Here is a 72,089-nt window from a genome sequence, read left to right as displayed (position 1 = left end):
CACCTCGCCTTTGCCGGCCGCTTTCCAGGCCTCTAGTTGGATGTCATGGCCGTCGCTGGCTTCCGCGTGGCTGGCCTCCGCGTGGCTGGCCTCCGGACTTGTTCTGTCGCCACTGCTGGCTTTGCAGTCGGCCTCCGGACCTGCTCTGTTGCCGCCACCGCCTTCCGCGTGGCCGGCCTCCTGATTTGATTCACCTGCGTTGCCGCCGCTGCTGTCCACACGGCTGGTGTTCTGGGAATCAATCCTACCTGACAAACCATCCTACCCGTTGTTTCTACGCATGTGCACAACACAAAATTCAGTGGCAAACCATCCTACCTTTGTGAATATGAGCTAGAAATATACTCTGACGGGTAAAATTACGTGCCAAACCATGCTAGCTTTGCGAATGTGACCTACAAGCATACTTTACCGGGTAAAATGAAGTGGCAAACCGTCCTGGTTTTATGAATATGAGCTACAAGCACACTCTCATGGGCAAAGTTAAGTGGCAAACCGTAATACCTACTTACATTTGTGCTGGAATTACTGTGACAGCAGAAATGTGCATAAACTACTCACGGTAGGACGTTTTGCCAAAGTAGGACGTCTTGTCAGAACACCGGCTCCCTGAACTGTTTTGGATTTGGCTCATGTGCTGTCAACCTCCAGGTTGACTCCCTGAACTTTTTGATTTGTGGATTCATGTTTGATCTAGTTTTGTGTTGAACTGTTTTTGTGTGTTTATGGACTCGTCTGGACCTGTTCTCCTTGTTTTTTTTGTTTTGTTTCTGTTTGTGTGGGAGCCCCGTCAAAAAAACCTGTCCATTATGTTAGCAGTGTACAAGCATTCATTTTTTTTTTTTTTTTTTTTTTGTTTAATTCATACCGCGCTGCCCCTGCAATGGCTTTGCACCCTAGGAGGGTTACAACAGTGGTTCCCACTGTACTATGGTACCACGGTTAAAAGTTTGAATCCATATCCAATGCTCCGGGCCTTGCTTTCTTTTCACTTGGTCTCCTTTGCACACACAAAATCTCTACCTTTTCTCAATTACATCATCCCACTCTCTCCCTTTACCAGTCATAGTCCCTATATTTAAAGTCACCTATGCACTGCTGTCTTTCTTTCCCTATCTCCTCTTCCTTTGTCTAACAGTAAGAGTAGCACAGTTTCCACATGCATCTTGTTCTCCAGCCACTTTGATATTTAAATCCCAATCTTCTCTTCTCCGCAGTTTTTCTTTCCCTCTTTCTTTCTCCCCTTTCTTTTCCCCAGTCAAGTCTGTCCCGTATTTAGCAAGTGAAAATAAAATGAAATAAACAATAAAAGGTGAATAAAATAGACCATTACGGCAAGGCTGGGATGGTCCATTTGGTAAAGTAAATCCGTTGGGCATCTTTCTTCGCCTTTAGACAATAATTCTGATGGCAAAAGAGCCAAACGGGACAGGCAACAAAAAAAAAAAAATAAAACAAAATAAAAAAATCCCAATCTTGATGATCCACATGTTTTGTTTGGCAAAGATTTAGCTTTGAGCACATTGGCTTGTGCCATTCTTAGCACTTAAACTACTGGCAAAAAATAACTAAAATAAAAGTTAACAAATGTATACACTTGGCCTCATCACTCACTAGTTGTTGCTGATAGTCTGCATATTTTGGATAGTATGGTAATGAATCAGGTATTAAACTGCGACAATAAAAAGGTCTTTATAGTAGAAACTAATGGGCCCCACAGACACCCTCAAACTGGTCAGTCAACCCAACCTCACCAAGTCACATACTGAAATGTAATAATTACAACAGAAATAAAAATCCAAAATGCAAAGACTAATGAACCTGATAACGAATGCAGACACCATGTTAACACCAGGTGTGAGCAGATGTTTAGTTGGCTGAAGCATGGGAAAGCAGCTACCTTCTGGACTGCAGGGAGTCTGTTTTTAGTCAGGTCACACAGAAGATCTTGTGGCTGCTGCTGGGAATCCCACATCCCAGATTCAGGATGATTTATCACTAAACCCCTTGCAGCATGAGGTGACATCTGACTTCTTAATATTTTATTTTTTCACTCGGTGGTCATAGAAAAATCGGAGATTTAATTCTTTTTTAAATGTGAATACTCTGCCTTTTCAGTTTCATAAATCCTTTAACACAAAAAATATATATGTATAATGTATCTTTTAAAGTTAATATTTTACACCACTGCCACCACTCCTGAATCTTTAATGTCTAATCAGCTATTAATTTTTTATTGGCCTTTGCCCGAGTGATATATGGCCCATTCTGCTTCTGCTAAATCATGTGGTCAGAGACTTTAATGACCTGTGAGTGCCAAAGATGCTGCTGCTGTAAAAACAAGAACATCTCAAACACTTTATCACCTTGTCTTACACACACACACACACACACACACACACACACACACACACACATGTGTTTCAATAAATTTTTTTCAGTTGATGGGAAATCCTTGACATCATGCAAGATTTTAAACTACTGGAAAATCACTGGGGTTATAAGGGACAGAAACGCATGCACACACTTTGTGTATGCACAAAGTGTGTGCATGCGTTTCTCTCAGCAGACTGAGAGACAGCTTCTTCCATCAGGCCATCAGACTGCTGAACACGTCATAGACACCTCACCTTCACTACTGGAACTCCAACATTATGCACTCCATACTGTACAGTAATGCCACTGTTTTGCACATGTCTCAACTCTGTAAATTTTTATATATTTTATTTATTGTTTACTCTATTTAATTTGTAAAATATGTGTACACACACACGTACAAAAATATTTAGTATACACATCCAGAAATGCATATATTATTATATATTGTACATATATATTAGTTTCAGATGTGGCCATTCTTGCATTTTGCTTGTTACATTATTGTATTTTGCACAACTCTGTTGCTTGTGAAGCTCGCACACAAGAATTTCACTCACATGTGCTGTACCAATGTACCTGCACATGTGATGTGACAATAAAAGTGATTTGATTTGATTTGATTTGCTATGGTGTTTAGTGTGGTTTAACCTGTTAAGGGCAAAAATGTAAAGAAAAATTCTATCAAACCCTGTAATCATAGTTTTCCTACTCTTTTTAAAGCATGGGGCGGTGGCGTGGTGGTTAGCCCTGTTGCCTCACAGCAAGAGAGGTTCATTGCTGATTCTAATTGATTCTAAATTGGCCATGGTGTGAATGTGAATGGTTGTCTGGACAACCCTGTTGACTTATACTCCCCAAGTTCCACTGTAGGTTTCTGTTTCATTTTTAGGGGTTTTATGATGCAGGAAATGTTTGCATTTTCTGCATTTGAATATACACATTGTTGGGAAGCACTAATGCAGAAAAATGTTTGTAAGTTAAGCTGGGCATACACTGTGCAATCCAGTCGCACGATTCAGCTCCTGCTCAAACTGTATGATTGACTTGACGCAGGGGTTAGAAGTTCGTAGGTCACGATGCAGGGTCTCACACTATACGGCCCGATGCTCTGATGCGACCTGAGTGCTCAAACTGTGCCTCCATAACATGAAGGTTATAACAGAAAATCTGTCGCTCGCTCTCCCTCTCTTTCTTTCACTCACACAGACACGCACACCACCACCATCAACTTTGCTAAATTGCTAATGGAAAAACATTGATCAAGCAGCTGTGATTGAGCAGTAATGTAAATCCAACTATTTTCACGGTTGTTGTGGTCGTGATAATTTTGTGAAGCCACATTGAAAAGGCTCGGATGAGCTTTCCAAAGTTCTACAAGTTGTGCCTCCATCGCTTGTGTCCAAATCACAGGCTGCACTGCTGTGCTACTCCGTCTTTTTGACCGACGTTCATGTGTTTGCGCGTGCGCAGTGTGAGCGGCTGCGGCGACACCCTCACGACGGTCAGGAAATCCTCCTGACCAAGCATTGATGATCGGGAGCTGGTCGTATACTATACGATGCACGACGCACGATGAAGGCCAAACTCGGGCCGATCACCAAAACGGTCGCACGACTCAAAAATCGGCTCAAAATGAACAGTCCGGGCACCTTCCCTACCATGTTCAATCATAACATCAAAAATATTCAATTTGGTTTGGGCAGGCACACACCTGAGATGGAACTTTGATCATCCAAACACACGTAAAAAAAAGTAAAATTATTTCATACCATACAAATTTGAGTGCTAGACAGTAGTTAACCCTTTAAGACCTAGCATAGAACCAAGTCCGCCAGAGCTTATATTATATTTTTACATGCTGTAGTGCCATTTTTGGGAGCATTTCAAGTTGATATACATCAATATAACCATTATAGCCCAAATTCTAATAATATGTCTGCATTAAGTGCATAGTAATTACATAAAATGCAAAAAATGCAATAAACTACAAAAAAATTGAAAATCGTTTTTGTTTTTTTAACATATATTTCTAGTTAGAGAAATTTAAGAGGCTTATCCCTCAAAACTGTAAATGCAAAAAAGTTGCACAAAATAGTTTCCCACCACAGGAAATTTATTTTAAGTGTTTTCATAGTTATATTTTTGAAATACACCAATTTTCATATACTGAAGGAAAAACGAAAATAAATATTATAATGAAAATTTGCAAAAAAACAGCATGTGTATCAAAATAAACTATTTCCAGCAGTGCAATATAAGTCCTAAGCATCCCAGAAACGATACAGAAAGTCATAAAGTCAAACATAACTTTTAAAAACACAAGTATAGGCTCATAAGGCCCTGATGGTAAAAAAGACTACATTTCCGCAAAATGACGTCACTTCTGGTTTCGGGCAGGTCATGGTGGACATGCGATAGTTCGCGCTGATGGACGTAGGAAGTGTTACAAACCGCTGATCGGATCGGCAAAGCGTGTTTCTGGAATATTATGTTTGTTGTTGCTGCAAGTGCTTTTTATGCAGTTTTTGCAAAGCTTTATGTGGAAGGGGACTGTGACCTAGGACAAGCTGATGGCATAAGATGTAAGTACAACTCCTCCGGTATCATATGCAAAAAAAATTATTGCGCTAGCTTATGTGCCCGCTCCGACCGGCTTTAAAGGGTTAATAGCAATATTGATCACTTTATTACCCAGTTGTCTTCGCCCGATGTATAGTGTTCTTTTCCACAGATGTGTAATATCAGAAACAGTTCTGTATTCTTTGTGGAACTCCTCCTTACTCCACCTGGTCCCGTCAGAATGGCAAAGAGTGAACTCACTCCCCTCAGTACGCTCTGGCCAGAAGTGTTCTTTGCCTATGGTAATTAAATTATCATATGTTTCATGGCCTTGCAGAATGATTCGAGGTGGAGCTTCGTCCATTATTAACTTCTGGTACTGTCCACACTTTCTCAGAGTTCTTGGCTTCCACTCCATGGGAGCCAGTCTGACCTAGCATCAAGGAAAAAAAAAAGAAAGTTATTTTTTAATATATTGCTGACAGTCATACACGTAGCTTCAATTTTTAACTAACCTTCAATAATGATTTGCCATGGTCCAAACGTTTATCATTCAATGGAAACTGCCTTTTCTTTACTTGAGGCTGTAGTAGTTTCTTGGCTTTACCAAAGGCCTCTGCTGCACCTGTAATGGATGAAGCAAGCAAGTTCTATATTACAATTGATCTTAAAGCAAAATAATTGGGTTTTCTTACTGAGAAATTCATTGCCACTTGTTGAAGTAGTGTCATCTGCAATATAAATAGGGCAGTGATGTGAAACGTGGTTTATAGAATTCTACTACAATAACAGACTACTGCACAGTCATCTGCTTTCAAAATGTATTGCATCTATAAATAAAGTTGTTAAAGTGAATTGTTAAATGTTGTCATTTTTATGCTTACCATCTAATCAAATCAAATCACTTTTATTGTCACATCACATGTGCAGGTACATTGGTACAGCACATGCGAGTGAAATTCTTGTGTGCGAGCTTCACAAGCAACAGAGTTGTGCAAAATACAATAACATAAACAGGCAAAATATACGAATGGCTAAATCTGAAACTAATAAATATATGTACAATATATAATAGTATATACAAAAAAAAATTAAAAAAAATTTCTGGATGTGTATACTAAATGTTTTTCTACGTGTGTGTGTGTGTGTGTGTGTGTGTGTGTGTGTGTATACACATATTTTACAAATTAAATAGAGTCAACAATAAATAAAATATATAAAAATATACAGAGTTGAGACATGTGCAAAACAGTGGCGTTACTGTACAGTATGGAGTGCATAATGTTGAAGTTCCAGTAGTGGAGGTGAGGTGTCTATGAAGTGTTCAGCAGTCTGATGGCCTGATGGAAAAAGCTGTCTCTCAGTCTGCTGGTACGGGACCAGATGCTGCAGAACCTCCTTCCTGATGGAAGCAGTCTGAACAGTTTATGGCTGGGGTGACTGGAGTCCTTGATAATCCTCCCCGCTTTCCTCAGGCAGCGCTTCCTGTAGATGTCTTGGAGGGAGGGAAGCTCACCTCCAATTATCCGTTCAGAGCACCGCACTACTCGCTGGAGAGCTTTGCGGTTGTAGGCGGTGCTGTTGCCATACCATCTCTACATTGTTTCAAACTCTGTGATCAAAGGAATTCCTTTGTCCCCCTCCCCAGCTTCTCGAGGTTCTGGGGGGAGGCTGTAGTGTTTTATCACAAGCACAACCCTTGTGAAGGTTTGTTTGATGTTTGGTAAGCTTCCTGCCCTTTTTATGGCTTCACTGTGTTGTTTATGGTGAACCAATACAGGAATTGAACCATATATTGGGTGTGGGGGAGATTACCCCCTTTATGACCAAGGATGTTGTTAGAAACAGATGTGATCAGGAAGTCACGCACACACACACACACACACACACACACACACATTCTTGCACATGTGCTTACACGTGCACACACACATACAGTGCCTTGTCTTTGTAACCAAGCGGGGTTTTACGAGGGGAGGTGTTTGTGTAAACTATTGTAAACTATTGTTTATTGTAACAGTTTTTTCAAGAAAAGGCAGCGAGCGGAAGCCGGAGTCGGGGTCATTTGTGATAGGATTCGAAGTGTGTTCCCGAGATACCGACGAAGCCTCCCTTGCGCAAGTAAATCGATCGATCGTTGTTGCCTTATTTTTTCCTTCACGGGAATAAGTCTCTGAGTCAGCGGGCTCTGAGTTTATACTCTACAAAAGCGGTTAGTCAATCATAACCTGCTAAGCATATCATGTTAAATAAAGGAGATTATTTTACATGTTGTTCAAAAGTATCAAAACCTACCTGATTTTTCTGCTGTCAGGAGCTTTTTTACATTGTTATCAAAGCCTTTTTGGGTAATCTCACCTTCAAATTAAATTTTAAAAGGGTAAGGAGTTACAGATTGACTGTAGGAGCCAGATCCTACATGACTATCTAACTTTTCAATTGCAATAAAGTCTTTTAATTTTGTGAGAAATCCATCTTTTGTCAATTTTTTTTTTAAATCAGGCACTCCGACAATATCAGAAAGTAATAAATATATACGTCTTTTAACATGCATATTAATTAAGAGAAGTAAACAGGAATACCAAACAATGTTAAATCATTAAAGCACGATATTGTCAGGGTTCTTTGCAGTTAAAAAATGAACTTGCAAGCATTACAAAAACATTTAATAAAGTGTTTGATTACCATTTTCAAGGTCTTTTTTCAGCTGCTCGTAAGCTTTCAGCTTGTCCATTTGCTGAAACGTATACAAAACAATTGCTAAACAGTTTAAATTTAAATGACATTTCACCACCACTGTCGCTAGCTAGAATGACTTAGCCAGACAAAAATAGTGCTGATTTGGTTTCGTACAAAACTAGCTTTCCTTCTCTGATATGTAAGTTTCACAACATAACCGCAACGTAATATAACACAACTGTGGTAAAAATATGGACAAAAGGGAGAAAAAGTTAAACTTACCTTAGGAATCTGAACCGTGGTAAAACTCCGGTGAGGTCAATGACGTTACACTCTCCCACTGTCACACGTTGATGACGTATTTGGAACTCAATTCGGGTGGGACATGACAACAGTGCCATCTTTTCATTCTTCCTATTCTTTTATCTCTACTGGTTGGCCCTGAAGTAATAAAGCAAAAACCTATGTCACAAACAACAACTTTCCTGATGTATGACCTTGACTAGAAGCCAGGGATGTCAAATTCTGGCCCTCATGGACCCCTATCATGCACGTTTTAGATGTTACCTATACCAACAGAGCCAATTCAAATCAAATAATCCCCAAACACCTAGTTGTGCAGAAGTCTGTAAATGATTCTTTAAATCAGCTGTGTTGACGTATGGAAACATCTGAAACCGGGAGGACAGGAGCCTTGAGATCCAGAACTGCACATCCCTGCACTGAACATGGCACAGGGGGGATTTACACTCTATTCATAACATGGAGCTGGCAGATAGGATAAGTAATGAGAGGAATTAGATAGACCACACAGTGTAGTGTAAGTGCTGCGTTATGGTAAACTTTAGTAATATTGATGTATAAAGAACAACACTGGCTGATGATGAAGTACAGTCAGCTGGCATGGTGACACTGCCAGTATTAACCTGCAACCAAATCTGCAGCTCCACACAGCAATGTTACGACTTGGATTATATCTTATAACCAGAGATGGGCAATAACGCGTTACTGTAATCTGATTACTTTTTTCAAGTAACGAGTAAAGTAAGGGATTACTATTGCAAAAACAGTAATTAGATTACCGTTCCGTAGGAACGCTGCGTTACTGCGTTACTAAAACCGCGTTACTTCCCCCCCTTCTCACCGTCTCTTCTCCCCTTTGGTTTTCTTTCTTTCTCTCCCCCTCTTTCTCTCATTCATTCCCCCTGTCCTATTTATTTAAAAAAAAAGAAAAAAAAAAAAATGACAAAGGATGAACTGAAGCTCTGCCATCACGTAATGTCGCATACTGCTGTTTCTGATGTCATTTAAAAAAACAAAAAAAAAAAACAAAAAAAAAAACGTGATTTTTTTTTGTGAGAATGTCTCACGACAGTGACGTAAGCGAGTGCGCCGTTAGTGACAACAGCTGTGTGCAGATCAACAATGGATCACATATCGATTGTGGGAGAGAGTATGAGCGTGCAGCGTTTAAAGCGTGGAAGCACTGACCTTACTTTGAGTTTGATTCCATAAAAAGTGACAAAAACATTAGTGTCCGTTGTGTGTGGGAAGAAAACTTGTTTTTACAGCGAAAAAAAACCCTCTAAACTTCCAAGCAAGCACCGAGTGTGCTACCACGTAATGGGAAAATCACAGAGAAACTCGCGGATTCTTCCACTGACCGCGGCACACCTGCACCAGGGCAAACCTCCGCCTACGCCACTCCTGCTTTACAGGTGAAAATAGAGCAACAGGACTGGTAGTCTTTGATTTTATTTATTTTCTGCTGTGTTTTACTTGCATCTATTTGAAAGACTTTTGTGTAAACACAAACAAAATATTTTATACATCCAACACAAAAACTGCAGTCGTGGTGCTTTCGATTGTACTCACAACTCGAAAATTCTGCCTTCTGAATAGGAAGATGTAGGTAACACCAGACTGCAGATGAGCTGCATACAGAGCTGGACTGGGACAAAAAAATCGTCCCGGGCATTTTGACTAGAGACCGGCCCACCATTATAGGAAAAATCATAAAGCCTTTGAATGAAAATAAACACTGTTGTGACAGTGATGTACACTGTTCTGATGGTATGCATCAATCTATGAATTGTTTGTTGCAAGACTCAGATAATTATTTTTTTTTAAAGTGAGACATTTTAAATGAGAATAAGAAAGTATTTCTTTGTGCCCCCCTTTCCCTTTTAATGCCCTACATGGACCCGGGCAACACTTTGCTAGACCCACCCCTGCACAGTTACCAGCTGTCAGCTACTTAGAAAAGGATCCTGGTGTTATTTGTCTCTCAGAAACAGTTCATAACTTCCCTTCAACTCATTCATGTCACCTAAAAGGTAAACATGTTTCTCCATCACCTGTTCAGCTCTGATGATTCAGTAAGGACATCTCCTGGTTTCATCTTCATGTTTCCCTCTCACCACACAACCAAACCGATATCATGACCAGCAGGTTTACAGCTGTGGCTCCAGCAAACATCAGCTGATACTAGAAATTAATATTAAATAAATTCTAACAACAGCTGATCAAGTTTAAAAGTGCTGCTGTTGTTTAACGCGACATCCGCTGGTTTCCTCTTTCTGGCGCAAAGTGGGAGATAAATAAACAAGAGAGAAAAGCCGATCAGCTGATCATTGATCAGTTTCATGATTGAAGTAGAAACAGGAGAGGGAGGGTGAGAGGATGAGAGGAGAAGAGGCAGCTGTGCAGCGTAAAGACGCAGAATAAATCCAGCTTTGTGTCTTTTTCATTGTAGCTAAAGTCCGGGACAAACTGTCTTCCTTTTCACCTCAATAAGAAACGCGTAATATTTTCTCTGAATACGAGACGATTCCGTTTTTTACGGGACGGTTGGCAACTATAATAATTAAGCTTATGAACAAAATAAAGTTCAACATCAGTAACATAGCTGTATAGAAACTCCGTCATGCTAGCTAGCACGCACTACGAAAAAGTCAGCATAACGAAAATAAACTCCACCTAAACTTGGTTCATATCTGACCCAGATGGACTGCAGGTCATAACTTCTTACCTGAAGTTCAGTTCACCTGACACTCTCGGACCAGCTGCTGCTTCGGGTCTCTCCTCTTGCCTCCCTTTTCCTTCATCCACCTGCTGGCCTCCACCACTTGCTAATGTTATTGAATCTGTGGAAGCTTCGCGATAGCCACCACACGAAGTAACGAATAACGAGTCTATCTAAATCCCAGTAACGAGTAACGCGTTCCCGGTTTTGGCATAATAACTAGTTACCGTGCTCGTTACCACAATAATAACGTAGTTACTGTAACGCGTTACTTGATAACGCGTTAGTCCCAACACTGCTTATAACTCATAACTCTTATGTTAGCTCCCCCCAGCAGCCTACTGTCTGAAATATTCGACAATTGCAATAATTCTTTAAGTGTTATTTTTTTCTTGGTATTCTAATTTCACCGAAGTTTACTAAACTCAACAAACTTAATATTACTTACCGGAACATTTATTCTCTCCTCATTATCTTTCACCGAAATTTTTTTTTTTTTTGCTGTGCCGTCTTTCGTGCTTGGCTCTCCTTCCTTTGCTAACGCAATGCTCATAGTGCAGAAGCTGATGCTGCATTCACTTACACTCGGATATCTGAGCTTCACTGTCAAGACATAATCGTACATTTGATATTTCATTAAATTTTATTGTTTTTGCTTTGGGGTGGCACCCGGGGTGGCCAGTCTGGTTGGAGGGGTGGCCTGCTGGACACGCCACTGCATATAGTCTAATAGAATAAAGCAATTCTTATTATTTTTGATCACTAAGGTCAAAACAGTGCCTCAAATTTGTATTTGATTGTAAGTAGAGCTTCAGGAAAAGCAGCCCTACTTATTTCATTCTCGATTAAACTGTTAAACAAAGTAAAAGGGTTAAAATATTAATGCAATGACACACAGTACAGTTCCCTCTTGCTATACATTATCAGTAAACTGTTTGTCTTATCTGAGTTACCAGACTCAAAGTTAAAGAGCTAAATAATTGAATAGGTATATTATGCCTGCTTTTTAGAATATAGCGGATTTTTTGTATTTTGATCCTGTTGTTATTGTGAGGATTGTTATAAACATGACTCTGTATACTCTGTAATCCCACCCCTACTCTACCTAGATAAATAAGGTAGAAACAGCACAATTACACAAACAACTCTAACCTTTTCACAGTTTCTTTGCTGCCTCTGTGAAGCAAAATTCCTAAATCATTCTATATAGACGAGTAATGAAAGTGGAGTTTAAGGATCAACTTAACCCACATCTGGACCTACGTTCTGCCTGTGTCACAGCCATTTCATGACACTTTGCAATATACGAGACTCACTGTCAGAGGGCGAGTGTAGAGGATGTTAAGAAGCAGCAGAGAGCAAGTGTAAATGTTTTAGAGAATGGGATGTTGATAAAAGAGAGAATGTGGGAGGTGTTTCTCAGTCAGATAAGGCACGGTATGAACCTGACCTTTTCCTGACCTTTCAGAGGTGGATAGCTGTTGCTCTGCCTCAGTCAGTTAATGACCTGTCAAGCTGAGTGATCTCTGAAAGCGCTGGAATGACACCCAAAACACATCCTCCATGAGATGAGGTCAGGTCAAATCCATCAGCTGGGCTGACACATTTTTATGAAATCATCATCAGACATATAACGCTAATTATTTTTATTAAGTGCCCCCTTCAAAATCTGCATTCTACAGATACTCCCTGAAATCCATTCCTATGGTCTTTAACAACCCAGAAACCTCACTGCTGGCTAGAATTAATTCAGCGTTGAGCCCTAATATGTAAGGGTTAGGTTTGCCAAGACTTTGGAAAACAATAAGAAAAGGTTCTGAAAAGACCTCATAGGGCTGTCTTATGTATAATTCATGTTTTTGCTGTTTTATTTTACCCATATACCACTCTAACACTGTAGTTTAAGAGCTTGTTAAATGTTTCGATGTCACAAACTGGAAACTGGGTGGTTCAATACTAGCTTCCGTTAAGGTGGCTTAACTGGACCTGCTGTTCCCTGCAGTAAACCTGACACCCAGCCAGTAGACCAGGGCTGGGCAACCCCAGGCCTCGAGGGCTGGTGTCCTGCAGGTTTTAGATGTGTCCCTAATCCAACACAGCTGATTTAAATGGCTAACTGACCTCCTCAACATGTCCTGAAGTTCTCCAGAGGCCTGGTGATGAACTCATCATTTGATTCACCCAGGGTGAGATTTAAAACCTGCAGGATGCTGGCACTCGAGGCCTGGAGTTGCCCACCCCTGCAGTAGACCATGGTTGCATTCCAGTGGAACATTTGTCTTTTGCTATTGTTTGTCTTTTCTCCCATTTGCTGAGATGTTTTCTTTTTCCACTAGCTTTAATATTCACATTCCCTTGCTGGCTTTATTAACCCAGTGAAAAGTTATTGATTAGATTTAGAGGTAGAGTGTGGTTGGGGTGGGAGTAGAACAACAGTAAGGACACATCAGTCTCACTAATGTCATATCCCATTGCTCAAGTACACCAAGGGCATTAGCTTATGTCTTGGGAACGGGCTGTGTTGTTATTTCTAAAACCAATTACTTTACATACCTAAGTCACCAGTAGGTCATGTCACAAAATTATGACGTTATTTTACTTTTTAGCATTTTAATACTAATAAACAGTGTTTTCTAATGATGAGTCACTAACATGGTGTCACAGGTTCAGCCTAGACGGGAAAGATAGAACAGAGCTCCCTGCTCTGGGACATAGCTCCAGTCAGCCTCATAGTAACACTGTGACAAAATATCATCAAAGGAAAGAACCATGGCAACTCCTTGGCTGAGTCAGCAACCTCCTGTCCCAGCAGCAGAGGAGAAGGAGGACAGATAGAAGGAAACAGAGGAAACTGCTGTGTCTTGGTTTTGATAACCAGCCAAAAATCGCTGAACCTTTCATCTGGGACCTTGGCAGGGTGGAGTATGTGTGTGTTCTGCTGTGAGCGTTGGGGCTTCTCCATCCAGTTTCTGCTTCCCTAAGACAGTCAGACAGAGATGCTAATCCATCTTCATCTGTTATGGCTGCTATGCTGTGTGCAAACTGTGGCCTCTGAGGGAAATGCATGCACATACACAAACACTCTTTTGCCTAACATGCTGAGCTAGTGCAAATTTGTTAACAACGGCCCTTATATTGCAGGATGCCGAGTGACCCCCTGCTACTAATCACAAGTTTTATAATAACTCAGAACAGGGCAGTCATCACATTTCAGGATCAGTTATGATTGCTGATTAAGCTGCAAAAAAGGAAATGAATATAAATGGAAAAGAAAAAAGAAAAGAATTTGTGGGCTTGGAGATTTGAAGTATCACTGACGTTACAGATTTTGAAATTAAGCTCTTAGATTAAAAGCTAGGAATGTGATCATGGAGGGCCCTTGTCCTCTACAATTGTCACGGTTCTGGGTCATTTTGACCCAGCATTTTGAGTTTCTGGTGTTTGGGTATTATTCTGTATGTTGGCTTATGTTCTGATTCATCAGCTGTGCTGTTTTGATTAGTATTATCCTATGTTTCAGTTTAACTCTTGTTAAGAGTTTAGTTCTTAGGCTTTGGTTCCCGTGCTCCCTCTGTTCAGTGTCTAGTCTGTGTCTCTGTGCCTGCCCTGGTCCCACGTCTCCTGTCAAGTCATCCCTGTCCTTATGTTCCCTCTGTACCGTGTCAGTATTATTGTAGTGTTAAGCTCGTGTCTCTGAATCCGTGTCTGCGGGAACGTGGCGTATTTCCTGTGTATCTAGTTTTGGCTTCCCTCATCTCATTATGTCTCATTTGTCCCAGCTGTGTTTCTTCCTGATTCCCCATCCTGTCGTGATCCCACCTGTGTATTTTAGTCCTCAGTCTTCCCTTGCTTGTTGTTGAGTCAAGCGACACACACCGTGCTGTGTGTTTCCTCCGTGCTCCTGGTTTAAATGTAACTTGTTAGTCTCACAGTCTCTAGCCTCTTGGTTCTCTGTTTCCAAGTTTAGTTTCCAGTTGTTATATTCAGTTCTCTGTATTTTGGCATTTGGTTATGGATGAAATCCAGTAGAATGAGGCTCCCATGTCATACATGTTCCAGCCATGTATTCCAACCCTAAACCTAACCAGCACTTTAATAACATTAGATAGTGTTTTCCAAAGCGATTTAAGTAAAATGAACGTACATGTGTAGATTCATTCCAAACAGTTCTCATGTTTCCTCGTTTTTCTGATCTTGTAATATAGGGACGTGTTGAGTGCGCGGAAGTTTAATATACCGACGATTTGTCACCTAGCGTAAAATATTACGCTTTGGGAGTGAGAACGTGTTGATATGCAGCATTCACTGAATCTTACATTAAAAAGATGACAAGGTAATAAAAACGTAAATGTAATGAAAAGAAAAGAAAACTGAATAGTGAACGAATACGGTGAGCAGATGCAGACAGAAGACAAGTGTTTGTTCAATAAGGAGAGATCATTTGGAAGAACTGAACATAGAAACCCAGTATTCACTTAAGCTTCCTGGCGAAGACAGCCCAGTGACCCATCATACCAGAATGTAATCTCAGTCATTATAAGAATTAGGACTGGGCTCCCCAGAGTCTAGACGCTGTTGGAGGCTAGAGGTTTGGATGGAGCACTGAGTGACGAGGGTGAGGCAGAGAAGGGGAGGAGGCACAAATGAGACAGAGGATGCAGAAGAGCACTGAGGTTTAGAGTATGCAGGATGGAGGCTGACTGCTTTGAAAAAGGCGGGCAAATAGAGCAATGATGTCAGCACTGATTTTGACAGCATGGGAAAGTGGAAGTGATGTAACACCTAGGAGAAAAAAGTAAAAGAAAAAAAGTCATTGGATACAGATGTTTCAAGCACTTCCATGATCACAGGTGTATCCAGCCTAAGCACCTGCATGCAGACTGCTTCTACAAAAACTTGTGAGATAATTGGTCATTCTTAGGAGCTCAGTGAATTCCAGCTTGGTACTGTGATAGGATGCCACATGTGCCACAACTCCAGCTGTTCGTGGTTTCATAACAAAGATGCAATTCAGCCATGAAGTGGTAGGCCATGTAAACTCACAGGGTGGCGTTAGCAGATGCTGCAGTGCAGAGTCAATCACTACAAACCCCCAAACTTGTGTGGTCTTCAGATTAGCTCAAGAACACTGCATGGAATAGGTTTCCACGTCCAGCCAGCTGCATCCAAGCCTTGCATCATCAAGTGCAGTCAGAGTGTCAGATGCTGTGGTGTAAATCATGCCGCAACTGGACTCTAGAGCAGTGGAGACATGGTTTCTGGAGTGACAGATCATGTTTCTCCATCTGATGGACGGGTCTGGGTTTGGAGGTTGCCAGGAGAATGCTACTTGTCTGACTGCATTTTGCCAAGTGTAATGTTTGGTGGAGAGAGGAATTTGGTGTGGGGTTGATTTTCAAGGTCGCTCCTTAGTTCCAGTAACAGGAAAACTTCATGCTTCAGAATACCAAGACATTTAGGACAATTTGATGCTCCTAACTTTGTGGGAATAGTTTGGTTTGCCTCTTCCTGTTCCAACATGGCTGTGCACCAGTGCACAAAGCAGAATGAGCAAAGTCTCTCGATGTAAGAGAACTGAATGCCATTGGTGGTAGTCGGCTTACTTTAGTAGTTACTGAAAGTGAAGAGAGCCGCAGTGAAGTGGAGATTGATTTTGATTGCAACTGTGCTGTTGCTGGCTTGTTTAAAATGTCATCATATGCATAATTTTTTACATTTTTTAAAAAATATCACTCTTCCTTCTTTTCACAGTTCCTTTGAGTTTGCTCTTTTCCAGCACCGTGGCATTCATGGAGGGTGAGGTTGGAGCACACTCTTTTTGTTCCCCTTCTTAAAATAAAGGTAGGTCACCATCTCATTTTGCCAGTCCAGAGGCGCTGTCACCAAAATTTGATTTTATTGTTTATTTTAATATTTTTTGATATTTGTGTACAGCGCTTTGTGATTGTCTGTCTGTGAAAAGCGCTTAATAGATGAAGTTTACTTACTTACTTACTTACTTACTTACTTACCAACCTCAGTGTGACGTTGCAGACCTCACATGATTCTGGGCCTTCAGAAACATGGGTCAAATCTTGTCTACCCCAATGAAGTCCCTTAGACTTCTCTGCAACTCTGAAAGCATCTCAGAGTTTTGAAGATAATTGGGGAAGAGCAGAGTATTCTGTTTGCAAGATGGCTTGATGCAGCATCAACAGCAATTCGGATGCTGAGCATGAGTCTGAAGTCATTTACTATTTCATCCACATTCCTATTGTTATCCATGGCTATTGAACATGCCATGAACTCTCTAATGAGAAGAGACCCAGTGGCAGACCCGGATCATGCCGGGGATGTTGTGTCTCTCAGCTGGCTTGAAAAACCTCACTCTTCACCTGGAATTACAAGAGGTGGTGGTGTTGGAGGAGAGCTGGCCATTTCTGCTTAGACTGCTTTCCTAGTGATCTAAACCAGTAGATCATGCACTTGGCGTAGTCCAGTAGTCTACAGATTAAAAGTTCCACCTTGCCTTTACTACGTTTGCCATTATCAATTGGTTATCACCCTTAATCAGCTTTTCATCTGATTTTCAGAAACTTGTCTAGGGTTAGGATCAGGTTTTCTTTGAGTTTCTTAACAGATTGTTTTTCTGTTAAATCATCTGCTTAACTATTTTTTTTTAGCTATTTGAAATATCTATCTGTGTGGTAGCAATAAATATCAGCTAAATGCCATAATAAGGTAAACTGATTCATGTGTGAGCTGAAATGAATGGATTAAATGTTGAATTAAGATAGGTGGTGGTGGTACATATGCTGAAAATAGTTAATGACACTGTTTTTTCACAGCTCAGGATGTAGTTTAAATAGTCCAGTAATTATGAGATCAGTGGTTTGATCCCCAGTTCCTCCAACCTGCATGTCCATGTGTAGGAGTGGATGTGAACTGCTGATGCTGCTGGTGTGCTGTCAGAAATGGTCCAAGAAAAGGAAAAAACTCAGGGCCCAAAATTAACACTGATTCATTTGAAATTTGTCTTTTGAACACATCCAAATGTATCCTCCTCTAATTCCCTTTTTTTCCTTTTGGTCATGTATCTGGATAAACGTCCTGTGTATTTTCTTCTTTTTTTCTTCTTTTTTTCTTTTTCTTTCTGTATATTGCTTAGAGTCTACTTCTCACTGTGAATTTTGAAATATTCACCTTTGTGATTTCATCTCCTGCCTCTTTCCAACTAGCAGGAGTACAGGAGAATGTGTTCTCAAGAAATATATCAATCAGTGTCCAGAAGTAGCTGGAGGGAGACACATATCTTTCTTTTCATCTCTTACATCTACTATTCAGCCTCCCACGTCTGCCCAGGCTATTGAAAAGCACCGGTTGACCCAGGTATAATAGAGCATGTCATGGTCATGTCCCAGTCATTGGCCAGGGAGTCATCTAATTAGATATGCTTGATTTTTAAAAAGTGGCTTGCGCAGAAATCTGTTAACGAGAGAAGCTGAATATCCTTTGAATTTCCTGTCACCTTTCCCTCCCTGTGAGCTTTGGCAGGCACAGAAAAATCTTTCAATCTGTAGTTTACTCTGACAGCTTCTACACATTGAGTAATGCAAGCAAGTGAACTCTAAAGAGACACGAAGACTTATATACAATCTGCAGTTGAATTCAACCTGACAAAGTGCACCAATTGGTGAAGTGAGCAAAACTACTTTGTGTTAAAGTTTGACCTCTGAGAGTTTTCTATCAGGTCATTGAACATGTTTGCTCTTCAGCTTGAAATATATTCCTTACAAGAGAAACTGTTTTACTCCTGACTTCTTTACTGGACCAGGCAGGATAGAGTAAGTCGTCACGCATTCAGTGACTGGTTTTAAAAGTCTTCATGCTCCCCAACTGCCAGTGTCTTACTGGGAGAATACAGCACTGAAACCAAAATATAGCCAGGAAAAATGAGAACTGAAAGCTGGAAAGCTAAATTATGGGCCACAGCTGGGACACATGTGCTGCACTGATTTGAACGAATTGAACTGATGAGTGAAGAGGTGGGTCAGGTAACACCACCGCTGGGAATAGGCGGTCCTGTTCTTTCCTTTTGGGATGCATGACATTTAATTTGATTTGCCTTATGTTGTGTTGTTTTGTCATGTATCGCACACATTGTGGTTATTTTCATGTTCTATTGCTAAAATGTGCACTTTATATTAGGCCCATACTGAGTTATAACTTAAACAGACATATCTTTAAAAAAGGAAAGAAAAATGATGATGATGAGAGATGAGCACTCTTAAAACAATTCATTACTCATTTTCCCTTTTAAAAAATGAATACTCCCCAAAAAGATTAACTGTGCTTCAAATCTGCTAAGTCCCGATTTGCTGTTTTGTCCTCAAGACATTTCTCTCCTCTGGTTGTAATCCGTCACTTTTTACAACTTTGTTCTTTCTGCCTGGATTCTCCACACACTGATGAACACTTAAACACCACCCCCACTGTTTGCAGCACTTTCCCTGCCAGTTTGACACCTTGCGATGTTTGTTAACGTCTCTCCTCCAGGCTTTGTCTGGAAATAGCAATTTATTGTCAATACAAAATGAGGTTAAATAAATGAGAGAATATGCAGATGGCAGAAATTACCATCATCTTTGCTTTTATGTGTTCATAGATGTTTTCAAGTTGTGTGTTGGTGCATGCATATGTTACTTCCAAGACTTATCTATGGTAAATCCATGAATACTTACACTAAAAAACGTTGTCAGGTTGATTCCACTAAACTAAACCTTTGTTAAGCACCTACAGAAAAACGACTGAACAATGTTAGCAACTGTAACTAGGAGCAAGAAGCCTGTCAAGCATTCAGAAGAGTGTGCATGAACCTGAAAATTCTCAGTCACTGATGACTTTATTTACAGCTGAATCCAACAAAGAGCATTTAATCTCCTAATAGGTTTGTCAGGGTTAGGCTACTCCTTATGGAGTTTTCATCTGTATCTGATAACCAGGCTGGAACAGAATACCTGGAGGTGAGTTGATTTTTAAAGCTAACTTTGACTTTCTGTGACTACTTTTGTTTAGCATGTGACTAAAATGCAACCAAGCCTCACCTTTTAGGGGTTCATTACTGACCTGGTGGATATGAAGAAATCAATTGTTCCAAAGGTAAGCAAACTTGAATACACAGACAGGCTGTATACCCATTTACCATGTGAGGTCCAAGGCCTGATGTTTCTGCAGTGATTCTTTGCAGAGCCCATGACGTAACCTACAAGTGGGTGATTACCAGGGACCAAGGAGCCAAGGACATACAGGCACTGATGTAATCTTAAAAAAAAAAACCGGTTTTACTATACCCCAAAAAGGCCAAAATTATTACAAAAATTCAAAATGACAAAAACAAACTATTTTAAGAACCAAGTGGGTCCATAAAAGAGGTTAACAAAACTCTACTCAACAAACTCACCTGCCCAAATGAGAAACAGCTCCAGTTATATAGCAAATGAATAAACCATTGTATACAGTGGTCCCTCATTTATCGCAGGAGTTACGTTCCAAAAAAACCCAGCGATAGGTGAAAGAAGCCAACTTAATTTTTTACAATTATTATAGATGTTTTAAAGCTGTAAAACCCCTCACTATACACTTTATACACTTTTCTCAGACAGACATGAACATTTTCACACTTTTCTCTCTTGTTTAAACTCTCAAAGTTCAAACCTTCGTAGAAAAATAAGTCCAGTGTTATAGAATGAAACCAACAGCAGCTGCCTATTATGGTGAAAAACGTTTCATTGACATTGTTTTGTTTGTTGGGGAGAAAACTTACAAACATACAGTACTGCACTTCAGAGTCACACTGCTAGCGATCGAAGATTTATGTAAATTTGACAAGCTGAATGCGTTCTGTAACGTACAGGAGAAATGGGACGAGAACGAGATTGATTAAAAATGGTCTACAGCCAATCAGGACGCAGAGCACAATGAGCTGTTTAAAAAAATACAGCATGTAAAATGGCACAAATCTGTGAAAAGTGAACCGCTTTATAGCGAGGGACCACTGTACACCAAAGGTGAAAATTACAGAGATAACAGCTGACCCCCCACATGATCACAGTAGATGGTTCAGTCCATTTTATTGGCTTCCGTATTTAATCCAGCTTCACCCTCAGCCTTCTCTTTCACCCAAACCAGGAAGGACAGCCAGGTAACTTGAAAGAACAGAAATATAATTAATATAGCATATCCCCATATAAAATGACAAACAATGCAAAACAGATACTATGCCACCACTCGGACTATCCGGTTGTTCAGTCTGACGTCACTAGCCGTGTCTGGGTCTAAACTCCGCTGCAGGTCCATATATCAAACGATCACTATGGCATTACTGAGAGTTGAAAAACTGTCTAAAGTCTTTCATCTTTAATAAAATGATCAGCGTTCTGCTCTACCAGGTGTAACAACTGAGTTTAACATCCAGGCATCCATGAAAACGGAATTTATGGCATTTAACGGAGTTAGAAGTTAGCAGGAAGTTAGCTCGCTAGCTTCTATCTAAATACAATATAGCATGTCCTGACTGCGGGGTTTTGGAAACAAATTAAAACGTACAGCTCTGTTATCACTTCCAGCATAAATGAAGACAGAAAACTAAACAGCAGTGACGTTTGTAGGGTTACTGAAGTTTGGCTAGCTGGTATATAATGATGTGCTACGTGACCGCTAGCGACACAGCTATGTTAGCATAATATAAACAAGCTAACTTTTTTCCCACTCGATAAAAGTTAACGTGAGTGTTCTCGGTGGTCAGGAACAAATGTAATCGCATGGCAGGATGCTGTAAAAGGACCAAACTTCAGCCAGGAGAACAACTGAGATAATCCATCCACAATACGAGGTTAGTCATTCATATACTGCTGCATGGGCTGGGCTGTAGTTACATCCTAAGGTTTTAAAAACTGAGCTTAAATAAATGATTAGTGGTAATAAAAGCCGAGGGAGGTCAACAGGGATCACTGACTGTTTTAGGAGCTTTTTGAGATTAAATAGAAGAAAATACATAACATTAAACATGTTAACAACACAAAAGCCATATTAAACGCAGACTACTTTAGGCCCGGAAGTAGGATTCGTCACGTCATCACTGAACAACCGGATAGCTCACTGCTGTCACGCATTACAGAGAAGCTCAAAGTTTTGAGCTGGTTAAATTATGATCACAGAAGCTTTATATTACCCAAGTACTTCAATTGTGTGGTTGCATGCAGTCATGACACTGATGTTCAGTTCAGTTTTATTTCTATAGTGGCCAATCACAACAACAGTAACCTCAACACACTTTTTATTGTGTGACCCTACAATGATAAATAAATTGCCAGAATTTATCACAACAAGCTTTTCCACTTTTTCTGCATTCCCTTGTGTCTATTCAGCAATCCCCCTCCAGGAATTTGCTGACATCTGTGAGCCCTTATATTGATTATTATTCCTAATACTGACATGAATGTATGTTATTCTCTCTGATTATTTCATGATATGCAGCAAAAAAGTAGCCAGAAATTGACAGAAGGAGCAGCACTGAACAGACCAGAGGTGGCAAAAGTACAGATTTTCTTTACTTAAGTAGAAGTACAGATACCTGGTTTAAAAATACTCCAGTAAAAGTTAAAGTACTGAAACAACTTCTTTCAAGTAAATGTCTGAAATGTACTTAACTTACTTAAGTCTGAAATGTAAGATAGTAAAAAGTAGCCAATTGTAAACAATTCTACCAACCATTTTGGTACAACAGTAACTGAACATTGTGCTATATTAATATAATAATAAAATAATATCAGTACATGAGAATAATAATATTATTTGAATCTATATTCCAATTCTGTATGTACTCAGCTTGAATTTGTTACAGTGAAAGATAATAAAAAATAATTCTGTTGCCTACGTTGTAGAGGGTGACTTTGACTCCACAACTAAACAGTGAAATAAACAGTCGGGGTTACAGTGGGATTCAGCAGGTGAGAGAACACTAATATTGGTTGTAGTGGCTCAGTGAGGGGAAAAGAATCACAACTCAACCTTCATTTCTAATGTGAGCTTCAGTAGATTTTCTTAGTGTGCAGGATGTGATCAGCTGACCTGCAGCTCTTTACACAACTTAATTCATCGAGACGTCAGTAGATGTTTCACAGCTGTGTTGGCTAATGTCCATCCCCTACACAGTTTATATGGTCTTTATTTAGACCGTTTACAGTTGGTATAAAGTTGAAATTCACTGAATGAGTCTGTGCATTATCAGCTTAAATGCAAATGAAACTCTGCTACACTTGTTGTAACCTAACATGTGCATCACAGCCACTGTGTCCCAGCACAGCTTTACTGTGAACTCACCACAGTACTGCAGCTAACTGGTTTATCCTACACAAAACTATCCAGTGTTTTCATGTAAAATTTCAATAACACAATAAAGTTAGTAATCGCTAATAGCACCTGGACTTTTAGCTTGCAACACATTGTGTGACAAACTGCACACAAACAGTTTGTGTGTTGAGTTGGGCTGCGTTTGAAATGACTTGACACTTAAAAAAATCTCATTCCCTTCATGTTTCATCCTCTTCTCTAGTGCTAGCTAGATGCTGAGGACCACAGGCACAACTTATGCACACACGGCCCTCCTTACTGCCGAGTATAAACTATTGATGAACCTTAAGTAATGACCCTGTTCGGAAAATGTAAGTAGAGTAAAGTACAGATACCTTAAAATTCTGTTTAAGTACAGTAATTAAGTAGTTGTACTTTGTTAATTACCACCTCTGGAACAGACCAATCACAGTAGTTGTGGGCTGCGTTGACGTGACATGCAGTTAAGCCTCTAGGGGGGTGCACGTCACATTTTATGTCCCAGGGCTCCAGATGGGTTAATGGTTACACTCATTTCTTTATCCTTTGCTTGCAAGGAGACAGATCTTCTTTTTATTTAAAAGTTATCTTAAGCAATAATTTTCCAGGCACATCTGCTTCACAGTACTCTTTTGTTCACTTTTGCATTAAGAAAGAATAAGGTGTCGGAGAAGAAGAAGTCGTTGCCTATTTATGTGCCGACACATAAGTCATTAAAAAGTGGTTGTACACATCAACGGATCATCATGAGAGATTAGAATTCAAGGGATCCTTCATGCTCATTGGCTAGCAACCTGTTAGTCACATGGTAGAGGATACCCTGCTTTATTGTCCTTTTGATGTTGGTGCCATAATTTTAAAATTTCTGGCCTTTTTACAGCTTTATTTGAAAGAGTACAGTGAAGAATGACAGGAAAAACATGCAGCAAATGGCCGCGTGTCAGACTCAAACCTAGGCGCTCTCAGACATGCAGTTTATGGTCACCTACTCATCCCAGTGGGTGCCATAATTTACAAAATAAACATCATACATTTAATATGACTTTCAACAAGCAGTTGAGACCGTCATTTCATCAGTTGCTAAACTCACAGAGTTATGGGGCCATTTTTCCTTCAACTTCCACTCTTGTCTATTACAAAGGATGAAGGTTTAAGGCATATTCACATTTAATCCCAGAAGCTACGTCCAGTTTTAAACACAGTTTCTCATATAAGCACACGTTGGTGATAGGAAGAGCTCCTAATCATCCTAGCTTGCCTAGTTCAATGCTTCATTATTGTTTTTGTTAAAAGGAACTTTATTATTATTTATAAAGAGTAATCGAAAGTCTCATTTCTATTTTATATATTTCTCATGCATAGTTTTATGGCTGTGTGAATACTTGTGTAAAACAGCAGAAATGAATGTGATTCCAAAAGAAATCTGGTGAGATGCAATATTGCATATTTTTCTTATGTGATTCATAACCAAAACCTTCAGTAACCCTGCCATGCAAAACATAAATAAATTTAAAAAATCCTGTGTTTGTGCTGACTATGTACTGCTGCCAGGTTGTGGGGAGCCTCATTCTTATATTGGCAGTGGTATGTCTAATTATTTGACTAGTTCTTTATCCTGCTCAGCTCTGGGTACAATGAGTGGAATTTTTATATAGATAGATAGATTTTAAAATCTTTCTCTGTAAGGAGTGAAACGTGAAGATTTGCACAGCAAAGACACTTACCATTCTCTGAGGAGTCCACTCTGACATGTTGCAACTACCACCCTGACCTCCATTCACTGTGCTTTTAGTTGTGTCGTTTACCCGCTGCCTGCATCCACCTAAGTTTGAGTTTCAGACTCTGATGTCACTGTAGCCCCTGAAGGCTTTGTGTGTGTGTGTAATGTAAGTGTATGTGCAAGGGAAAATAGTATGTGTGCACTCAAGCTGTTCAGTGTCTCTATCTAGACTTCATTAGACAGTGATTTCTAATTTGCATCCAATGCTGGCCAGACTGATGCTTCTAGTTAATGTCATCTTGGTCAATTATATTTATATGCTTCCTATATTAAAATGGGATATTAAAATCTTTGGTAGCTCTGTGTATGTGTCTTTGTGCACATCTGTGTGTGCAGGTCAGCCATCACCACCGCAAGCTATAATGACTTCTTGCGACAAAACACATTCATCAGGGTGCTGAACTCAAGGCCAATCAGGCGGCTAATGACGCCTGTGGCGTAACGAGGAGCCGAGTAACAGTGACAAACTCGCAGGGCGACTGACCTTGACAACTTTATTCCAGTTGCTACTTTCACATACACACCTACACATATACACTCGCATCTTAGTAGACTCTCGCTCAAGGCAGAGAGCTGGTGTCACGGAGACCTCCTCTTGCTACCTGGTTTGTTTCATATCAAGGGTTGGCCCCCAAAGATCCACTGCTGCTCTGGGTTTGTGTGTCTGCTGGCCCTGCAAGTCTCACTTATGCTGATATTTACATCTAGGGCTGCTCAATTAATCTAATTTTAATCACGATTACGATCTGGGCTTTCAACGATCATTAAAAATGACTGAGCCGATTATTAGCCCCTCCCTCATTTATCCGCGACACCTTAAAGGCCGGTCCGTGAAAATATTGTCGGGCATAAACCGGTCCGTGGCGCAAAAAAGGTTGGAGACCGCTGATTAAGAGGACCCGAGGGAAGCTCGGAAAGCTAAGCAGAAGTTATTTGGAGAGTGACTGCCGTTGGTTGAAAAGAGAGTTTAAAAAAAAAAACTTCAGTGGTGTTGCACACTATTTTATATTATTTTTTTAAAGTCATTGTTAACCCTTTAAAGCCGGTCAGAGCAGCACGCTCCGTTTTGCGTAACTATTTTTAAATCCCTGTAGAACCTGAACCGTGTAAGCTAGCGCAATAATTTGTTTTGCATATGAAACCGGAGGAGTTGTACTTACATCTTATGCCATCAGCTTGTCCTCGGTCACGGTTTCGTTCCACATATAGCTTTGCAAAAATTGCATAAAAAGCGCTTGCAGGAACAAAAACATAATATTCCAGAAACACGCTTTGCCGTTCCTATCAGCTGTTCGTAACACTTCCCACAGTGAAATGATGCACATGCTGTTTTCTTTGCAAATTTGCATCATAGGATTGTTTTTTGTTTTTCCCGCAGTATATAAAAATTGCTGTATCTCCAAAATAAAACTATGAAGACACTCAAAATAAATTTCCTGTGGTGGGAAACTATTTTTTGCAACTTTATTGTATTTAAAGTTTTGAGGGATAAACCTCTTAAATTTCTCCAAGTAGAAATATATGTAAACAAAACAAAAGCAATTTTCAATTTTTTTTGTAGTTTATTGCACTTTTTGCAATTTATGTAATTACTATGGACTTAATGCATACATATTATTAAAATATGGGCTATAACAGTTGTATTGATGTATAGCAACTTGAAATGCTCCCACAAATGGCACTACAACATGTAAAAAAATAATATAAGCTCTGGTGGACTTGGTTCTATAGTAGGTCTTAAAGGGTTAAATAAATATCGTCAAATAATCGTGATCTCAATTTCAGTGAAAATAATCGTGATTATCATTTTTGCCATAATCGAGCAGCCCTATTTACATCATCTGTAAGGATCAACCAAAGACATTTATACGAAAATAGATTATATTATGTTGGAGTTGTTAAGATTCAAAGTTGAGGAAGGAGAGTACACACCACCCATGGTCCAGTAGGTCTTTGGTCAAACAATGATTTTAATGAACACACGTGTGGGAAGACAACTCTGTACGCAGACAGGAAGTAGTCTTCGACTTAATCAAAGCATGAACAGATATTTTATAGCATCAGGGTTTATTTACTGACGCCCCTTCATGCGTCACCGTTACATTTTATACATAGATCAGATCAACATCATCATGACTTTTCACCCAGAAAATCATCTTCTATTTTCATGGCTTGGTACTTTCCGTTCTTATCTTAAAATGAATTGTTCCTCTTTCTTGCCGAGACAACAAGGACGGTTCCTCTAAATAAATTTAACTCTATGTGTGTGTGTCACGACCTCACATGCTCTTTCTCAATTCACCTGTTGCACTTCTGACCTTTTACCAGACCAGAAGCTCACTGAGACTATGTGTATGTCTTCTACTAAATAAATGTTTTAACCAAGAACCTCTACTAAAACCTTAATATAAAATGATCTGATATATAAGTGTTTTGTAAGCATGTATTGCAATTCCTTCTATGGCTCCAAGTCACTTGCACAATAGATTGTCCGAACATCGCGCCGAACAAAGCTTCCGACCCCCAATTAATTGCCCGAGCTCCAACTCTTTAATAAGCACAGATATGCATTGTGTATAAAATAGTCATAACTGCTTAAGGCCTTCTTAAAGCTATCTGTTACATTGTTAAAGCCTCGTCTTAGCCTGCGGCTCAAAATAACTATCTGCTTTCACTTCTGCATACAACTTCCTGTCAGCCTGCAACTCAGTCTTTCTGAAAGAGACACTGTTTAACCCCTGAATGCAATATAAACTCCAGATTTTATTATTAATGCAATGGTAATGATGACAATTATTTAACAATAGCAGTAAAATAATTTCCCTGCTCCACACTCCCTCTCACGACCTCTGGAACACCAGAGGTCGCAATACATTGTGGTTCAGCAGGCCTCGAGATCTCCAGGATCCTCGCCCCTCCTGTGGTCGCCGAGATCGATCTTCTGCAAAAGAAACAAAACACCTTTTCCTGCACCTCCCTAACTTATCCTATCTGGGACTCTTTAATCAAAAGCCTGATCCTAATTATCTTCTTAACTTATTGACTTGTATTTATGTATACTCTTCAACGTTACTCATCCCTTTAAAACTCTTTAAGCCCTGCTTTCACGTCCGGTTGCTCGCTCTATTTTCCCTTATCTGATCATCAACATCCTGTGCACAAATTGTCGCTGCTGCAAGTTCCTCTACTCTAAAAGAAAACAACCACTTTAATCAATTAAGTTTAAGCATATAAGCAATTACTCCTGTATACATTTCATCATAGCTAAATGCTGCCTTGAAACAACTCCTATGTGTTAACTTCATTTTAACCTCACATTTCCTATGTTATAACCCATTTTGGTATAGCCTTTATATTTCATTTTCTCCCTTTAATGTAACAATACCTTCTAATTCTAATGTACCAGACTTAACCAAAATATATGCTTTCCTTCCTCTTTGGTCCTTCTTTAAGTTCAGTTAAAAGCTAAATGAATTTAAGGCCTTTTGCCTGGAATCAATACTGTCATGTGTGTTTCTTAACTCTGTGTCTGTAAGCGTGTGCAATCCTTCATGAACTCATATTATCCTCACAGTAGATTGGCTAATCATAGCGCTAGCCAAAGGCTCGTGACCCTCCAGAGACAAATTTGAGCCACAACTCCTTTAAAAGCACAAAATGCAATATGTATAAAAATCATTTCTACGTAGAAGCTCCCCCTTTATCCTAAAAATACCTTCCATGTAATATCTGTATGTGTAAGCCTACATTATAACCACTTCTTCTAAAGATCAAAAAATCAAACCTGTTCTACTCCTTCAACCCTCACTAATTTTCCCTCTAAGATTTATTCACAGCTTTGAAAAACCAGCATTGTATCTTCTAAACAGGATTCAGTTCTGTCATGGTCCTGGGCCATGTTGGCCCAGTATTCTTGGTTCCTTGTATTTTCGCTCCTTATTTAGGCCAGGTTTTCTCAGGTGTCCTATTGTGGTGTTCCCTAAGTGTTTTTCCCTTTGTGACTCTTACCCCCTTGTGCCCCTCTGTGTATTTATGAGCTCTCGTCTCTCTTTGTATTTATTCCATGTTTCCCCCAGCCTGTTATGTCTATGTTCTCCCCGTACTTTCTCTGGGTGTATTTAAGTTGTGTCTTCTGTTATGGTAGTTGCTGGTTCGTCTGTGTTGTTTCCCCTCGGTCTCCCTGCGTCTCGTTTCTGGTTTGTGTTATTAGCTTACCCAGTTTAGGTTTCCGGTTTCTTGTTTTTCCACCAGTGCTGTTTTGTGCCCACCGTTGTAAATAAATATTCACCTGCACCAGAGCTGCCGCCTTTTGGGTCCTTTTCTACAACTCCACACGGCTTGCCTATAAACTATAAACTATAGTTTATAGGCAAGCATAGTATTAACATTCCTGATCAAGATAACATTGTTACTTTGTCATTACAACAACATAAATAGAGCAAGAGATTGTTAGTTGACATGCCATTACATCATGACCCAAAGGTTTTGTGTTCTTATATAATCATTGGATAGAACATTGATACTTTATTGATTCCACAAGGAAATTGTTTGTTACAGCAGCATGAGTAAAAAGAACAGTCTACAAAACAGCAACAACCATGATAAAAACATAGGAAAGTAAAAATGAAGTTTTTAGAAAGAAATTCAAATTGCATTAACCGGCATCTCTGGCACTGATACTGATCCCCCAGCAGACAACAGCAAAACAGATGGCACTACCGCAGACTGGTAGAAGATCTCTGACATTTTGCTGAATACATTAAAGGACCTGAGCTTCCTTAGAAAGTACATTCTGCTCATCCTGTGCTGGGAGGTTAGGGTTAGCATCTGTGTTGGTCCTCCAGTCCAGTCTGTCATTCAGGTAAACGCCCAGGTGCCCGTCCACTGTTTCTTCGCCCATGATGTTGATGGGCCTAGTCACAGCTTTTTCCACACCATCTATTTTGTCTTGCTGGCATTCAGAAGAAGGTGATTTCTTCTGGACCACTCCATGAAGTTCTCATTGGCTCCAACTCCTGCTCACCCTCAATACACCCAACCACTGCAGAGAGCTTCAGGTGGCATGTTTCACTGTTGTACTGGAAATCTGAGGAATGGAGACAGGACTGTGTAGTTTTTGATTTCTGATTAACTTTGTTGGTTTTATGATGACTTTCAGTTTAGTGATATTATTGTTTTAGGGTTCTGTCTTGATTGTCATCTCCCCAGTCTTTCCATGTTTTGCTATCTATGTCTTTATACTGTAGTAATTCTGTGTTCCTCCAAATCTGGTTTCTTTATGCTTAGCATTTGAGTTTCATGTTTCAAGGTGTACTTCTGTTTTAATTTAGTTTTGTGCCATTAAATTTAGCATTGTAATGGGTAAGTCCAGCAATTGTTGAAAATCCATGCCATTTAGGAAAACAGCACCAACTTTACAGACACCATGCTATTACAGTTTTTTCTGATGGCTTTAACCCTAACTGTGATTCTTATAGCACAATTCCTAAAATTATTAATACTTAAAGCAAAACCACTCACTGAGTTTGCAAAAACTAAAAGCACAAACACTGCTTTGCACTCAGTTTGCAATTTTGTAGCACACACTTTGCAAAACTGTAGGCACAATTCACTGCACAACACTCTTTTTGTAGAACTTTAAACACAACTCACTGCTTACACTCAATTACCAAATTTCCAACACACTCCTAGCAAAATTATACACATGTATGTGTAACCCAGTTCCTAAAATCATCTCAAACAAAAAGAGAAGAAAAATTAAAACATTTAATGTTCATTGTCCTGTTCTTACTGTCCCTGTTAATGAAAGTGAAATGAGATCCATCCATCCATCCATCCATCTTCATCCGCTTATCCGAGGTCGGGTCGCGGGGGTAGCAGCCTAAGCAAAGAGGTCCAGACCTCCCTCTCCCCAGCCACCTCCTCCAGCTTGTCCGGGGGAATACCAAGGCGTTCCCAGGCCAGCCGAGAGATATAATCTCTCCAGCGTGTCCTGGGTCTGCCCCGGGGCCTCCTCCCGGTGGGACATGCCCGGAACACCTCGCCCAGGAGGCGCCCAGGGGGCATCCTTGCCAGATGCCCGAACCACCTCAGCTGGCTCCTTTCGATGTGGAGCAGCAGCTGCTCTACTCTAAGCCCCTCCCGGATGGCCGAACTTCTCACCCTATCTCTAAGGGAGAGGCCAGCCACCCTTCGGAGGAAGCTCATTTCCGCCGCTTGTATCCGCGATCTCGTTCTTTCGGTCACTACCCACAGCTCGTGGCCATAGGTGAGGGTAGGGACGTAGATCGACCGGTAAATTGAGAGCTTCGCTTTTACACTCAGCTCCCTCTTCACCACGACTGACCGGTGCAGCGTCCGCATTACTGCAGCCGCAGCCCCAATCCGTCTGTCGATCTCCAGCTCCCTTCTCCCATCACTCGCGAACAAGACCCCGAGATACTTGAACTCCTCCACTTGGGGCAGGAACTCATCCCCGACCCGGAGTGGGCACTCCACCCTTTTCCGGCTGAGAACCATGGCCTCAGATTTGGAGGTGCTGATCCTCATTCCCGCTGCGTTACACTCGGCTGCGAACCGCTCCAGTGCGAGCTGGAGGCCCTCACCCGATGAAGCCAACAGAACCACATCATCCGCAAAAATCAGAGATGAGATTCTGAGGCCACCAAAGCGAAAGCCCTCCGCCACTTGGCTGCGCCTAGAAATCCTGTCCATAAAAATTATGAACAGAACCGGAGACAAAGGGCAGCCTTGGCGGAGCCCATCACCCACCGGGAACGAGTCCGACTTATTGCCGGCAATGCGAACCAAGCTCTTGCAACGGTTGTATAGGGATTGAATGGCCCGTAGCAATGGGCCAGACACCCCATACTCGCGCAACACCTCCCACAGGACGCCCCGAGGGACACGGTCGAATGCCTTCTCCAGGTCCACAAAACACATGTAGACTGGTTGGGCAAACTCCCATGCACCCTCAAGTATCCTCGAGAGGACAAAGAGCTGGTCCAGTGTTCCGCGACCAGGACGAAAACCGCATTGTTCCTCCTGTATCCGAGGTTCGACTAGCGGACGAACCCTCCTCTCCAGCACCCTGGCATAGACTTTCCCGGGGAGGCTGAGGAGTGTGATCCCCCTGTAGTTGGAACACACCCTCCGGTCCCCCTTCTTAAAGATGGGGACCACCACCCCGGTCTGCCAGTCCACAGGTACTGCCCCTGATCTCCACGCAACATTGCAGAGACGTGTCAACCAAGACAGCCCTACAACGTCCAGAGCCTTCAGGAACTCGGGGCGGACCTCATCGACACCAGGGGCTCTGCCACCAAGGAGTTGTTTAACTGCCTCAGTGACCTCGCCCCCGGAAATCGGTGGGTCACACCCCTCATCCCCAGACTCTGCTTCCTCCCCGGAAGACGTGTCAGTGGGATTAAGGAGGTCCTCGAAGTATTCCTTCCACCGCCCGACAATTTTCTCAGTCGACGTCAACAGCGCTCCGCCAGCACTATACACAGTGCAGGTAGAGCACCGCTTTCCCCTCCTGAGACGCCTGACGGTTTGCCAGAATCTCTTCGAGGCAGTCCGAAAGTCTTTTTCCATGGCCTCTCCGAACTCCTCCCACACCCGAGTTTTTGCTTCAGCCACTGCCCGAGCCGCATTCCGCTTGGCCTGTCGATACCTGTCGGCTGCCTCCGGAGTCCCACAGGCTAACCAAGCCCAATAGGCCTCCTTCTTCAGCCTGGTGGCTCCCTTCACCTCTGGTGTCCACCATTTGGTTCGGGGATTACCACCACGGCAGGCACCAACCACCTTGCGGCCGCAGCTCAATGCAGCAGCTTCGGCAATGGAGACGCTGAACATGGTCCATTCGGACTCAATGTCCCCAGTCTCCCTCGGAATGCTGTTGAAGCTCTGCCGGAGGTGTGCGTTGAAGATCTCGCGGACTGGGGCCTCTGCTAGACGTTCCCAGCACACCCTCACTACGCGTTTAGGTGCACCAGGTCTGTCCAGCGTCCTCCCCCGCCACCTGATCCAACTCACCACCAGGTGGTGATCAGTTGACAGCTCAGCCCCTCTCTTTACCCGAGTGTCCAGAACATATGGTCGCAGGTCTGGTGATACGATTACAAAATCGATCATCGACCTACGGCCTAGAGCATCCTGGTGCCACGTGCACTTATGGACACTCTTATGTTCGAACAGGGTGTTCGTTATGGCCAAACTGTGATTAGCACAGAAGTCCAATAACAAAGCACCGCTCGGGTTCAGATCAGGGAGGCCGTTCCTCCCAATCACGCCCCTCCAGGTCTCGCTGTCGTTACCCACGTGAGCATTGAAGTCTCCCAGCAGGACAACAGAGTCTCCAGGTGGAGCACCTTCCAGCACCCCCCCCAGGGACTCTAAGAAGGCTGGGTACTCCGAACTGCCACTCGGCGCATAAGCGCAGATGACAGTCAGGACCCGTTCCCCGACCCTAAGGCGCAGGGAACAAACCCTCTCGTCCACCGGGAAAAACCCCAACGTACCGGCAGCAAGCCGAGGGGATATAAGAATACCCACCCCAGCCCGCCGCCTCTCACCAGGGGCAACTCCAGACTGAGACAGAGTCCAGCCCCTCTCCAGGAGACTGGTTCCAGAGCCCAGACAATGCGTAGAGGTGAGCCCAACTATATCTAGCCGGTACCTCTCAACCTCACGCACCAACTCAGGCTCCTTCCCCACCAGAGAGGTGACATTCCATGTCCCTATTGCCAGTCTTGGCAGCCGGGGGTCGGTCCGCCAGGGCCTCCGCTCCTGGCCGCCACCCGGCTCACAATGCACCCGACCCCTATGGCGCCTCCTGCAGGTGGTGGGCCTGCGGGAGGATGGGCCCATGTCTCCTCTTCGGGCTGTGCCCGGCCGGGCCCCATGGACTAAGGCCCGGCCACCAGACGCTCGCCCTCGGGCACCCTCCCCGGGCCTGGCTCCAGGGCGGGGCCCCGGTAACCCTATCCCGGGCAGGGTAAACTGTTCCCTCGATATTCTTTTCATGGGGGTCTTCTGAATCGCTCTTTGTCTGGTCCCTCACCAGAAATGAGATCAAAATATTTATTTAAACATAGAAGGGACGCAGATTATATATGATATGCTCTGGTCAAACAAGGGTTAAGTTTTCTCAGAGGGTTGATGAGCTCTGATGAGAGCCTATTGTTTTATTCCACTCCTCGCATGTCAGCCAATCGGTGAAGCTCTAGGCAGCTCTTGTCCCTCCTTAGTACCAGCTCCCAAGTTTTCAGTCTCTTGCTTCTACAGCCGAACAGAGCAGACGGACTAAAACTTTTGTTATCGGTAAGCTGGAGAAAGTAACCTCTAACGAGTTAAAAAAAAATACGATCTAAACTGATATTTTTCACAAATTATGTATTTGCACTTGTTGTTGTCAAGGGCAGAGCGAAACCGGAAGGTTTACTGAGCTGTGGCTCCACGTAAATGCTGAGCATCCACTCGACGGCGGTAAGCTAAATGTGGCTAATCAGACACGTGATGTGTGGAGTGTGGGTACAGTTGTTCGATGTCTCTGAAACGCACTGTTGTTATGCTAGTTAGATCATTAACTAAGTCATTAACATGTGAAAAGCTGTAAATTGTTAAAGCAGCTAAAAATAACTTTGAGAGATAATTGTAAGCAGACTTTATCCTGCTTCCTGTTTAAATTTTGATGTCAATCAGTTGTTTTACAATACTCAGTATTGAACACTTGGAGGTAATTTTTAGTGTATTTCCACTTGTACTAGTAGGCCTATGGTACAAGCGGAATTAAGCACGTCTATTTTAATACTCCTATTTGTGGACTGAGTCCTTGTGTTTACGTGTTATTGAAATTGATTATTTGCACTTTGTTCAATTTCTGATAAGCATTTGCATATTATTCCATTTCTTAAAACGGGTAATATGCTTATTTATTTGTGATTAGATATATATGTACAGTGAGTTATTTTGATGGATGTAATTAATGTTTACAATGAAAGTGAATCATATGGTGACTATAATTCCTGAATGTTTGCAACCTTGTAGATAATCTTTAATGTTACTGCAGGTTACAAATAAGTATTGAACCTTGATACTGTGAAATTTTGGATATTGATACTTTGGCCTTTGAAACTTGATATTTTAATGTTGTACAACATGACTGAGTTGATGATGATTGAATTGATGATAGCTGATCTGAATAGTAGTTACTGCACTGTGACACTACCTTAGGTTAATTTGTGAGAGTCATCCTTAAAGGGTACGTGACATATATTTGGCCATTGTTTATAGGTCAGGTTTTTATATGGGACGAATCCAAAGACCAGGTCAGCAATTCCAGAACCCAGAGTGTTCCAGTGTTCACTGGATGGCGAGCCAACCCAAGATCCTAGGAGACGATATACATATACACGCACACTCATTTGCACATTGATGGACTACAATCCTCTACTGTACAAGTAGTACGGTAGGACAGACAATCACCCACACACTCCTTGTCGGACGAATTCTATTGGAATACACCTGTTTGTCACGGGCCCCACCGGTACCATTTGGACTTAAAGACTAATTCTTTTACTTGTGTGCACAAATTTTATTTAACTCTATTTTTTTTGCTACTTTGGGGGAAATTTATATACTTGACATTCTGTTGTGATACTGTGTTGTTTACAAATTTATTTTACAAGGCTTAACATCACTAAAGTATTTTTAAAAGCCACACAACTGTGTTTGTCTGGTTTCTCTGCCATTCGTGTGCCAGAGCTCTAAGAGTCGTTCTCAGTCTTCTGATACTAGCCCAAATTACTTAGTACCTTAGTAATTATCCATTGGTACTTTATGTAACTCCACGTAAGTGCTACATATGGCTATCATTAACACTATTTTGCCAACTGTCTGGCACACTGTCACATGTGAAAACTGTTTTAGATAATTAGTCCACTTTGCAATCAGCCTAAGCACTATAAACAGGCCACAGGTAAGCTGTCTATGTGGAGTACAATGGAAGGAGCAGTAAGAGTGAGAAGAGTGAGAATCAGAGGAGGCCGAGGGAGAGGATGTGGAGGTGAAGAAGTTGGAGGAAGAGGACGTGGAGGTGAAGAAGCAAGAGGGTTAGAGGAAGTTAGAGGAAGAGGACAAGGAGGAGCAAGAAGAGGACAAGGAGGAGAAAGAGGAAGGGTAAGAAAAGTAAGAAACAGAATAACTGATGACATCAGAGCTACAATAGTGGACCACAGAGGTGTGGACTCGAGTCACATGACTTGGACTCGAGTCAGACTCGAGTCATTAATTTTATGACTTTAGACTTGACTTGAAAAAATGTTCTAAGACTTGTGACTTGACTTGGACTTTTACACCAATGACTTGGGACTTGAATTGGACTTGAACCGGTTTACTTGAAAAGACTTGATATTTTACCCCAAATATAAAATTTAACATGCATATTATATGGAGATTGAAAATGTGACGTCATTCACGGGTAGAACCGCAAAGGATTCTGGGAACTCGTGGCAAGCGGTACTAGCGCACGCAGGCTTTCAATTAAAATCAGTCACACAGCGATAAAAAGAAACACAAAAATGTCAAGAAGCTGTTGTATTATTAACTGCAATAGCCGGTCGCATGACAGCCACGGGAAGCCGACGGGTAAAGAGATCGGTTGTTATCGGATTACGTCATTGAAGAGAAATTGTTCGAGCCATGTTTCCGAAGTAACAAAGAGGCGACTGGATTGCAGCCATTCAAAGATCAAATATAACGTCCCAGAACACTCCAGCTCACAGGTTAGTCTGCTCCAAGCATTTACACAAAGGCAAATCTTCTGTTGTAGTTAATGCGTCATTTTTCTTAACATAATTGGTGATATAGGTTACAAGCAAGTCTGGCGCTGAACAGAAATTGTCGCGCTATGCTCCTTTATTTATTGTGCATAAATAGTAAATTATCCTGACACAATATTGCGTTTCGCTTCTGTTATTATGGTACATTGACAAAAACGTATACTTTTATTCACAGGATAAAACAGGTTTTTTGTATCACCAATTGTCCAGTACGATTACAGCATACAGTATTATTGTCACTGCTACATTTCTGTGATGCTACCAGAAATTATTTCCACTACTAATTAATTACCGTTGAGCTCAAAGGTTATATTAATAAACGGTTAACGAATGTGTATTTATGAAGACGATTTGTGAGACTGGTAAACTTATGATACGTACGATGGTCTTTCGTTCTACACGGTGCATTTCAAGGTCCTGCACCCATCCGTCGGTAAACTGTACCTGGGCTTGTTGCAGTGACCGGAAGTTACTAAACTTCATGAGTGTATGCACTCACTCCAAGAACCGTATAATTATAAATATGCATATAAATATGCTAAGATGAGATAGCTGACTTCATCTAACTAGCAAATGTTTTCCAGGCTACGTTGGTGATACAGTTTTTTTTAATGTGTATGATATTTTTGTCATGCGATTTTAAAGCTGGTCCTACAACCGCATCCAAGAATAACATGCAGCGTATCTCAGAACTGTCGGTGAAAATTATTCTTGGAGCTAGGTTTAATTGAGCTGCATTTTAAAGAGGTGCAATTTCACAATTTGTGTATATTTTCTAAGTTCACTATTTTGTATGTGTTGAGAAAAACACAGATTTTAAAATTACATGGTCTAATATTTACATTTAGCATATAACTGCAACATTATTTTTTCGTTTGTTTTTTTTAAAGACTCGAAAGGACTTGAAATTCAAAGTTTCAGACTTGTGACTTGACTCGGACTTTTACACCAGTGACTTGAGACTCGACTCTGACTTGCCTGACATTACTTGAGACTTGACTTGAGACTTGAGGATAAAGACTTGAGACTTACTTGAGACTTGCAAAACAATGACTTGGTCCCACCTCTGGTGGACCATGTCATCAACCATGGGATGACCCTGAGGGAAGCTGGCCAACGGGTTCAGCCTAAACTGAGCCGCTACACTGTGGCAAGTATCATTAGGACATTTCGAAATGAGAATCGGTAAGGACTTCGTAGCACTGCCATACTCTAATGAGAAACACAACAGTACCATACATGCAAAAATACAGAAATTGTTACTTTACAGAATTGCTAGACGTCCAGATGTTGGGGGCAGAGGCAGAATGTTCACTTCAGAGCAAGAGACCCATATAGTGAACATGGTGATTGCCAATAATGCAATAAGACTGCGCGAAATACAGCAGCGCATAATTGATAATGACACCATCTTTCAAAATATGCGCAGTGCAAGCATTTCTGCACTAAGTCGTGTACTTGCGCGCCACAGAATAAGAATGAAGCAAATTTACAGAGTTCCTTTCGAGAGAAACACAGAACGTGTAAAGCAACTGCGATATGACTATGTGCAGGTAAACTAGTGTCATTGGTTCTGAATTTGGAAGTGCATACTGTAGTACTGTGCATGGGCCCGATGTGTTGCATTTTTTTTTGTCTTGTCCAGAGAGTGATGGAACTAGAAGCAGATGCAATGGGACATGAGCTACTTTTTGTAGATGAGGCCGGTTGTAACCTCAGTAAAACCAGGAGACGTGGCAGGAACATTATTGGACACCGTGCCATCATCAATGTCCCAGGACAACGTGGTGGTAACATAACCATGTGTGCAGCTATAAGCCAAAATGGTGTTGTTCACCATCATGCAACCATAGGCCCATACAACACTGCACACATTATTGCATTCTTGGACACCTTGCATGACATGCTCACTGTTCAGAGACCAGAGCAGACCCGATATGTCATCATATGGGACAATGTTAGTTTCCATGGGGCTGCTTTGGTCCGCAACTGGTTTACAGACCAGCCATCCTTCATGGCACTAAACCTCCCTCCATACTCTCCATTCTTAAATCCCATCGAGGAGTTCTCTGCCTGGCGCTGGAAAGTGTACGACCGTCATCCTCATCAACAGGTAGCCCTTTTACAGGCAATGGAGGAGGCATGTGGAGATATTGACCAGGCATCATGTCAGGCCTGGATACGGCATTCAAGGAGATATTTTCCCCTTGGACTGAAGGATATCGCATGCGATGTGGACGAAATTTTGTGGCCGGACCCAGAAAGACGACATGATGTAGGCTGATTGTCTTTTTTTTCCTTTTTTTTTGTGAAATTCCTATTTTGTGTTCTGACTTTGTCTTAGTTTTGATGAGTGTGAATAAACACCAATACTTGAAGTTTGGATCCTTGTATGTTTACATGATACTATGACAAAAGTGTGACCTCAAATTTACATCTATAGACAGAGAAAGCAAAAGCCAGATGTGTTTGGTATTCATACCATCAGTGTGCAGTTGGCGCTTTGTGTGCTTAGTAGATGATGGCTTGTGTATACTGTTTGATACGAAAACACCATTTTTACGAAGGTGTGAAGAGTTAACCCTTTAAGACCTACCATAGAACCAAGTCCACCAGAGCTTATATTATATTTTTACATGGTGTGGTGCCATTTTTGGGAGCATTTCAAGTTGCTATACATCAATACAACCATTATAGTCCAAATTTTAATAATATGTATGCATTAAGTGCATAGAAATTACATAAATTGCAAGAAAGTGCAATAAACTACAAAAAAATTGAAAATCGTTTTTGTTTTTTTAACATATATGTCTAGTTAGAGAAATTTAAGAGGCTTATCCCTCAAAACTGTAAATGCAAAAAAGTTGCACAAAATAGTTTCCCACCACAGGAAATTTATTTTGAGTGTCTTTATAGTTTTATTTTTAAAATACACCAATTTTCATATACTGCAGGAAAAACGAAAATAAATATTATAGTGCAAATTTGCAAAAAAAGTAGTATATGCATCAAAATAAACTATTTCCAGCAGTGCAATTTTAGTTCTAAGTATCCCAGAAACAACACAGAAAGTCATAAAGTCAAACATAACTTTTAAAAACACCAGTATAGGCTCGTGAGACCCTGATGGTAAAAAATACATTTCCGCGAAAATGACGTCACTTCCGGTTTCGGGCAGGTAATGGTGGACATGCGAAAGTTCGCGCTGACATCTATTCCAACATAGGAAGTGTTACGAACAGCTGATCAGATCGGCAAAGCCTGTTGCTGGAATATTATGTTTTTGTTCCTGCAAGCGTTTTTTATGCAGTTTTTGCAAAGCTATATGTGGAAGGAAACTGTGACCTAGGACAAGCTGAGTGGATAAGATGTAAGTACAACTTCTCCAGTTTCATATGCAAACAAAATTATTGCGCTAGCTTATGTGGTTGCAGTTCTTCCGGGATTTAAAAATTGTTACGCAAAACAGAGCGTGCCCGCTCCGACCGGTTTTAAAGGGTTAATCTAGCTGTGTTCGCTTTTGCAAGAGAACTACAATGTTTTGATAATTGGGTGACAGGTTTTCTTATTTGTGTGTAGAGTTTTGCAAAAATAGCCAATAGTTACAAAAAACGTGCTTAAGCAATCAGAAAAAACTGTAATAAAAAAGAACAAACAAAAACATTCCAATGATCACATTGCTACGCAAAATTTGATGAGATTTGGTTACCTTAATGCCAAAAGGATAATTCAGGAGACTCATATGTAAGTTGTAGGACTATTTATATGGTTTTACTTGGTACCAGGAAGAAACTGCACAACCACACAGAGCCACAATAATTCTGAGGCTGTCCTTCTAGTATTTGCTTACTTTAAGTCCAATCCAACTTAATTTATAGAGCACTTTGAAAACAACATGGTTGACCAAAGTACTTCCCAAAGAATGATGATAAAAGTTAAAAATAAATACTAAAACATGAATAAAACAGACAATAAAATTAACAAAATAAAGAAGATTAAAAGTGACAAAAAACTGACTAATACGGATTAGAAGCTGACTGGTGCTACACCTAAACTGCCTTGAAGAAAAGGTGTGTTTTTAAAAGTGATTTAAAAATCTCAAGTGTAGGGGTCAGCCTAATATGGACAACTTATACCATAATTCGGGGGCCACAACAGCAAAAGCTCGGTCCCCCCAGTGTTTCAGTCTCCACGTGGGGACAGCTAAGAGCGACTGGTCAGTTAATCTGAGAGAAGTATGTGCTCATGCATGTCCCTGTCTGCAGGCGAGCAGCATTCTCGACCATTTGTAAGCGGGATAGTGAGGCCTGATCAATACCAACAATAATCAAGGCGAGTGGTCACAAATGCATGTAAAACTCTCTCAAAAAGTCAGAAAAAGAGATGAAAGGTTTGACTGACTCAGCTGAAAAAAAGCTGCTTCTCACCACTAGGTGCTTGGTTGTAGGTAGAGAGAAGAAAAAAAAGCAACATACACAGTGCAATGGTGTTCTTTATGCTGGGTGCATGCAAGAAACCCTTCACAGACTTGTATTCAGAATGTGATTACTGACTCAGCATACCTGCCAATCAAAGCAGCCATCGCTATCATTATACTGCTAACTTAAAAGTAGCCATCTAAATGAACCAAAGTACAAAAAAAAAAAAAAAGAAAAAAAAAAGAACTGTTTACCATAAATTCATTTCATTTGCATGCCCAGTAAATATTATATATATTTTGCAATCAAATCCTGAATATATAGAATGATTGTCTGAATACATGAATATATGGAATGAAACTTGAATACATAGAATGAACTTCTGAATATATAAAATGAAACTAGAAAATATGGAATGAAACTTGAATGCATAAAATGAAACTTGAATGCATAGAATGAAACTTGAATGCATAGAATGAAACTAGAATATATGCAATGAAACTTGAATACATATAATGAAACTAGAATATATGCAATGAAACTTGAATATATGGAATGAAACATGAATACAAAGAATGAAACTTGAATATATGGAATGAAACATGAATAAAATGAAACTTGAATATATGGGATGAAACTTGAATATATGGGATGATCTTCTGAATATATGGGATGATCTTCTGAATATATGGAATGATCTTCTGAATATATGGAATGACACTTGACGTCACGGGGGTACTTGTGCCATCTAGTGCTTTCCTTGTTTGTAGCTGCGAGGAGTGCCAGTATGAGCCAGTCCACACGGAATCTTGCGGTTCAAATTCTAAGTAATGAGGAGCTAATTAACACCCTGGCAAATGCATGTTCTGGCCAACCTAATATTAGTACTAGTATACCGCATTGTACTACTGATGAAGAAATTTATTCACTGTTTTATCGTGGAAGACCAAATGCAGTGAACCTCACTGGTCAGATAGCACCTGGTTATCCAGCTAACCTTATGGAGAACACGCCTTCCACATTACAGGAGTCCCCCACAACGGGTCCCATCTACAATCTTAGACCTTTTACTCGAAAGGGCCCAAGGCAGAAGAGGTAAGAACAGAACTAAATGCATTGAAATTACTAGTGGAAGGTTAGTAATTGCCCATAGGTTTCATTTGCTCAACGAAGCTAAGTAAACAAAAATATTACAAAAAACAAAACAAAAAAACTGTTCAATAGACTTACAGCATGTCGATGTGGAGACTAAACTGTGCACAACAGTTAATTTGTTTAATTGTGGAAACATGCGATTTCACACCCCGTAAGCTTAATCTGCAAACATTTTGTAAAAGCAAAGCACATCATTCAGTTGTTACAATACATTTTTTGGCAATATATAATTTAATGAAACTTTTTTTAAAGCAACAAAATGTATAATTTAAGAGATTTTTTTTATGTGGTTAAGTTGTTAAGTTTCTTCACCCACCCATCCCACTATCTTCCATCATGTATCCATCAATTAATCCATCCATTCTCTTCCACTTAGCCAATTCAGGATTCCAACAGCCTATACTAGGTACCATGAGGCTAGAGGGTGTTTATTAATGCAAATTGGACATGTGTACAGCATGGTGTTTTTTTGTTTTTTTTTTAATTAAATGTACTTCATTGATCAGAGAAGTGTGAGTATATTACATGCAGAAATGTTTACTTTGCCTTTATCCTCTATTAGGTTTCCAGCACAGCTAAGCAGGTCACATTCTGTGGCTCAGTCTTTCACCAAAGAAGCGATTCTCTTGCCAGACCATCTTACTGCACATGTGCCAAGGCGTAACAAAAACGCTTGGCTTTTTGAAAATGGACATATAAAATATGCACTGGAGTTTAGCTGTGACTGGGACTCAAAGTAATGCAGCCAATAAGGACTGCCTTCCAGCCAGTTGTGGAAGGATGCAGGTAAGCTTTAGATCCTTTTTCATAAAAAGATTTGTTTTTGTTACTTAGATTATTAAAGGTCAACTTTGGGTATTTCCAAAAATGATCTGGAAGCACTGATCAGATGACTGGATTGATATCTTTTAGAGTTAACAAAAATGAAACCTTTTAATGTACTGTATTGTATTGTAGTCTGTTAGCCTTAACAAAACTTTCATATACACTGTTTTCTTCTTCCCTAGGCTACAGATTTTGCTGGCATGCCACACCAAACTAGTTGAGCCATCACTCACTTCCAAACAGACTTTGAATGGAGACCTTCAAAGGTTAAACTACTGTTCTTTGTGTTGTCACAGTTGAAATTTTTAAAGAAGTTACCTCAGCCATTCCCATTGTTAACACACAGTCCATGTCTGTTGATGATGAGGTCATCTGGTGTGTTGCTACCCAAGATGTTTGTACTGTTGAATCTTCCATCTCTGCTGACACCCTCAAAATGTCCACCAATCCTTCTGTCATTGCTACTGATGAGGATAAGCCTTACTCCAGTGGAACATCTGCCAGACAGCACACCTGGCTTATCAGTGGGTTCTTCTGCCAGTGTTATTGGTGACACACGTGTCTTCTCTAGTAACACCTCCAGTGTGTCCAAAGGACCTACCCAGCCTACAGGTATGTGTTTTGTACATGTTTGTATCTTTTAATCTTTTGAGCTATATTGTGCAAAAGTCATGAGCCACCCCTCCTTTCTTTGTATTTTGCTGGGAAAAAAAGGAAATAAGTGCATTGATTTACTGCAGTCTACAAAATGATGTCTACAAACAGACATGGAAGCACAGTACATTAGGGTAGAACAAAACTTGTAGAATTTTAATGAGCTTAAAATTCAAAATGTGATATGAGCTACTTTAGGCTTCAACACAGCTTGAACTCTCTTAAGCAAGCTTTCCTGATGGTGATGTCTTCTTTTTATTGAATTTCTTTAAGCATGGTTCAGGAAAAGTTTTCCAGGCTTTTTGTTCTGTTCTCTGTCAAGATGATCCCACAAAACTTTAATAATGCTGAGGCCAATAAATAATTTACAAAACATTCTGGCTTTGCAGTACATATCTTGGCCTGTTTGAGGAAGAATACCTGTCAGATGACCCCGACCTCCAAGAAGCCATTTCAACGTCTTTAGACTCAAGTGCAAGTGAAAGGTCAGTACAACAAAAGCTTTTACTTGTCATGTTGAAAGGTCAACATATTAACCATTATTTGATATTTGTTGCAGAAAAGGAGTCACCGGCTGTCTAGTTTTGAATTAGTTTGAATAAGCAAACTACAACCTGCAATTTCTGTTGTCCTTTGAAGATTACCAAGGCTATCAAATTAATTATATTTTATTTGATATATGTTTTGGTTTATGTTCACTTTTTTTGAATGGAGGTTGGTTGTCAGTGTTGGATCTTGTTTTTTTCATGTTCTACTTGTATTTATACTATTTATAAATACTAGTGTATTTATGACAAGATAAAAATTTAAACTTCTTTTTTCCATTATCACAAATATTCTTGATTTGTATCTCTTTTATGATAAATATCAATTACAGTCTTAAGGATGGTACATCATTATTCTGTTGGTGGGTTATTGCCATTGAGACTAGCATATTTCTTTACTGTGTGTGTGTGTGTGTGTGTGTGTGTGTGTGTGTGTGTGTGTGTGTGTGTGTGTGTGTCAGTGACGTCCAGAGCTTAGAGAGAATCTTGGAGCAGATTGTTACTTATTGAGTAAATAATGACAGCACTACACACTCCAACATCATAAGGCGAAATGTGTGGGATGGAGCATCCAGAGCCACGGGCACATGGGCAGATCCAATTTTTCACCAGAGAAAAAAATATTTGTGAAGTTTACTGCTGACTATGGAATATCTGAGGGTGCTGTTGACAATGGAGGACCTACTCGGGAGTTCTTCGACTTTGCCTCCGTGAAGTCAAGGACAAGCTTGGCATCTTTGAAGGTCCACCCAATGCTAAAGTTCTTACGTGCAACTCTAAAGGTGCTTATGATTTAATTAATTGTTGCCATTTGATTTATTTTACATCAATACATTATACATCAATTGGTTTGTGATTACATGTACGAGTTTAGTATCTCATACAGTTAACTAAACACATTTTTTTGGCAATGATAGAATTTTTGTACTACCATCTCTAGGGATGGGTATCGAAAACCGGTTCTTGTTGAGAACCGGTTCCCACTGTTTCAATTCCTTGGAATCGTTTGCCATTTTTGCAAACGATTCCCTTATCGATTCCAGTCGCCCCGAATGACGTCACCACGTTGCCGAGCGTCATTTACCTGGCAGGAAACACGGCGCCTAAGCGGCTCAAACGCTCAAAAGTTTGATTATACTTTATGAGAACCGATGACAACAGGGCAACTTGCAAAGTAGATATTTCATTTAAGGGAGGAAACACTACGAATATGCAAAAGCATTTGCTCACAAAACACGCGATGACCTTAAATGAATGTCGTGTTTTTAATTCCGCTCCGGACTCGTGACTCTCAACCAGCAGCAGCGCTAACGTTTGCACGTCCTCTCCCGTTAATGCGGCAGGTAAATAATCAACTAACAGTGCATATTATGTTAGCGCAATCTGCCTTATTACAAGACCTGCCATTACTGTACATGTAGGTGACCATGATGAGAGAGACAGACAGAGTCTGGCTGGCGCTCGCTGGTAGTTCTCGCTGCAGTCTACCGGTAGCGTCTCCTTTCAGGCCAGGATAGACGAATGTCACCGAGCAGTGTCTAAGTTTGTGGTCAAAGGCTTGCACCCATTTGCCACAGCAGATGCCCCGATTTTTGGTAAGTGAATGTGTTTAATTGTAGGCAGGGACATTACTGGATATTCTTGTGTAATGTTAAGGTTCAAAATTGAGGAGGGAGAGTACAAACCACTCTTGGTCCAGAAGCTCTTTGGTCAAACAATGATTTTAATAAACACACGTGTGGGAAGACACTCTGTACGCAGACAGCCAGTAGTCCTCAACTTAATCAAAGCATGAACAGATATTTTATAGCATCAGGGTTTGATTTACTGACGCCCCTTCATGCGTCACAGATACATTTTATACATAGATCAGATCAACACCAGAATGACTTTTCACCTAGAAAATCATCTTCTATTTTCATGGCTGGTACTTTCCGTTATCTTAAAGTGAATTGTTCCTCTTTCTTGTCGAGACATAACTAATCTCTCCTCTAAGAATCTAACTAATGTGTGTGTATGTGTTGACCTCACATGCTCTTTGTGTCACCTCTTAACTGTCTGTGTCTCGTCCTCAAATGCTCCTCAAAATAACCTGCACTTAGACTCTGCTTTCGGTTTCAGTTCTGCAAAAGGCACACTCTGTAAACCTGCAACTTCCTGTCAGCCTGCAACTTAGTCTTTCTGAAAGACACACACTGTTTCAACATCTGAATGCAATATAAACTCCAGATTATATTATTAATGCAATGGTACTGATGACAATTATTCAACAATAGCAGTAAAATAATTTCCCTGCTCCACACTCCCTCTCTCGACCTCTGGAACACCAGAGGTCGCAATACATTGTGTCCTCGCTCAGACCCTCTCTGGTGGTCTCGGACCTCGAGATCTCCAGGATCCTCGCCCCTCCTGTGGTCGCCGAGATCTTCTGTAAAGGAAACAAAACACCTTTTCCTGCACCTCCCTAACTTATCCTATCTGGGACTCTTTAATCAAAAGCCTGATCCTAATTATCTTCTTAACTTATTGACTTGTATTTATGTATACTCTTCAACGTTACTCATCCCTTTAAAACTCTTTAAGCCCTGCTTTCACGTCCGGTTGCTCGCTCTATTTTTCCCTTATCTGATCATCAACATCCTGTGCACAAATTGTCGCTGCTGCAAGTTCCTCTACTCTAAAAGATCCAAAAGAAAACAACCACTTTAATCAATTAAGTTTAAGCATATAAGCAATTACTCCTGTATACATTTCATCATAGCTGAATGCTGCCTTGAAACAACTCCTGTGTGTTAACACTAACTTCATTTTAAAACCTCACATTTCCTATGTTATCACCTGTTTTTGGTATAGCCTTTTTATTTCATTTTGCTCCTTTAATGTAACAATACCTCCTAATTCTAGTTTATCAGACTTAACCAAAATATATGCTTTCCTTCCTCTTTGGTCCTTCTTTAAGTTCAGTTAAAAGCTAAATGAATTTAAGGCCTTTCGCCTGGAATCAATACTGTCATGTGTATTTCTTAACTCTGTGTCTGTAAGCGTGTGCAATCCTTCATGAACTCATATTATCCTCACAGTAGATTGGCTAATCATAGCGCTAGCCAAAGGCTCGTGACCCTCCAGAGACAAATTTGAGCCACAACTCCTTTAAAAGCACAAAATGCAATATGTATAAAAATCATTTCTATTTATAAGCTCCCCCTTTATCCTAAAAATACCTCCTATGTAATATCTGTATGTGTAAGCCTACATTATAACCACTACTTCTAGAAATCAAAAAGAAATCAAAGCTGTTCTACTCCTTCAACCCTCACTAATTTTCCCTCTAAGAATTATTCCCAGCTTTGAAAAACCGGCATTGTATCTTCTAAACAGGATTCAGTTCTGTCATGGTCCTGGGCCATGTTGGCCCAGTATTCTTGGCTCCTTGTATTTTCGCTCCTTATTTAGGCCAGGTTTTCTGAGGTGTCCTGTTGTGGTGTTCCCTAAGTGTTTTTTCCCTTTGTGACTCTTACCCCCTTGTGCCCCTCTGTCTATTTATGAGCTCTCGTCTCTCTTTGTGTTTATTCCATGTTTCCCCCAGCCTGTTATGTCTGTGTTCTCCCCGTGCTTTCTCTCCTCCTGTCTGAACCTCTGTGTACTTCCTGTTTTACTTTGACAGTCTCTCGTCAGTATGCGTAATGTTGTGTTCACTCCTGCCCTGTCTCGTTATGTTTATCAGTATCCCCTGTGTTCCCCACCTGTGTGTAATCTCCCTGTGTTCTCTGTGTGTATTTCCTCGGACCTCCCTGCATCCTCGTTTCTGGTTTGTGTTATTAGCTTACCCAGTTTAGGTTTCCGGTTTCTTGTTTTTCCACCAGTGCTGTTTTGTGCCCACCGTTGTAAATAAATATTCACCTGCACCAGAGCTGCCGCCTTTTGGGTCCTTTTCTACAACTCCACACGGCTTGGCCCGCAAACCGTGACAAGTTCACTTTAATCCTTTAACCTTAACTTAAAAATAACAGTTTCAGTTTTACCATATCCAAATGATCAAAAACCCAAAAGGTCCTGAAATGATCCTAAATTATTAAACAATTAAATTATTAAACCCTAAACCCCCCTTTATCTTGATACATTTCATGTGTCAAGATACTATACAAAACTTAAAAATGCTCAGTTTTCCCCACTCATGATCCAATCTATGTCATAAAAATAAACTTAAAACAGAACAGTTATCAGTCATGTGTTTCTTCAATTAATGATAACTGAGTTACATCAAAAATATTTCCCCTTTAGCATTTGGCATTCTCCCAACAATATACTATAATCCCATAATCTAACCCCAGTCAACAAAAAAATAGAAATTTTCTCTGGTAAAAGCAAATTGTTTGTCCACATTAATTCATCCTCACTCACATTCAGTCACACATTCACTCACATGCAGTCACACCATGTATTTGCTGATAGTGGAGCTTCCCGCACGATCAGATACTCCACCCTCAGCAAAATGAGCTCAGTCATTTTATATTTTCCATAGGAAAATATTTCTTTATGCTTTTGGACTGGATTGACTCGCATAAAATCCTTTTTACAAGGACTTACGACCTGAATAGTCCCCAGGTAGCTTTCTCCTCAGCCAATTGTAATCTGGAAAGCCGCCTTATATTTGCTCTTCCCGAGAATTTTCAGCGCCGTTATTCACTGTTGCAGGCCTGCTTAAAACAGAAATGAAAAAATAGAGCTGATTGTTAGCTCATAAAAACAAAACAAAATCACCTGACAGGTTTTCTTTAAGTGCACTGTTACAAAATAATGGGCCCAATTTTAGACATGTCCATGTTTCCTAAAACTCCCTCTATTAAAAACAAAAATAACAACAACAACCTAACTGACAGAATCAACCCATCACCACAACAACCTCAACAACCTTAAACGCACAAAAGTTTTGCCACCACATAATTTCGCCTCCTCAATACACCGAAAGTCTCATTAAAACCACACAATTTGCACACAAAAATCACCCCCTTATGCTCTTAAATTCAGCATAAGACCCCTTACGACATCATATAATCACTAAACTAAAATTCCCTACCCCAATCTGCACTTCTCGTCTGCCATGCTTCCTCTTCCGAAAGTCACTTCCTCAGTCACACACATACAGGAAGCTCCTACGTCACCACTCACTCCAGCTAATGTGCATACTGAGTCATCTCTCAAAAACCTGTAACAACAGAAACATATGTTTAAACATCACCAACTCATTAAATCATTTTATTTCTTTCTACAGTGATCACTGGTTTTGATCACTCAATACAAGAGAGCACTCCTAAGTCACTCTTTTTAAAACTACTTTAATCACTTTTTGTTTACATAACTCACTCCCTTTGTCATATGGCTTCTTCTATTCCTCAATTACAAATTCAAATGCATTTTATTAAACATTCACACCATTGTATCATTCATACAAAATAGCAAGCTGTTCTTCATTGCATATGTTTGTGTTCTTAGCCAGGTTTAATCTGTGTCTATGCATTAAACTCCATGAGCTTGTCTTGTCTTTATAAGGTTAATGCATTTTCTGTTTGTGTATGTGAATTTGCATATGTTGCTTTTGCAGTGTGTCAGACTCCTGCACAATTCTCCACTCAAGCCGTCAGTTGTCTTTCCCAAATCTGCTAACCCAAATTTTATGGCGCTGTAAACAATTTAACCAGAAACTTGCCTTGGCATGTCCAGTCAAGTTAACCTACAGGTTTCTTCCGACCGCTGCACGTGGAAAATTGATCCAGATCTGTTTCGCCCCTATAGAAACACAACTGAGACATTTTCATTATTATCATATGTACTTAAACTACCCGTTTCCCTTTCTCTGGTCAGAAATCCCAACTTATGTCATGTATATACGTGTAAGCAGGTCTTCATTGCTTTTCCTATGTATTTTGTTAATGTTCAGTAAGTGTAAGCTGCTTTCTTCATTGCCTCTATATGTTATAGTCAGGTTTAATTCATGCATCTTTTCCCTAATTTCTTAATTCAAAACTATCTCACTTCTGATCCTTTCCAGAAATAATTTCACATGTAACACTTTGTCTATGTGTGTTTTCTATTCTTGTTTACCTCTTTGTTTGTGACGGTGGACATCTCTAAACCATCATGAGTTCAGGCTTTCATTTCAATCCAATTACACCCTGTATTCTCACAGTCGAACTCGTCCGGCTTCACCTCTCACTGGTCACCGTCCTCTTCTCTCAGTGTCCTTTTGTTGTCTTGAATTCCAGCAAACACAGTCTGATTCTTCTCTGTTTCTCTTCAGTATTTTCCTTTTGGATCAAGTCCCAGCCTGGCAAAATACCACATTCAGTGCCTTTAAACAGTCATGTCACACTGTTCTTACCAGCCTGCTGTCCACCGTGCATGTTTCATCACGTGGTTTCTTCTTTCCTGTTGATCCTCTCAGTCATCTCTTTCAAGATTACTCCAAGCATGGCAAATCTGACAATCAATGTCCAGTGCTTTACCACCGTTCATTATCCCACTGTTCAACTGCCCAGCCTGTAATTTACAGTACATGTTTCCACCTCGTGGTTCCCTACATGCTGCTGCTGGTGTCGTCAGTGTGGTTTCAGTTGCACTGTCTTTTGGCTGCTGTTAATTCTTGAAGTCCACGATGTTCTGTCGGTCTTCATCAGGAGATTAACTGTCCTTTGAGCTTCTTCTCAGGATGGGGACAAGTGCGAGGTCAAGCTGTAAAATTTTAAGCCAAAATCTGGCCTGTTTTCTCCCAATTATGCTACTCTAGTGGTTTTGGCGCCGTACTCAAAATTCCAGGTTGAGAGAAGTCCACCTTTATTTATCTGTAATCTGTGTTAACACACTAAAACATACAATTAATATCCTTTTCTTTTCTTTTCTCAAAACCTCCATTCGCTTTATCTGCCTAAAGTTTAACTCATCTGTTTCTCTCTCTGGGTGCTCACTCGTCACCTTATATGGGCATGCAAACTTCCTGTCACCCACACCATTTCCTGTTACACACACACAGCACGCAGCTGCCCTGCTGTTTCTCCAGGCTAATCAAACTTATTTTGTATTTACAATCTACAAACGCTCTGTAATTCTGCTAACTTTTGATCTAAAATGTAGCCTCATTCACACAATGATTTCATAATCCTCTCACACACACACCTTTTAAATAAACTAAACTCTTATAACATCACTCATGCATCTCTTAAATTAAAAACACTTTCAAACTTTAAAACATCCTACTTTACATCACCCAAGAAATACCTCTCACACCTTTATTCATCATTCAAAACCTTCTAGTCACCGCATTCACACAAGAAATTGAAAAAATAAAACACACCAGCAACTATTGCTGGAGAGAAGTTACTACTGAAAGTAATATGTTAATCTTAAGTATACACAGTGCACTCAATATATTTATATATCTACATCCAACTTCAGTCAATTACTATACATCCCCTACGGCAACTCAAAACTTTATTTATAGTCCTCTAATAAACATAAATGGCATTTTAAACACACACTCAACAATGTTTGCAGCAGTATTTGTAAAACCAACGGTGGCTTAAACAGTTCACTGCTTACTCATTTGCATTTTCACACTCACACACACCGTCTAAAAATAGCAGCAGGCAGTCAGTGCATTACTGACTCGACACACAGAGATCTCTCACACCAAATGTTCTTATTCTATATCACAACGACGTCTTATATTTACAACCACTGTCAGATCTGTCAGCTTTAGCGCCTACACAATTTCGACAAATTTTAAATAACCGCCCAGCGGATAAACTCCCTGAGTTTTTTGCGACCAATTCACCAGTATCAAGACTTTAACTGTTTCTGGCCTCATCTCTAAAATCCCTAACACAATTTAAAAGCGTCAACCAACCCAAACTTTGCCTGAAGCTCTATTTTTGGCATTACACAGCCAAGGCTTACCCTGAAGTTTTAAGTTAAAGTTACACGCCCAAAGTCCAACTTCTGCTGACCAAAAAAGCGCAGGTACCGTTCCAAACGGTAAGGAGACTCTAACTCCTAGCTTAATTCCAGGATGCCCTGTACCCCACAGTTAAGCCAAACTGAACTAACCCTGTTCGCCGACAGGTCAATGTCGCGCGTCCACGACAAGGAGGGAGCATAACCTCCGGGCTCTGCGCTTCCTAGAACCCCCACGGTTCCGTTCTAAGATAATTTATAATACTTTGGAACAACAGTAAAACACCCAACAAAGTGTAAGACTGAAGCAGGTCCAACCTTATAACCAAAAAATAACCAAATTCCCTAAGATACTAAAAACATTGAGCAGTCCAACTGCTTTTCCTTTTAGCGGTCCAACCGCATTCAATCATTACCAGCAGTCCAACTGCTTTTAAATCCTCAGTACTGTCATGAGATTCTCATCAAAATCAAAGCAGACATTTACCGGCAACTTTTACTGAATAGACATTTAATTTTATCATCCAATTCAGCACACTTCGGATAAAATCAACAGGCCTGTGCCTACCTCTTTTTAAAGGCGCCTGTCCCCTCAGTTTGGTTGCCGGGTCACGCCTGCCTGTCTGACCACAACGGACCATACATCACCGTCTACACCTCCAATCCTCCCTCCTCAACCACCGGACGAAGCCCCCAAATGTTAAGGTTCAAAATTGAGGAGGGAGAGTACAAACCACTCTTGGTCCAGAAGCTCTTTGGTCAAACAATGATTTTAATAAACACACGTGTGGGAAGACACTCTGTACGCAGACAGCCAGTAGTCCTCAACTTAATCAAAGCATGAACAGATATTTTATAGCATCAGGGTTTGATTTACTGATGCCCCTTCATGCGTCACAGATACATTTTATACATAGATCAGATCAACACCAGAATGACTTTTCACCTAGAAAATCATCTTCTATTTTCATGGCTGGTACTTTCCGTTATCTTAAAGTGAATTGTTCCTCTTTCTTGTCGAGACATAACTAATCTCTCCTCTAAGAATCTAACTAATGTGTGTGTATGTGTTGACCTCACATGCTCTTTGTGTCACTGTTAGATTTGTATTGTTGATTGTCATTTATGCTTAGAAATATTTACTTATATATGCTTAGAGTTTTGTAATTAGTTGTAGATTGGTAGAGGTTTTGATCCTTGATAGTCTGCAAACTTTGTGTGTATTAGACAGCACTTTGGGAGCATGAGAGGTCATACCGTGTCTTATTATTTTATGGTAGGATTAACGTAGTTGCGTCTGTTCTAGTCTAAGTGCTCTTTGTTTAGATGAACTGCAGGACTTCCTCACCGTGTTATCTAGGATGAACCATCTAGGGTGAGGGGGAGGCTACCCTCTTCCTGACCAAGGATGTTTGACCCTTTGATCAGCAGTCCACACACACACACACATACACACACACACACACACACACACACACACACACACACACACAGGCAAGGTACTCTTTGTGTATGTAGACGTCATATATTAATGAACTTATGCATATTCATGTAACCTCAATAAAAGGACAGTGATACGGGAGAACGGACGAGAGCTACTGGGGTCAAGCGAAGGAACGGTGCCTGTCCGGTTCTCTCCCGTGCACGAGTACCATGAAGAAGTTTGCCTACTTGTGTCTTGCTTGCAGTGTAATTATATTGTCTTAACGTTCCAGCGAATAGGTTTATGCTACAAACCTATCAGTCACCTCTTAACTGTCTGTGTCTCGTCCTCAAATGCTCCTCAAAATAACCTGCACTTAGACTCTGCTTTCGGTTTCAGTTCTGCAAAAGGCACACTCTGTAAACCTGCAACTTCCTGTCAGCCTGCAACTTAGTCTTTCTGAAAGACACACACTGTTTCAACATCTGAATGCAATATAAACTCCAGATTATATTATTAATGCAATGGTACTGATGACAATTATTCAACAATAGCAGTAAAATAATTTCCCTGCTCCACAGTAATTGCCACAGAACAATTTATGTTATACTTTGTTATTGCTACAGAAGAATATTTATTTTATTATTTTACATTTACAATTTTTTTTCCTGGACCCTGTGACACCCCATTGAAGAGCCGTAGGCTGGATCTCTTAAGATCTCACTGTTGGGTTTGTAAGGCCATGTTACTCCTAAATTTCTATCTTGTTCAAAGAGAAGATTTAAAACAAAGTTCTAAGCTAATCGACCTTAGTGTTTTCCTTTTTTAAAAAAAAAAAAAAAGAATCGATAAGAGAATCGATAAAGAATCGAATCGTTAAACAGAATCGAAAATGGAATCGGAATCGTTAAAATCTTATCAATACCCATCCCTAACCATCTCTGCTTTGATTGAAAGGTTTGAAACAGTACTGCATATTTAGAAATTCTGGCCATTTTTATACATGCTCTCTCATTTTCAAATGTGATTTCAGTTTGACTTCAGTGTATTAACTAGAGATGGACCGATCCGATATTACGTATCGTATCGGTCTGATACTGACCTAAATTACTGGATCGGAAAAATAAAAAAATGTAATCCGATCCATTAAATATCACGAAAGCACCTCACAAAACTTGCAACACGCCGTAACTCACCTCAGAACGTTAGCACGTCGGAGCAGTATGCATCATGTGATAGAGCGGCTGTGGCATGCGGGACCTGTGGTCTGGATAGCATTTGGAGCTTCGCTAGCAACCTGGCATTTCATCTCCGACAAAGTTATCCCGAGAGAAGTAAAGCAAGTGTGTAAGTCCATCTCTGAATGTTTGTAAAGCATTCCTGCGTTAAGCTTAACAAGCGACTGCCTCTTCTTGCTGCTACTTCAATCATGAAACTGCTTAATGATCAGCTGATCGGCTTTTCTGTCGCGACTCTGTCTCTCTTTGTTTTTGGCCCACTTTGCACCAGAAAGAGGAAACCAGCGGCTGAATAACAGCAGCACGTTTAAGCTTGATAAGCTGTTGTTAGAATTTATTTAATCTTACTTTCTACACCAGGATCCTTTTCTACGCAACTGACGGCTGGTAACTGTGCAGGGGCGGATCTAGAAAGTTTAGCCAGGGGGGCCGATAGGGCATTAACAGGGAAAAGGGGCACAAAGACATACTTTTCTTTCTTATTCTCATTTAAAATCAGAATCAGAATACTTTATTCATCCCGAGGGAAATTAGGGTTACAGCAGGCAGCACGCTAATGGTGCATGCGCACTTACAAAGGAACCTTCTGACCAACTTTACACAAACATCACATTGGGCAGACATGTCAGAAGGTAGGCTGATAGGAAAAAAACAACGAAAATACACTACATGAGGTAAGAGGAGGAGAAAAAAAACTCCACTCAGACTGAGCTCCTAGTGGGAGAACAGTTTGATAACAGGAAAAAAAAAAAAAAACACCTCAGCACAAAAGCACATGACTATCAATACACCATAGAAACACAGGACAAGCAACAATTGAATGTCTAGCTTTTAATAAATAATTATCTGAATCTTACACCCAAGTTTTAATCTGATGTAAAATGTATAGAAGTCCATTACTGTATATAGTAACTGTTAAGTCTGATATACCCTAGTAAGCTATAGTACATTTTCCTTTGGGAAGGTACCATCTGTGCAGTCTGCAATTTTGTTGAAGAAAGATGTTGAATCTATTTAATATTTCTTGAAAAATAATTGATTTATGTCCTTTTTTTTTTTTCACACTGCATCAAATTAAGGTTGATTACGTCGATTAAGCATCATGAGGTGGAGTGTGAGGGGTGGTTCCCTATTTTTTATTTATTTATTTTTGTTGTTGCTGGGAGTTGGAACCCTATTAGTTAGGTTGCTTAATATTTAAGCTAAGTACTCTTTAAAATACCAGAATAGGGAGGATGGTGTAGGTTTAAGTTTATTAGATTGATCAGTATTGCTGAACTATGAAATATTTGTTTTTTGCATACAGGTATAACAGAATAGCTTTAGTTTAGTTGTTGTTTTAAACTTGAGTATGAACTTATACAAAATGCAGCAAGATATTTAAAAAACAGTTTTGTTGATTAAAAAAAAAACACTATATCGGATTCATATCGGTATCGGCAGATATCCAAATTTATGATATCGGTATCGGACATAAAAAAGTGGTATCGTGCCATCTCTAGTATTAACAAGATAAATAAATAACAGGATAAATAGGAGGATAACTAAATAAATAAATTATTACCAATCCTGTGTACTGAGTACAAATAATAGGCTATTTCTGCATCCATGTACGCTTAATATGTTGTGGTCTCCACTAAATTCTTTTTTGACATTATGGTTTCACTGCAGCTTATGGGGATAGGTTAATTGGATAATCCAAATTGCCACTAGGTGTGAATTTGCGAGTGAATGTGAGTGCGAATGGTTGTCTGTCTCTGTGTGTTGGCCCTGCGACAGACTGGCGACCTGTCCAGAGTGTACCCCGCCTCTCGCCCTATGACAGCTGGGATAGGCTCAAGCGCCCCCCCCGCGACCCTGAAAAAAGGATAAGCGGAAGTGAATGGATGAATGGATGGATGGTTTCACTGTATAGACTATATTAGCTTCAGGTGTGCCTTTCAAATTAAAGCTTAATTTTAAAAATATACATGTTTCACTTTTGCTTTAATCTTTTGGTAATTTAATGTATTTGTACACCAGTAGTCTTAGTCAGAATCTCATTTTCATCTTGTATTTTTCTATCTTATAGTTGAAAATGATGTCTCTTTGGAAGCGTTGAGGGAGATTAAAAATGCTCCAAAAGCTCCAACAGCACAAACATAGCACAGAGGTCCAGTTTAGCTGAAGCTACAACCACTTGTGTCACCTGTCAGTCAGAGAGGCCACAAAGAGGCTTCTGGAGGAGGTAAAACAGCTACGCCTCCAAAATGCCGAGAAGGACAGACGGATCATGGATCTCGAGCGGCGGGTGGATGAGCTGGAGCAGTACACCCGTACGAACGACGTGGTCATCAGCCGTATTAAAATCGAGCGCGCGGTGGCCGGGAACATCGGGGAGCCCAGCGACGAGGAGACCCGCTCGGTGGAGCAACAGGTGGCGTCCTTCCTCCAAAGCAAGGGAATAGAGATGGACCTGGAGCACATAGAAGCATGTCACTCACTGCCCAGGAGGAGTGACAGACCGCCGGCCGTCGTAATGAGATTTGTCAATCGGAAGAACAAGGTCGCACTGCTGAAACGAGGACGCAAACGAAAGGCACGGACGTTTTCATTAATGAGCATCTGACACGAAAAAACGCAGACATCGCGAGGAAGGCAAGGCAACTGAAGAAGAACGGTAAAATACAACATACATGGGTAACAAACTGTAAGATTTTCATTAAGCTAAACGGGACACCAGAAGAGGCAAAAGTACTGATAGTGAGGAACATGGAGGATCTGGACAAGTATAACTGACACCAATGTATCAATTACACCAGGAAATGACATGGACACGTTGAAATTAATTCTTCAACAGAAAGTAATTGATCTAGATTGTGAATATAAGGAGCATAATATAATAGATCCAGAAATAGATTCTGAAAGTAACTTTCTCTCTATTTTTGTTAAAAATTGTAATTATTTCACTCAGGAACAATATGAAAAAGAAATTAACCTAGACGGGAAGCTCTCATTAATTCACTTTAACAGCAGAAGTATGTACTCTAATTTTGATTTCATTAAGGACTATTTGCAACAATTTTTTCGCCCCTTTAGTGTTATAGCCATCACTGAAACTTGGTTCAATGTCGATAAAGAAATAGATTTATGTTTGAATGGATATGATTTAAAATACATGAATAGATTAAATAAGGCGGGCGGTGGGGTTGCTATATATGTTCATAACTCTATAAAATATAATGTTGTAACAACTATGTCTATGGCTATTGATGGAATTTTGGAATGTTTGACTATTGAGATTATGAATGAAAAAAAAAGAGAAATGTTATAATAAGTTGTATATATCGGACACCCAGTTCAAGTATTGACACTTTTAATGAATGGATAGAAAAAACGTTCGCTTCGGTGAACCAAAAAATTACTATTTATCTGTGGTGATTTTAATATTGATTTGCTAAATCCAACAAGGTAAAAGCCATTGATGACTTTACTGACACGATGTACAGCTTATCACTATATCCAACAATAACAAAGCCAAGCAGAATAACTTCACATAGCGCCACTATTATTGACAATATTTTTACTAATGTCATGGATTTCCAAATTAATAGTGGCCTGCTTGTCTGTGATATAACTGACCACTTACCAGTTTTTACTTTGTGTGACTGTGATTTAAAAAAAAAAAAAAAAAAAAAAAAATAGATACCAAGATCATGATAGCAAAGCGAACAATAAATGAAGCAATTCATGCCTTCAATTTCGATTTAGCACAACAAGATTGGAGTTCGGTGTATGAAGAGTCAGATGTGGACAAGGCTTATGATAATTTTCTAGATATTTTTACTATGTGGTACAATAAACATTGTCCTGTAAACGAACACATGACAAAGAAAAGATAAAAAGTCCTTGGCTCACAAAAGGAATTATTAATGCTTGCAAAAAGAAAAACAATCTGTATAAACAGTTTATCAAAGTAAAAACAAAAGTGGAACAAAGATATAAAGCATATAGAAATAAATTGACTGCTATTATAAGAACGAGCAAACAACTTTATTATAGAAGATTATATGGAAATAAAAATATAAAAGGAACTTGGCATGGTGTGGTGTTAAACAACTTAATTAAACAAGGATCTTCTGGAACATCATATCCTGAATATTTTACTGATGCAAATGGTGAAAATCACAACATGAGTAATATTGTCGATGGGTTCAATAAATTCTTCATAAATGTTGGCCCTGAATTAGCAGCGGACATCCCGTGTCATAAAAATGAAAATGTCAGTAATATAAAATCAAATCCCTTTTCACTGTTCCTCTCAGCTACAAATGAGCAAGAACTAATAAATATCACATTAAAATGTAAACGTAAGTCTTCAATGGATTATCAAAACATAAATATGTCTGTAGTTAAACAGGTTATTCTGAATATTGCTAGTCCCTTAACATATATCTGTAATTTATCATTTCAGTCCCGTTGTTTTCAAAAAGTATCATGGTCCCCGTGCCCCGCTGGTCAATCCTCTATTGGGCAATATGTTTGTGGTTCGTTTGCTCTCTCTCTCACTCTCTCTCTCGCCACGGCGATGGTCACTGCGGGCTCCCGCTGCTGGCCCACACACCTGCTCATCACCACACCGGCCGCTGATCCCAGCTGATTACTGCACTACTTAGATGGCGAGTCTGCACTAGTCTTCGCTGGATCGTTGAGCTATCAGTGTCAGTTAGACTTGTGTTTCTGCTAACCTGTACTTTGAGAATTTCTTATAATTATCCTGCTAACCCGACGTTTTGTGTGTAGATCGTTTTTGGAACCCGATGCGGAGAGGAGTGATTGAGGGGGAACGTTTTTGTACAGAAAGTGTGGAACACCCTTCTCCCAACCCTGTTTCCCACGGACCCTGGCGACCCGGACCCGTTTCCCCTGCACGTTGTATATAGCCACTTGCTGTATGTGTTCACTGTAAATAAACGCACTGTCCTTCGCTTAAAGGAAAACCCTGGCCTGCGCCTCTTTCGGAAACCTTATCAAAAAAAAAAAAAAAAAAAAAAAATTGCGAAAGTAATACCACTATATAAAAGTAATGACAAACACAGTTTTACCAATTATAGGCCTATTTCTCTACTGCCTCAATTCTCAAAAATTCTAGAAAAACTTTTTAATTCCATCCATCCATCCATTCGCTTCCGCTTATCCTTTTCAGGGTCGCGGGGGGTGCTGGAGCCTATCCCAGCTGTCATAGGGCGAGAGGCGGGGTACACCCTGGACAGGTCGCCAGTCTGTCGCAGGGCCAACACACAGGGACAGACAACCAGTCGCACTCACATTCATTCGCACATTCACACCTAGTGACAATTTGGATTATCCAATTAACCTATCCCCACAAGCTGCATGTCTTTGGACGGTGGGAGGAAGCCGGAGTACCCGGAGGGAACCCACACAAACACGGGGAGAACATGCAAACTCCACACAGAAAGACCCCGGCCTGATGTTGGAATTGAACTCAGGACCTTCTTGCTGTGCGGCAACAGTGCTAACCACCGTGCCACTTTTTAATTCAAGATTAGAAAAATTCCTTGAAAAACATCAGATAATAAATGTTGGTCATTATGGTTTCAGAACGCAAAGAACCACTTCAATAGCGATAATTGTAGAAGAAATTACTGATACACTGGATAAAAATAAATCTCTCTCGCTATCCATCCATCTATCTATCTATCTATCTATCTATCTATGGCCCTCCATATGTGTATATGTGTGTTTGTTACTTGTAGTTATTACTGCCTGTTACCTGTGGTAATGCAATTTATAATTTATATATTCTGTATTCAGTAGGGGTGCAACGATACACAAAATTCTCGGTTCGGTTCGATACTTTGGTATCACGGTTCGATATTTTTTCGATACAAAAAATGTTCATGCATTTTTAATTTGTCATTTATTAAAATTATAAATATATATTTTAACTCAAAAGTACAGTTTTTAAATTTAACCCTTACCCTTGTGCGTGTTTTTTATTTTGACAGCGAATGCGCACCTGCGGACCACTTATGTGCAGCCCTGGTTATTTAGCTCATCATATTGCAGCCACAGAAATTCTTTTGTCCATGAAACCATAAAGCTGCACTTTCTTTTTGCCTTATAGTCTGATTTGTCATAACTTCTCCGTTTTGTGGTAAGCTTTTCTTTGGCTGTCACTTCTTCACCCTGACCTGTCTTATTTGGCTCAGCAGAACTGAAATGCTTTTACACACGCACTCACATAAGCTCAGCGATTCTCTGCGCGATCAACCTCTCACATGTTTAAGCTTGCTGCGGGAGATTTCACTTGTCATGTTTGCATAGTAAGCTAACGATTAATAAGACGATGTCAGAGGAATTGGTGCACAAATTATCACTCACAGATCAGTGCTGTCGCTCTCTATACACAGTTCGCACGATTGCAAAGTGAAAGCAAAAAAACAAGCGCAAATTCAAACGCGACTTCAATATGTCACATATTGACAGTGGCTCACCGATGCCAATGACATAATTACCCAGCTACATTTCTGAAAGAATGCAAAAGCATTGACATATATTTTTCCTACAATAGCCCGACGGGCAGGGAAGAGATAGATTTTGGTAGCCCGACTGAAAAAAATCGCTAGCTCCGGGACGTCGGGCTAGCGATATTGCAAGCCCTGTATCTGATTGAGGAATCACTCATCTTTGGAAAAGAGAGTTTATTACAGAGAAATGGCTCTTTCCAAAATAAAAGCTATACTATCCGCTTCTTCTGGGCTATATTCTCAGCAGCATAAGGAGAATCATGTGCTAACAGCTGTCTAAATGACTCGGCTAAAGTTAGTAGCATGCTTGCTTTTTTTTGTCTGCTTCCACTTGTCTTTGCACTAGGATGATGTCGGCGTAAATGTGCAGTCATATTCGTTGTGTTCCCACTAGTGCTTTCAGGTTAATCTCGTTGAAATGACCTTAACGCCACAACACGGCAAATCTCCGTTAACGAGCTACCGCCGATCGCTCCGTGCATGGGGCTAGACGGCCAACACGTTAACGAGCTAACTGCGCTAACACACTAGTTCACACCAATGTAATTGAGCATTGCATGGCACATCCAACATACTGTTTTACTTTAGTCCATGACTCGCTTACCTTCAGGGTCATACGTCACATGAAAACCAAAATAATTCCAAACGCCAGATCTGAATGAGGTTCAATTTGCCTGTTGCAAGGAGAGCTTAACTTCTGTCTCGCTAGCTTGCCCTGCGCTCTTCCTTCTGACTATGCTGTCTGTGTTGAGCGCTCAGTGGATCTGCGCTCGACTGTGCAGCCTAGGCGGAGTAGTCGAACACAGATTCACTGAGCGCTCAACACAGACAGCATCGTCAGAAGGAAAATTGATCCAATAATTTACAAATGTTGTATTGTTCGATACATATGCGTACCGAACCGAAAGCACTGTATCGAACGGTTCAATATCGATACGAATATCGTTGCACCCCTAGTATTCAGTTATGAAGGCTCTAATTGTTGTTTGCGAGCTGCCGTTTTGATGTGTCATGTTTCGGCTGTGTGGCAGGCAGGAGAGGACCCAAACGCAAACTCACGGGGACAGAACTTGAACTCAAAAGCACAGCTTTAATTGCTGGAAAAAGGCCACAAAAACAAAATGACCATCAAAAGCACAGGAGCACAGGGAACAGTTCACAACTCCTCAGGGGGCCGCCAGGTCCAGAAATCCATGTTCACTTGATCAGGGGGCCGGCCCGGAGGCTGACGGCACAGGAGTTCATGGTCAAACAGTTCCGGGGGCCAACCGTGTGGACGGCAACGGTGTAGAAACAGTTCAGGGGGCCGACCTCAACGGCGGTGACGTCCAGCCGGTGGCCCGGAAAGTGGCCAGCGATCCCGAGGTGCCGAGGCCAGACCAGGCGTGGCAGAAGCAGTGGCCGAGGTCGGACCAGACGAGGATGAAGACTCGGATGAAGCTGGACCAGGCGACGCTGATGAAGCCGAAGCTGGACCAGGCGACTGCGTGGGCGGAGACACGGAGGCCACAGCTGGCATGGATGAGGCTGCTGGTGGAGCAGCTGGTGGCTGAACGGGCCCCTCGGACCCTCCAGCGGAGACATGAGGCCGGACGGGCCCCTCGGGCCCTCCAACTGACGTGGCATGAGGCCGGACGGGCCCCTCGGGCCCTCCAACTGACGTGGCATGAGGCTGGTGCGGTTCTCCTGAACCCCCAGCTGACGTGGCATGAGGCTGGACGGGCTCCTCGGGCCCTCCAGCTGGAACAGGCGGTGGCGTGAGAGCCGCAGAGTGCTGAGCAGACTGTTGAGCGGTTGGTTGTGCAGATGATTGGGCTAAAGAAAGGGGTATGGGTGACAAAACTGAAGCCTGACCTGGAGACAAAACTGAAGCCTAACCACATGGCTGAGTTAATAACTGAGCAACAGACTGAGCTATGGAAAAAATGAGAGGTTGTAGTGATTGTGGTAGTTGTTGTTGACCTAACTCCGAGCCTATAGAACACAAGGACAGGGGCTGGATAGGCTCGCCTGAGCCTTCAGCAGACACAGGAATGGGTGCAGGCACCCGCCGGACACGAGCCGCTCCCACCCGAGGAGTAGGTACGGGTGCGGAGGTAGGCTGTGTCCTGGCTGGCCTCACCCTGGGAGCCGCGACAGGTGATGGAGAGCGGAGTTCAGGAGTGGTCACACGAGTAGGTGGGTTTGCAAAGGCAGTTTCAGAATAAGCTGACTGGTGAGCAGCACAGTCCAGGGGTGAAGCCACACCCAAAACAGTCACTTGAGGTGCAGGTTGAACTTGGTCTGACTCTAAAACATGGTGAGTGTGTTTGAACATGGCTGGCTGTGGAACACAAAATTCAACTTGATCCATTAGCTCAGTGGCATCAAGTCCAAGTCTTTTAGCCAGTTTAACTAAGGTAGGAGGCACTCTGTTACTATTTACACCTCCCAGCTGAGGCACAGAAAAAAATAACTGCCTGAGATACTGGAAGAGCGTCACGTAGAGTCTCGGACACAGGATTGGAATCATGAAGGTTCGGAGGAGCTGGTTGAAAAACTAAAGTGTTCATAGGAGCAGCATGACTAACCGTGGATGAAATGGCAGAAGGTTTGGAGTCAGAATGTGGCAAACAGTCACTTTTACTCACAAAAATGGTCTGCTCAGCTGCTGTGGAGCGATGGCGGCGTGAATGCCGCTTTCTCCTGGAAGAGGGAGGAGACGAGTCGGCCCGCAAATCCTCAAGCGAACTCAAAAGCACAGCTTTAATTGCTGGAAAAATAGAACACAGGCAATACAAAACTAAACTGGGAAAGCTAATCATAAAGCATACCAGGAGACACGGGGAGAATCACACACAGCATGAGGGAGACTACGACACTGACAAAGAGAAACACAGGGCTTAAATACACAGAGGGATAATGAGGGAATGAGACACAGAAGGAGAGCACAGCTGGGAGATATCAGGCTGGACGAGACAAGGGAAGCAAAACTAGAAACACTCACATGAGACATGGACCTTCAAAGTAAAACAGGAAACACACTGACTGACTTCTAAACATGCAAACTTAACAGCAACTGGGGAGACAGAACATAGGAACCTGAAATATGGTACAAAAACGTCACAGTGGACATAACATGGAACACAGGGAAGCCATATGACAAAGCCAAAGAACTAAACCTATGATAACCATAACAGACCTAGGGAAACAAGAAACAGTACAACAAAGGACTCAAAACATAAACCATAATATAAAAACACAAGATCTCTTCAAAATAAAATAGGAAACATAATGAGACGCAGACATGACAACCAGAACTTGACAACGTAAGACACAGACATGAAACACATGAAGAGCAGGGGAGACTTAACATGGGTTGGAAACACAAGGGGGAACTAATACCGTATTTTCACGACCATAAGACGCACTGTACTAAAAGGCGCAGTCTCAGTTATGTGTGCCATTACTGTATTTAACACACACATAAGGCGCACTGGATCATAGGGCGCATACAAGTACCGTATGCGTATTTAAAAATAAAGCGGGAGCAAACCTGAGTTCGGTACCTTACTCACATTTCTATTACTGGTAATCGTCATCATCAACAACACACAAGCAAAATAAAGCAGGAGCAAAACAAAGTTTGGTACTCACATTTTTATCATCAATCAAACCCATCGAAGTCCTCATCCTCTGTGTCTGAATTGAACAGCTGCGCTAAATCTCCATCAAACATTCCAGGTTCACTTTCTTCACTGTCAGAGTCACTTTCCGTGCCGTGCGGCTCCTCGGAAATGATGCCGGCTTTTGCGAAAGCTCGAACAACAGTGCCAGCAGACATGTTAGCCCAAGCATCTACAATCCATTGGCAAATTGTGGCGTAACTCGCCCGGCGCTGCCTTCCACTCTTGGTGAAACTGGTCTCCATCGGTCATCCATCGCTCCCAGGCCGCTCGCAGCCTTACTTTGAACGGGCGGTTCACACCGATGCCCAGCGGTTGGAGTTCCTTTGTCAGGCCTCCCGGAATGACAGCAAGCTCACAGTTCATTTGTTTCACTAGTTTTTTCACATCGGCTGTGAGATGGGCACGCATAGAGTCACAGATTAAGAGCGATGGTGATGCGTGGAAAAAACCACCTGGTCTCCTTACATACACCTCCCTCAGCCAGTCTTTCATCATTTCCTCATCCATCCAGCCCTTTTCATTTGCCTTAATGATGATTCCTGCTGGAAACTTCTCTTTAGGCAAAGTCTTTCGCTTAAAAATCACCATAGGCGGCAGTTTCTGTCCATTAGCATGGCAGCCAAGCACAACAGTAAAAGAAGACTTTTCATACCCCGTTGTGCGTATCGCTACCGTGCTGGTCCCCAGCTTCTCCACAGTGTGACTCACCGGGATGTCAAAAGTGAGCGGGACCTCGTCCATGTTTGTGATGTGGCTGGGCTGGATGTTTTTGTCGCCGATGTGTTTGCTGCAGTAGGAGCGGAAGATGGCCAGCTTTTCCTTATAATCCGCTGGAAGTTGCTGCGCTACCGTAGTCCCGGTCCTGATGGAAAAATGGCACCGTTTCATAAAAAGTGAAAGTGAAACTGCTTTTAGCCGAATGGTGACCGTCGAAACGCTTCTCCCGCTCGTTCTTTGCTCGATGATCCACCGCTTGAGTCTTTCCTCCAACTCGGCCACACTTCACCCTTTAGCGTTCTCATGGTGTTCTCTACTACGTCCTCATTACAACACACAGGGCGCACTGCGCTATAGGGCGCGCCGTACTTTTTGAAGAAAATCTAAGACTTTTAAGTGCGCCTTATGGTCGTGAAAATACGGTAAGCAAATGAACATAGGAGACCTAATGAGCTTAAACATACTATAAACATCAAAATGAACTAAAACTCAAAACACTGGGTCATAAGACCCAGGATCGTGACAAGATGCTTGTATGTGTCCGGGGCTGTTGATGGGTCTGTATGCAATGATGGGCGTAGCTGCGGGAAGTTTATTGTTTTTTTTGTTGATGAGTGAGTATAGGGGTGGGATTTAATAAGTTTTCTTCGTCCCACTCCTTTTTCAGGCAATTTTTGTTTTTTGTTTTGTGCATTTTATGTTCAATATAGGTATTTGTTGTGCCTGAAAATGAACAAAAAAATGAATGAATGAAATGAATGAATATTCTTGTTTTCTGCACTGGATGTGACAGCATACCAGCCAGTGGCCAATACTTGTGAAAATATCCTTCCTATACCAGTTCATGCAGTGTACACTACTTTCAAATCAGACACGGATTTTGCAATAAGGAATTCACCAGGATTTGGAAGAGCATGATGTGTTTTCTCAAGGATTGTTGACATGATGAGGATTTGGGTGTTTCTTTTTTCTATTTTGCATATGCATTTTTTATTTTCTTGTTTTTTTGTTAATGTTGTTAACCCCGCATCAGAGTACACCCTGGACAGCAGTCTGTACAGGGTGTACTCTGCCTCTCGTCCCGCGGTAGCTGAATAGGCGCCAGCCCCCCAGCAACCCAGATAAAGATAAGCAGAAGAGAATGGATGGAATAATTTTGTTTCAGTTTATACATGTGAGGCATTTTTTGTTTTTTGATTGTAGTTAATTTTTTTTCCTGCTTATATACAATACAATACAATTTTATTTATATAGCACATTTAAAAACAAGGTCTATGCCAAAGTGCTTCACAGAAACCAAATAAGAGCAATAATAAATACAAGTAAATAAAATAATAAAATAATATAAGTACAAATAGAATATACTAACAGGTGGGAGACATAACTAACCAATAATACCAGGCATAGTACGAGTCGAAAGGCTAAAGGTTAAAACATAAAAACATTAATAAAAGCAAAAAAGATAAGTTATAGTACAGTTAAAAATGCATGGTCTAGGAGGCAGGGAAGGCAAGGCTAAATAAATAAGTTTTTAATCGACATTTAAAAGATTGAATTGAATCAGACGCGCAGATAGCTTGAGGAAGATTATTCCAGAGGTAGGGTGCAACAGAGGCGAATGCGCGGTCACCTCTGGTCTTAAGGCAGGATCTAGGTCGCACCAGGAGCATTTGGCCTGCTGATGTAAGTGCTCTCCTAGGGGTATAAAAGCTGAGGGGATCCTTAAGATAGCTGGGTGCTGTGTTATTTACGATTTTAAAAGTGAGCAATAAAATTTTAAAAACAATCCAATGTTTAATGGGGAGCCAGTGCAGGAGAGAACTGGAGTAATAGACTCAAACCTACCAGTTCTAGTTAAGACAGCGGTCCCCAACCTTTTTTGCACCACAGACCGGTTTATGCCCGACAATATTTTCACGGACCAGCTTTTAAGGTGTCGCAGATAAATACAACAAAATAAAACTAGTACCGGTAACGAAAAAAAAATTTATTCATAACACACGTGAAAAGACCCAGGAAAACCGAGTAAACGATAACAAAATAACGCTGAAAACCGATAAAAACCCTGAAAACTATACATTTCACACCTGAGCCTCAACTCTCGCGGCCCGGTACCAAACGACTCACGGACCGGTACTGGTCCGAGGCCCGGGGGTTGGGGACCACTGAGTTAAGAGATGCGCAGCAGCGTTTTGAACGAGCTGCAGTTTGTGAACAAGGGCAGAATGGAGACCAGTATGAAGGGAATTACAGTAATCTAATCTTGATATAACAAAGACATGGATATGTTTTTCCAGGTCCTTACGTGGTATGTAGGGCTATGTAGGAAACCAGATTTAACTACAGAGGACACATGTTTGTCCAGCTTGAAGGAACTGTCCAAGACAACACCCAAGTTCCTTGCAGTATCAGAAAGGGAGTCAGCAAAGGGCCCAAATATATCAATTAGTTCAGCCCGCAGGATGGGAGTATCAAAGATTACAATTTCTGTCTTCTTATCATTTAAAATGAGGGAATTGCTCAGTAGCCAGTTTTTAACTTCACTCATATAATCAAAGAAGTGTTGCAACGACGATGTGACATCCTCAGCCAGTTCAAAATAGATTTGAATGTCATCCGCGTAAAAATGAAAGGAAATATTGTATTTATGAAAGATTCGGCCCAAGGGTAACAAGGATAAAGAGAACAGCAAAGGACCCAGCACAGACCCCTGGGGGACACCAGAGGTGACAGGGGCAATGGAGGACAGAAAGGGACCTTTCTGATAGATAGGATTTAAACCAGCTAAGGGCACTGACAGACGCTCAAACCTCATTAAAGAACATTATGGTCCACCAAATCAAAAGCAGAGGACAAATCAAGCAAAACTAAGACCACCTGAGTCAGCAATTGAGAGAAGGTCATTAAAGACTCTCAGTAATGCAGTTTCCGTGCTATGGAGTGGCTTAAACCCAGACTGAAATTTTTCCCCTATATTATTTGCATCCAAATAAGTTTGGAGTTGGGAGTGAACAATCTTCTCTAGAACTTTAGACAGAAATATATGTCATGTTTTGTCTCTGATATGACCCATAGTAACATTAGATTATTTAGCACCCTTGCAGTGAGCAAAATGATATGCCACAATCTCATTATTATATAGAATTCAGTTTTCTCAAATGCTTCCTGTGTTCAACTATTCCACACAATGTGAATTTTCAAATGAGAGGAGCAAAGCTTCATTTCAGTGTCCCATTTGAACATTTATGCTTTACACAGAAATTCGTATTAATATCATTTAATTTTTAGCTTAACTCACAGGTTTAAAAAAATGTTTCTGTTAGGTTTTGGTAAAGTTTTGAAAAGTATTACAGTATCTCCAACACTGCCAGCAAAGTTGTCTATAAACGTGACAGACATTGGTTTGGTCAAACCTGGTTATGTTACAGGTTGAAATATGAACATTATATCACACTATATGACATTACAATCTTATCAAATTATTATATGTTATCAACGTATAACATATAACAACAACAACAATAATAATAATAATAATAATAAACATAACCTGGTTTGCAGGGAGTGTTTTAAGGATTTTGTTTGCATATTTTACTATACTACTTGATAACACAGGCTCATTGTAGATTATTTGGGGGGTTTTTTCCCTTTCCTTTGTTTTTTTAAGCCTAGCCCCATTACTACAGAATATTATTTCCTTCGTCTGGGTGCTGGAAATACACAAGTAAAGTGTTCTGTGTTCCTACTTTTTATGCACTTTGTGTTTTTAAAAAAAGAGTCTAAAGAGTTTAAAATGTATAACATATTTTATTTAATGAACGAATCATAATTCCTGTTTATTAACAGATAAATTAGTACATCATACAATCATATGTAACATATACTGTAACATTTTGTACTATGCCAATTATGGTTTGTCATGAAAGAAAAGTGTAGTCTAAACACTTTATTTGTCTACTTTTATGATTTCAATGGCACAAGTGAATATGAAGATAAAACCAGTCTTTTTACCTTACCTTTACCTAAATAATAGCCTTTCAGTATCATGATATTTCACAATTTTTAGTGTCTGGCACTCAAATACATTTTTTAATTAACACAAATTTACTAATAACTTAACTGAAGCATGTGGCATGCTGTCAAAAAAACTTCTAATCTGTGATTTCCATCGTCACTCAAGGGGTCGATCTGCCTCACAGCCGTCAACTGCTGGTGATGGTAAGAACGATGTCTGAAGTGCACTTGACTGAGCGGTCTGTGATGCTGAGGAAGCTGCAACATTCCAACAGTCCACAGCTGCAGCAGGGAGTTATTTTCCATTGTCCTTAAGCTGTGATGGTTCCACTGATTTACAAATTCATCCACAGATCTGTTCATTCTTGGAAGATATACATGATGAAGAGCCGTAATATGACATGGGTCAGTGCTATCTAAAATCCCAACATTTTCCATAAAGAGGAAAAGGTCTTGAAGTATGCTGACACAACTCTGTTTAGTTCAACCCAAAATCTTTCAATTCTTTGATTTTGCACACTTCATCCAACCATAAAGCTTCCTCTGTTTGGAACTTGGCTTTTGTGTTGTTAACATGTTTAATGTTATGTATTTTCTTCTATTTGATCTCAAAAAGCTCCTAAAACAGTCAGTGATCACTGTTGACCTCCCTCGGCTTTTATTACCACTACTCATTTATTTAAGCACAGTTTTTAAAACCTTAGGATGTAACTACAGCCCAGCCCATGCAGCAGTATATGAATAACTAACCTCGTATTGTGGATGGATTATCTCAGTTGTTCTCCTGGCTGAAGTTTGGTCCTATTACAGCATCCTGCCATGCGATTACATTTGTTCCTGACCACCGAGAACACTCACGTTAACTTTTATCGAGTGGAAAAAAAGTTAGCTTGTTTATATTATGCTAACATAGCTGTGTCGCTAGCGGTCACATAGCACATCATTATATACCAGCTAGCCAAACTTCAGCAACCCTACAAACGTCACTGCTGTTTAGTTTTCTGTCTTCATTTATGTTGGAAGTGATAACAGAGCTGTACGTTCTAATTTGTTTCCAAAACTCCGCAGTCAGGACATGCTATATTGTATTTAGATAGAAGCTAGCGAGCTAACTTCCTGCTAACTTCTAACTCCGTTAAATGTCATAAATTCCGTTTTCATGGATGCCTGGATGTTAAACTCAATTGTTACACCTGGTAGAGCAGAACGCTGATCATTTTATTAAAGATGAAAGACTTAAGACAGTGTTTTAACTCTCAGTAATGCCATAGTGATCATTTGATATATGGACCTGCAGCGGAGTTTAGGCCCAGACACGGCTAGTGACGTCAGACTTAACGACTGGATATGCCTGGAATAAGAAGAAATATATTATTATGATGACACTAGATGTACATTAAAATAAAGGTCTATGACTTTGACATTGTACTTCTGTCATGTAACCTATTTCTGGAGATAAACAATATTTCAACCCAGACATACAACATTGTTTATTAAAACACAAACAAAATATTATATTACTGCCATGCAGGAAGTAATAATTAACATTAATCAAATTTAAAAAGTGAAAAAAGGCATACCACACTTGATTTGAGACAGTGACATTGTAGACCCTCCGCTGAATTGCTCTCCGTCCTCTCAGCTCTTCCCACTGGATCAACTATTCTTAAACGTTCTCGCACTCGCCACCATTGAAATCTGAAATCGAGCTTCTGCTCGAAGTGTTAGCTCAGTTGACATCTCCATCAGTGATTGATAAATTCCCTCAAGAAGCGTGCGTAATCTTCTCCCAGACACGTTTTGTTGAACATTATTCATGAGCACTAGAAATGTTGCAGTAATGAAAAGGTGACGTAGTATAAATTCCAAATTATTTCTACTATTTGCAGTTTGAACAGCTGTCGCAAAACAGTTGTCAAGCTCTATAAAACTATAGTACTGAAATAGTTCAGCTGATGCCATTTTGTAAAGGCAGAGAATTAAAAAAAACTCATCTCTAAACATGAGGTTCATAAATTCTATATATTCAGACTTTGATTGTGCATTTCATTATATATATATATATATATATATATATATATATATATATATATATATATGATTTCTCTCAGATTTCATAAGCAGCTTTCAGTCAGATGGTAATGATTATCTGCTTACCTAAGCTGATAGCCAGTGTTTACAACCTTCGCAAAATCCTCAGGGAAATATCTTCAGAGCAGACAGCTGTTGCACCAATTCATAGTTGGCTGTGTCTGTTTTGTTCTTATCAGAACATTATATCTACAATGGTTTCATGACATGTGCAGCTACCCAGTAGGTCA

At 40.7% G+C, this 72,089-nt stretch overlaps 1 protein-coding gene and 3 long non-coding RNA genes across 5 annotated transcripts; 1 reads left to right on the top strand and 3 right to left on the bottom strand.

Moving 5' to 3' along the window:
• Positions 1-4,537: 4,537 nt before the first annotated feature.
• Positions 4,538-11,175, bottom strand: LOC309701956. Its single transcript, XR_014275320.1, has 4 exons — positions 11,091-11,175; positions 7,900-8,058; positions 5,454-5,563; positions 4,538-5,371 (listed from the first exon to the last, which is right to left on the bottom strand). It is a non-coding gene; the product is annotated as an uncharacterized lncRNA (long non-coding RNA).
• An 8,437-nt stretch (positions 11,176-19,612) lies between these two features.
• LOC309707664 lies at positions 19,613-23,178 on the bottom strand. The gene is made up of 2 exons (XR_014277045.1): positions 21,379-23,178; positions 19,613-20,826 (listed from the first exon to the last, which is right to left on the bottom strand). It is a non-coding gene; the product is annotated as an uncharacterized lncRNA (long non-coding RNA).
• Positions 23,179-42,895: 19,717 nt separating this feature from the next.
• On the top strand, positions 42,896-59,705 carry LOC309701963. Its single transcript, XR_014275321.1, has 5 exons — positions 42,896-42,993; positions 43,215-43,644; positions 44,076-44,171; positions 56,911-59,539; positions 59,622-59,705. It is a non-coding gene; the product is annotated as an uncharacterized lncRNA (long non-coding RNA).
• A 2,557-nt stretch (positions 59,706-62,262) lies between these two features.
• Positions 62,263-66,483, bottom strand: LOC309701875 (uncharacterized protein). Of its 2 annotated transcripts, none has more exons than XM_082526195.1 (3): positions 65,002-66,483; positions 63,332-64,917; positions 62,263-63,184 (listed from the first exon to the last, which is right to left on the bottom strand). In XM_082526195.1, the coding sequence occupies exons 2-3, from the start codon at positions 63,879-63,881 to the stop codon at positions 62,682-62,684; spliced, it is 1,053 nt and encodes a 350-aa protein (XP_082382321.1). In that variant the 5' UTR covers positions 63,882-64,917; positions 65,002-66,483; the 3' UTR covers positions 62,263-62,681. The 2 variants fall into 2 exon arrangements, with proteins under 2 accessions (XP_082382321.1, XP_082382322.1); XM_082526196.1 differs by having other exon boundaries at positions 63,332-64,121; positions 65,006-66,483.
• Positions 66,484-72,089: the final 5,606 nt, after the last annotated feature.

Source organism: Aulonocara stuartgranti, assembly GCF_965226115.1.
Source record: "Aulonocara stuartgranti genome assembly, chromosome: 1".
NCBI classification, from domain to species: Eukaryota; Metazoa; Chordata; class Actinopteri; order Cichliformes; family Cichlidae; genus Aulonocara; species Aulonocara stuartgranti.
Note: the sequence above shows the minus strand (reverse complement) of the source record. Positions and strands in the feature narration are given on the sequence as shown.

Excerpts from the sequence above, each read along its gene's own strand:
- LOC309701875 (XM_082526195.1), bottom strand. The coding sequence starts at position 63,881 with ATGATTCCAATCCTGTGTCCGAGACTCTACGTGACGCTCTTCCAGTAT. Across the intron at positions 63,185-63,331 it reads TTCTATAGGCTCGGAGTTAG|CCCAATCATCTGCACAACCA; the intron begins GTCAACAACAAC and ends CCCTTTCTTTAG.